Source organism: Sinohyriopsis cumingii, chromosome 5 (genome assembly GCF_028554795.1).
Source record: "Sinohyriopsis cumingii isolate HCF-2022 chromosome 5, ASM2855479v2, whole genome shotgun sequence".
Classification (NCBI taxonomy): domain Eukaryota; kingdom Metazoa; phylum Mollusca; class Bivalvia; order Unionida; family Unionidae; genus Sinohyriopsis; species Sinohyriopsis cumingii.
Window position 1 is genome coordinate 101406362 of NC_142965.1, and position 72089 is coordinate 101478450.

The 72089-nt window shown below is 36.8% G+C and overlaps 1 protein-coding gene and 1 pseudogene across 2 annotated transcripts; one reads left to right on the plus strand and one right to left on the minus strand.

Annotated features, from left to right (window-relative positions):
- Positions 1–852: 852 nt before the first annotated feature.
- Positions 853–3896, plus strand: LOC149799885 (ficolin-1 pseudogene; annotated as a pseudogene).
- Positions 3897–16078: 12182 nt separating this feature from the next.
- Positions 16079–56808, minus strand: LOC149799886 (matrilin-1-like). Of its 2 annotated transcripts, XM_089959328.1 has the most exons (11): positions 56599–56808; positions 55423–55593; positions 47769–48212; positions 46917–47051; positions 39763–39864; positions 38982–39095; positions 38165–38278; positions 24516–24629; positions 23445–23894; positions 22603–22746; positions 16079–22318 (listed from the first exon to the last, which is right to left on the minus strand). In XM_089959328.1, exons 1-11 carry the CDS (start codon positions 56648–56650, stop codon positions 21708–21710), a joined length of 2451 nt encoding a protein of 816 aa, XP_089815454.1. In that variant the 5' UTR covers positions 56651–56808; the 3' UTR covers positions 16079–21707. The 2 variants fall into 2 exon arrangements, with proteins under 2 accessions (XP_089815454.1, XP_089815455.1); XM_089959329.1 differs by lacking the exon at positions 47769–48212.
- Between the last annotated feature and the right edge of the window lie 15281 nt (positions 56809–72089).

Consider the following 72089-nt stretch of genomic DNA (forward strand, 5'->3'; position numbering starts at 1 on the left):
CTGTGGACACAATAGTGTAGGAGAGGCCATATGCAAGTAATCTCCTGGCCGGCAAAGCCAGACAGTGGTCCCGTGGCTATCACTACACGTGGAAAGGAGAGGCTGTCAGAGACGTTTCACTTTCTTTTGGCGAGCGGGACGTCAGGCCTAGACCTCGCACCCCCACCCACCCCGAGTAACATGTAAAGCATCCACAAACACATGAAAAGACTTAGGTTTACAATTTATGATTAAAACTCTGCTATCTACACATTATACATGGACGTAAAATGTAAAAACTTAAATATCTTCGAAACGGTAGCCAATCAGTTGTTTCAATCTGACACGTCAAAGTCCATAATAGTTAGTACATTTTATCTCTGAAGCAGACAAATTTTAAGACGTTTAGACTAGTCTAATAATAATAAATTTCTTTTGGTATGGTCTGAATGAACCAATCATTTGAGCACCAATCATTTGAGCACATGCAGTTCTAAAATGGAGAATATTAAAACTATAACTGTAATGTACACATATGACTTTACTTACTAAAGTGTCTGACACATTCACATGCAGTGGTAGACTAATACATACATACATACATACATACATACATACATACAGAAAATCGGATTTGGTCTAAATTAAATGTGATAATGATAATGATGACATCTATATGTAGTAGAATTGGAATTATTAATTTTAGAGTCAAGTACATATTGGTCCTCGAAATATTGTTGTTTCTTTCTGTGAAGTCATTGTATCTTTGCTAATGTAAATATAGTGCAAAACGTCTTCTTCAATCTGAGTAACGTACTTTTCTTCCCCACAGTCAGGAGGCCAGGAAACTGTCAAGAAATTCTATGCTCAGGACAAAACACTACAGGAATTTACACGATATATCCCGATGCTAATTCAAACGGCGTGAATGTTCGCTGTGATATGGACACGGACGGAGGGGGCTGGACAGTATTCCAACGTAGAATGGACGGGTCAGTTGATTTCTATCGTAAGTGGGCTGATTATAAATCTGGCTTTGGTAATGCAGGCACAGAGTACTGGCTTGGTCTTGATTATATATATAAACTGACTTCCCAAGGAAACGTGACACTTCGCGTTGACCTAATCACCCCAGGACCACCACAACGATCCGCGCATGCTGCGTACTCCTCTTTCACTGTAGATGACGAAACTAGTAACTATCGTCTGAGGGTTACTGGATACTCCGGAGATGCGGGAGACTCAATGAGTTTTCATTCCAACATGATGTTTACCACCCAGGACAAGGACAACGATCAACAGAGTTATAATTGCGCTGTTAAATGCTTTGGAGCTTGGTGGTACAGAACCTGTCACGCATCAAACTTAAATGGAGTCTATGGGTCAACATTATATGGTGAAGGAATTAACTGGAAAGCCCTTTCAGGATTTACTGTGTCAATGACATTCACAGAAATGAAGCTAAAGTAGATGAAAGTTTGTAAAGATAAATAGTACTTTCGATCATCTCTACCAGTTCTTCTCTATTCCATATCTAAAATTAAAAACTCTATGCTAAACGTTTCAAAAGACGATTACACCATTTGCCTAAGACGATATTATTTAAATAATAAATTAAGAAATAAATTAATGATTGTGATCAAATATATTACTAATCGATGTAGACAAAGTTAAATGTTTTTAAAAAGTTTGAAAATAGTATTAAGATATTACGAGTCTACGAGCAATAAATTTGGACAGGTCAGGGCATAAACTGCATCTAAATAAAACTGTTATTAAAATAAAAAAACTGTAACAATAAATATTATAGCTACAGCAATAACACTGTCAAGATGAACATCTAATCTGTCTACAACAAACTTGGCTAGGCCCCGAGTGGCCGAGTGGTTCAAAGCGCTCACCGTTACGAACCACTGCTGTATCACATCTGGGTTCGAGTCTCGGGTTCGGGCAATGTGGGTATGTGAGAAAACTTGCCAGTAGCTTCTCGTAGGTCGGGGTTTTCCTTAGTTCTTCCTCCTCTATTTATACTGGCCACCATGTATATCCTATCTTGTGCTGAAAAATGGCGTTAAACCCTGCAACAACACACCTGAATATATTGTTCAACCCTACAAACCCACACCTGAATATGTTGTTCAGGCAAGTACACTTCCATAAGAAAACTCTGAAAGTTTTATCCATATAGGAAGTACTGAAAACGTTATTCGAAGAAGCGTCAGAGGAAATTATGGAGGAAATCTGACAGACAGTAATGTATGTATTAAATAATAAAAAAAGAGATGAAACGGGAAAGAAAATAACAGCGAATATAGAGAGAAAATCGTAAGCACCATTTAAGCTATTACTACGTTCAATTAGTGAAGTGTGAGTAAAATTCATAAATTTCCAATCTCGGCAAATTTACTGTGCTATGTGTCGCAAGAAACTAAGAATCTACACAAAATGTATTAAGTTTTTACTATAATTTTAGGGTGTTTGGAGTGATAACTTTCCTTGTGAAAATAAATAACCACAAAACCAAATACCATTACCAGGCAAATATGAACGTTTGCTGCATTGATTGATAACTCATCCACCCATCCAACTTCAATGCATAAAATATAGAAGACAATTTTTCCACATGCTCCAAAAGTTGATGTCTAAAGACAGAGGAGGACACTGAGAAACAGTCAGGTTGACTGATGGCGGCGTCTTTGCCAAAGGATCAGTTGCCAATTAAATATGCTCCTCAGACTCGAAGTAATGCTATTGTTGAGAATTAGTGATATCATCCCCTACTATTTTTAGTTTGTCATCGTTGTAAGTAGAGTGGCTAGTTTTAACCAGTTAAAATGAACGTGTAGTTTGTGTACATCTTTATGAGGACGATAACGGAGATAACATTTAATGCTAATAGTTTGTTGATAAAATAAAGACAAAATCATTATTCTAATGCCAATAAGCTAATTTCTCATGCTACATGGTAATGGATGTAGATTATTATCGAACTTGAAATTAACATATATATTCATTTAATCCCATTGACATTCAGGTGCGAATGTGGTGAATCTCCTGCCTTTATCTACTTCATATAACCTTTTCTGGATTATTATGAAATTTGGATAAAGACATGCCACCGGCCTACGAACAAGTCTCAGCTGGTCAATAAGGACGAGACGAGCGCGTAGGATCGATTTCATTCATCGATTAGTTTTTGTGGGTAAAGTTACCTGTAGATTAATTAGATCTCAATCCCCTGTTACATATGACTGTAAAGACTCGACTTCTGTATAAATAATACAACCCCTTCTCCAATCTAATGATTTATAAACCGTAAAATTACTTACATTGTTTAAATGGATCGGAAAATCAAGAAGATTGAAAATCTTAAAGCATATTCTAACGTTACTTTGGGAGATGCAAGGGACGTGCCCGTGTCTTTTATCGCGGCAACTTAAAGCTGAATAATATCATCAGCGTTATTGTTTATGGTGCTGAGAGACGGTTGGATCTATTTTTAAAAAGATATATTCCATTTAAATTTAAAAGAAGTGACAATTTTTCGAAATTTAAGTTTTCCGAGTGGCAGCTGGGTAATATAGTTGTGGACTACGCTAATAGTATGCTATCATTTTAAATCAAAATAACTCTTAGTTTCTTTTCCAACATCTCCCACTAAAGGTAAATCTACGAGGTAGTGCTACCAATACTAGCATCACTATACACCATCACCACCTCCAGTTTCACATATAGAAGACACATGGAAAGCACGATGACATATTTTTTATGGCCGTAAATCGATTTTACAAAATCGACAAAAAAGTGTTTGTGACGGCAATATTGCCAAATCAAAATATGTATCAGAAAACCGAGTCAACTCCTGTCAATCCAAATCATTTAAAACTACCTCGAGATACAGAAAATATTTATCAGTTTGTTTTATCCACAGTTGCGTATAAGTAATTTATGCTTTTAATGAAAACTTTATCAGTAGTAATACCTAAAAATTATGTTTGAAAAAGAATACCATGAATAAATTTTCCTGAAAGAATTTCTTTTTGTGCCTTAGAGACTAAAAAACATGCATGTTTCTCTCTCTCTCTCTCTCTGTGTAACTTCAAATGCACGAGCTACGGTGACTTCCATTTACACTTTCCGCCAAGAAAAGATGTAAAGTTTGTTTTGTTTGTTGTTTCTGGTTTTGCTTTATCTTACTGAATAATCAATGATTTTTGTTATTGTCTTCATATTACCAGAAAGCCATATGGATCAAATCACATGTTAAATTCATTATTGCAAGCAATGTTTTATCCTTAAAGCAGTGTCGTAGCTCGAAATTCAAGGGTCCCCAGAATACTTAACGTTGGGCCCCCACTCCTAATTTAAAAAAATATTCTTTAATCGAAATTGTGGACCCACGTTGGGCCTCTATGCCGCAGTTGCGGATATAGCTTTGGCTGTTGCTACGTCCCTGAACTGAATGTTTTATTAATATAAAATGATTAGTTTGAATTACTTAATTCGAAAGGAGGGAAAACTGAGTCGTTCGATTACTTCTCAAACAGTACGTTCAACCTTTCAGATTTGGGTCTACGGGAGAAAGCAAATGAAAAACAGAGAGGGAGGGCGGGTCAATAAGGATACAAAGGAAAAAAGCACGTAAATAAACCGTAATCAAGGGAGGAAACAACAAACTGTATCGCTACAATGAGATAAAAAGCTTACTATGTACAATTATATATAACGGATAGTAGTTTTGTACAATAATACATTTAATGACATATTGTTGAATGTTTGAAGCATTAACGCTCATTTGAAAAGCTGTTTTATACTTTGGTGTCATTTTTAGTGGTTCATTACTTGCAACAGTCCTATGATTAAGTAACTATTTTGAAACCGGCATAATCCTGTTGGGAAACTTTTAATCATATTTTTATATCCAAGAAAGCATATGAGACGTAGCAAATATAACAGTGCGATATTTTTCAATATGTGCGGCTACCAATGATTAGCGAGAAAACTGAAAAGGAAGGTCAAAACTAGCCAGCTTGTAAAAACGCATTAGTTAGTCTTTTTAGGTATGTACCCGAGTGTAGAGTGAGATACCAATATCTGCAGTCTAGGATTGAAGATACGGAAATAGATACACCGTCTTTGTGTTCCAATGGCTACATGTTAATTCCACGTTTTAAATCTTAGTGATGTTTATTTTCTTTGGAACAAATATAAGCATTCTGAGCAACCTTGCTGCTTTTCGATTGTGAATATGGTGCAGCACAGGCTTTTCTACACCTCATACGTTTTTCTAGATTACTTTATTTGGAAAAGAAATAAAAACACATGATACTGTAGCAGGAAATATATGCCATGATATATTGTGCTGGGAAATGATCAATGTCTTTTTCCTTTGGGAATAGGTCATTTTAGTCAAAATCAAATATGAATGAGGCCAATAGTTCATGTTCAACCATATGCATCCACTGGACTTCACTATTTATTAAAAGCGGGAATGCTTAGAGGTAATGATTAGCTTGCCAGTCTAAGCTGGCCATTAGGCACGCGGTTTGTACAAGGATCATTTAATTTAATGTTTGAAGGCGAGACTACAAGTAAACTAACTTGGTTCCAAACCTCATTTTCCTATGTCTATTTAGAAATATTGGGGCGCCAATTGACAAATTTAAATAGTGGACAACAACGTAAATGTTTCGTAAAACCAGAAAAATAAATTAAAACTCTTTAAAAAAAAAACATATTTAGAGTTACTGGCGAAGAGACCATACAAATGTCTGATTGGAAACTGTGTTAAAGTTGTTGGTGTAGTAAATATCTTCATTGTTGTTACTGTTGCAAAGTTGGAAGTATTTTTGACACAGAGACCAACGAATCCTCTTAAATTCAAATGAAGTGTGAATTTTACAAAATAAAAGTTTCTTTGTGTGATCATTAGGCAATATCACCGGATACAGTTCAAACTATACGAAACATGAGAACGTATTTAATTATTATAATACTCGCCAAAATTCTTTGTTCACCTGCCACTAAGAGCTAGTCTACGAGAATACGCTACTGCTACCACAGCCACTTCCAAACTAACTACGATTCCCATCATGCACTTCTACTCGGCTTCTGTTTTTTTAACATTATGTATATTTAATTTATTTTGTGTGCATGACCATTCGTCCATGATTGTGGTTAGAGTTTTGGTGCATACCTGTTCTTGGTCTTGTTAGTAAGCTATTTATATGTTGTTCCACTGGGCGTGAGTTCATGACCCAGCCTTGATTATAACCTTAAACATTTTTAGGAATAAATTTGTTTACAGTTTGTGGTAAGTTTCCATTACGATGATGGAGGTTCTTTCAGATATGGGTTTTGCGTTATAGGTCAAAAGGGGATTTATATAAGCTTGAGCTCAACAAGACTATTCATTTCCCCTTTTAGTTCAGAATCTAGAATGAGTTACTATTATGTTCAGATCCAATTTGCGAAGACTCATTTATTTTAATGTGTATGTGTGTGTGTGATTTAGATTTTTAATGTAGCTTTAACTATTTTTTAGTCATACTGCTGCGATGTCTGCAGTGTAGCAGTTTATACTGATGTCTAGCACTGGTGCATCATGCCGCAGACTTGTAGCATGATGTCCAATCCAGTCACATTATCCTGACACTAGGCCGACCAGTCCTAACACAAACCTTTTAATACTGAGCGCCAAGCGAGGCTGCTGTTATTATCATTTTTGTAAGTCTTTGGTTTGACTCGGCCGTAGATCGAATTCATAGCAATTATAAAGTACACATTAACGTTTATGCTAAAACTCTATTTTGGAATTATTGAGGACTCGTTCAAATACATGATGGATTGTATCATTGTGACATATCACGACTATTAGAATATCGGAACATTCACGACAAAAATTAATTCGGCACACCACTGGAATTTATTCGGAACGCCCTATACTTTTGGTTTTGTGTTATAGTTTTTAGATTTATTTGGGATTTAATTCACAATACTGAATGTTCCTCTTAAATTTTCATTTTTTAACTTTCAGAAATGAATTTTTACTAAACTTGTATGTTTTGATTTTTCTCTTACTTAGTTTAAGACCAGATAGTCGCAATAGAATACTTCGATATGCATGTCCTTTCACTAATATTGCTATCTCCTGCGAGGAAAATGAAATACTGCATACATATCGTCTGCTAAATGTCCCTTTCCTTTCCCATCTGACCAGCTATGGCGACTACATCTATTATGCAAAGAAGTGCGATTATTGCTGATGAACTGCAGCATAGTGTTCGAGGAAATGATTTTTTGTGTAGTTTGCCATATTTTTTTCTTACATTTGCCATAATGATACGTTCTCATTGAGTCAATCAATGTTCGTCAATCCTGAATACAGAGTGTCCATTATTGTCACTGTTGATATCATTGAAGGGTGCTTAATACAGCAAATATTGTAGTGTAGTGTCCACGTAATATGCTTAGATTATTAACTGTTACCTATGAATTAGACCATCGGCCAGTGTCTCGACAGAATTAATACGTGTATAAAGCAATGCATTGATTTAGTTGGCAGAGCACTTAGAATGCAAGGAATATTTTGTTGTTGTGCGTACAACCTCAGTTTTCAACTCATGAAAGGTTTTACATGGTGGTCGGTATATCTGATTGAGGATGAACCCTGGAAAAGCCCAAGAAGAGCCACCGAAACACAGGAAGCTAATGGCAAGCGTGCTCACAAACCCTCGTGGGCCGAGCCGAGACTAGAATCCACACGGACAGAGTTGAAATGTGACAGTGATCTGTAACGGCGACCGACGTAGACCATTCTGCTACCCAGGGCCCACTATTCATACATACATACATACATACATACATACATACATACATACATACATACATACATACACTGTGTATCTTGCGGTGTCGCGAGTTGAATACATGTGTCAGTTGTCCAGGGTTGTACTCGTTGAATTTTAACCTGCACAGATCGTAGTTCCCGTTGCCCAGCCGAGGATTGCAACAATAAGCTTTTCTAATGCTCCTCAACCGATTTGCAAAGCCATAGCGAAAGTAAAGGTTAGTATTTTACACGAAGCGAGGATTTCCGCACATAGATCTAAACGTGGTTTACAGTATCGAGGTGTAAAACAGTCAATTTAAATTGTGTGACTTCAAACGACTCATCGATTCCAGACAATTTACAGTGGATCGTATTGATAGTCCGCGTCATCGTATGGGCAGTAAATTCAACCTATGTGCCTTGAGTGAATCCAACGTCGGGATTCATGCAACCTTTTCACGATGTGATATACAGCGGCGGTAACTGTATGACCGCAGACAGTTAATTTCCTCGAGCAACTGTGATGCCCGCCACTGGTATTTTATTATCGTACCACCAATTTACCCGCATCACCGTAATTATTAAACAGCGTGCAAGAAGTTCTCGAATGGACTACGAGCCAATGTTAATTAACGTGTCAATAACTACACGATCGGCCTTGTGTCGATACTAGGATGCTCAAGATCGTGTTTGTAACATGCATGATTTATCTTCTTTACTGCTTTCTCTCCTCTGCGTGGTTTATCAAGGAGGTCCTGTCGGATATCAAGTTGGGTTCCATATCCACAGTAATTGTATTCAGGTATATGTTCCTCTACTGTGTATTTTGAAACACCATGTCCCAGGTCGCAACGTGCACAACTGTGTCCGTCGACCAGGTTTACAAGACACTATCTCGTACTTTTGCGCCACATCGTACACGCACACACACACACACACACATACACACATACACACACATGATTCACTGCACGGCCTCCATTTTATATTGCAAGATCGTGCACATTTAACGTGTCTTTGCGTTTCTTGTACCAAAAACAATATAAACTTACAGACACTTTGTAGCCATGGCTGTCAGTGAGTTGACTACATCCAAGGGAGACACAAACTTTCGTCGCCGCGACAAAGCCAACGCAATTGCCTGTGGCCACGTGAATTTTGCACAGTTGACTTCAACACGACAGCGTACTCAACCCCGGTCAAATACAACAATGCATTACTAAACAGTGTATGTGCGATAATCAAAAAGCTATTTGGATCAGGTAAGAAATAGTTGTTACGTGACCTCGTCATGAGAATACTCAAGTTGGATAAGTTATATCTGACAGCAGCAACCGCCGATGACCAGCCGTGTTATAATGTATGAGAGATTTCAACGAGATGACCGGATGCCAACCAGTAGTTGAATTCATCACGGTAATCGAAGACACGCCCTCTGTCGAGGACATTGATGGCAGCATCAGTAACTTAGTTCGACGACGTCATGATTCAGAAATAATCAAACCCGGCAAAAACAAATTTTAAAGGAAGACACAAAAACACCGATGTGATATATCTGGTACAACGATACACACAGATTCCGAAAGTGATCAGGGACAATGCCGGCATGTTATCTGTGTTCAACTGAGTAGACTTACACACGTCGAGAAATATTCAAACCACATTGTGTTCCGGCGACATAGATTTAAAATAAAAAAACTCAGTTGTTTATCACACACACAAGCTACCCCACACGTCGTCTGTTACAATCATGATCGCGTCGCATGAGCAATACTGGATTGGCATTGATAAGATATAACCGCACAGATATAAAAAAAACAACTAATTCAGGCAAATGCAAAATGCCTGACGATAGCGTCGATATCAGCTATCGTCTGACGTTTCACCCTCACACCAAACTCCCCCTCCCCGCGCTGTGTCAGATAAATATGTACCCCTTTCTTTCTTTCAAAATCCTGAGCCCGCCAATCCTTTTCAAACTCTTTTCCGAAAGCCCCGAGGATACATTCACCTATTAGTCCAATTTTTTTTCTTTCTTGTGGGATGATGAATGATTTGAGAATATTTCACCACAACTCCACGATAATTCTGTACACTCTACATCTTACATTTTTCTTTCATATACTTCACATTCACATTTTTTGGCAAGAATATTTGTTTTTCTGTTCCGATACTTTAATTTCATTAAGTACGAGCTCTCTATTTGCTGCATCAATGTTTTATAATGATGTGATATTTCAAAGATAAAACGTACGGAGTATTGAAGAGTGCGGTAATAAAATAATAATAATAATAATAATAATAATAATAATAAAGTCACAAACATAACGACTAGCAAAAGAGTGGCTGGTAATGATACAGCGATATTTACCAGTGCGTGATGCAATCAAACAACAATTACAATCGAGTCAGTCAAACCGTGATAATCTCACTGCTGAATTCGAGCAAACAATTGCCTCTTTGATCAAGTCAACGAAAGAGATATCCACGCCAACAGCAGCAGCCATGCAGATACGGGAGACATTGAAGCGAATCGAGTAGCCACTGAGATTATGCCAGGACAAATCTGAAAAACAAATTAGGCAGTAACACGCACAGAAACATCTGCTGAAAGAGCCCGAGATGAAGTCGGTGATATCGCTGAGATGGTTTGCGAAACCAACAGAATATGTATCAGATTTACCAACGGTAGTTTTTTTAACCTGGCAGCCAGTCAGCAAATTTCTAATGAACGCGCCACGTTTGTGGCAAATGCATATAAAAACAAGGTTAAGTATTTAAGGAAGCGAAAGCTCAAACCAACGGGAGACTGGTTCAGATGGGTTTATCGAGAGTCTACAGGACTCGGTTAGGTAGCCGATAATGATCCCGAATAGATAGAATTCGCAGACAAAGTGAGGTTTAATCCATCTAAACATTAGCGTGCTGAAAAGTCTAAAACACCGATGAAAACTCAGATCGATACCCTCCCAGGGAGATAACGGGGACAGGCTATTTCGGTCGCCACAGCGCCTAACGAAATGCTGGGCAAGCAAGGCTTGACAGCGACATAGGAGCAACACATTGCTGTTACGATAACATTAACGTTGACGTTGCTCGATTGGAAACTGCCATTGAGAATTTACCTGCTGAAAACAATTCACACGATATCTTAAACGAGACCGCATAAATCAGTGACCATACACGCGGCAGAGTCTGGAACCACATGTATACCTGGCGTTCACCAACGCGATATTCGATGACATATTCCACGACTTATTCAGCATGGATTAGATTATAATTGACTCGCTAGCTAGCAATGCTGCAGTTGTATCTCGACTTGATAAAGTCACCGAAAAGACTACTACGAGTACAACCACGTTGGTGTCTAAGTCGCTTACACGGCTGCATTTTGATGTTGTTTTCCCAACGCGATTATGGTTCCGCCCGACCGCACACTTGAAATCGCGTATGGTCAGTAGTGCGTGTATTAGCTGGTCAACTCACCAAAAACACTTGTTTTTTAATGGAAAAATACCGCCATATTGAGGCAATTAATTCTGAATTTCAGCGGCAAGCAAACAATATCACCGTTCGTGATTCTAGAATCGCAATTACCGCTCACGAGTCCACTCTAAGCTCTGCAATTGAAATGTTCATGGTGGGGTGCCGCTTAGCCATAGGAGTGTCTTCAATCAAAACCTTGCTTGGAAGGCCAACATATTCGATTGGGAAACTCACCGCATATAATTCTCCAGATTGCGAAGGACGTGATGTAGCACCAGATATTGTTAACATCACATTAACTATTGTTGTAAATCTCACCGTTAATGCTGCAGATAGAAGGTATTCAGTCGGTCAGTGCTCAAAGATAAGTCTGTCCTCGAATATCAGTATTATTCTTATGATGGTCTTGTGTCAAATGATTCTTGTCGAATAGAATGACCGGTCCAGGACACAAGCAGGTATTTCCTGACAGAGGCGGTCTTATTGAAGTCGAAGGAACTCTCAGGAAAAAAAGATGTCAACCCATACTCTGATGAGGAACGTGGTGGGTTTATTAATAAAAGCGTGATGTCGTTATTTAACACAGCCCGATACAAAATTGACGGAAAAGGGATTGTAACTTGCCTGGACAACGTTAACAGTACCTGGACTCACACAATACTCCGATGATTATTCTCGCAGAGTTGGACCCTCGATGATGTTTGACAAGGTCACCACGGATAATGCCATTAATCGCCCGCATAATATTCGAAGACCCAGGAACAATGCTAACTTATCCGATACAGATGTCTGTCTGGGCTGTAGTGCATAGTGCTAATTCCGGATTCAATTGACGCACAATGTCAATTCAATAAGCAGAGTGTAGCTCTGCAAATGAAACATTTTGACGTAATAGCCGAAGTCGCAAAAAGAAAAAGAAAATACTGGAGGGTGTTTCATGCGAGATCAGCAGCCAGATACACGGTGAGGAAAAGAAACAGGAATAATCAGCCTTGATTCCGCTGACATCAGAAGAGAAAGAGCGATCGCAGAAACCTGTATTTACCCTTTAATCAAACTAGAAAGGGACTGTTTTCATTTAATGTGATAACTCACAGTAACTCATTTGGTCCTGTATGTGTGGCGATTGAACTCTCCACTTTCGCCATCAACGTTTCAACACAAGCAATGACAGACCCTCCCTGAAGTCACTCGTTGCTATCACTATGAGCCCAAATCTTGTATCGATATTGTTATAATACACAGCGCGCAGACTTTCGGTCTGGCAGAGCATTAAATCTGGTTGACATTTTATAATGGCGAATATTTAGAGGCGATCAAAGTTTCGGAGAGACGGCGGTCAGGATGTATCGAAGACAAATAAGAATTTGACATCCAAGATAAATTATCTGAGTTAATACACACCGCTACGGTGAACAGGGACGAGATCGTGTTATTTCCAAATCAATCTGGGCATAAAAAAGCGGCAACTTTAAAATGATTAAGGAGGTTGACCCGGTTGCAGTCGCTGGCAATCTTGCTGATATCGACGAAGATGAGATGATAAGGGATTCTGGGGTACTGAAAGTCTCTGTCGGGATCTGTGTCTTGTACACGGAGATACAGTGCAAGGAAAGCTCAACGTGGAAGTAAACAAGATAGTTGTGGTACGTAATCCAGACCAATACTAGGATGCAGCTACGAAAATTATGTCGACGTTGCACGCTCAGCTTGCACTAGTAAAATCGACTTTCATGAACATGTGCGTATGTTTACTCAGTTTACCCAGAAATGTCAAAAAATACTCTATAGACCTTAATAAAATTTTTTGTTGCTGCCCCCAATTTCGTTTAGATAATACTTGCCGATATTAACACGAAGCTAACCGTGTTGGAAACGAAACCGTCAACGGACAAAGACCTTCGTCGTGATCTTGATTTGGCAGTAACAGTTATTGTTACTATACGAGATAGTAGAGCGCCTGCCGTTGAGACAACTAATAAACTCCGGACAAACTTTGATGCGTGATTCGCGTGGTTGTTTCTGAAAATGTTGTGGCTTTAGACAAAAGTAAATATTGTCCGCTGTTGATGAGGGTGGATTGGTTTTGATCTGGTCTATAGGTCAGTCCACCATGTGAAGAGCATACCCGATGATAATAAAAATGGTATTTATCGCTTTTCATGGTTCAGCGACATTTAATTTACTATTGAATTTGAAATAAGAAATAGTGTTTGATTCGAAATTAATCGAGTTGGTGCAATATTAAAACTAATAAATAATGGCAGTTGGTATATAATGTCTCTTAAGTTTAAACCAACTGATGCAAGAGTAGTGTCCGCCAACTACTCCTGCTGTATTTAACTCATTCACCTGTTATAATGGACGATACAAATCGGTAATGACTTATTAAATCATCGTATTAAATCATCAAGATACAGGTGACACTAGATGCGAAAATTGAGCAGCGCCAACGAATACATGCCAGATACAAACGTGTAAGAGGAATCGTTGACGCTGTGTCAGGCACAGCATCAGCAGCCACGGTGAAAGCTGGTGGGACTGGAATAACAACCACGTTGATAGTAGATGGCACCCCAGTAGGGGTAGCTATTGCTGCTATATCCTTAATAGCTGGGGCGGTTACCGCTGAAGATAAAATATTGCCAACGAGATTTAAAACATAACTTTGAAGAAGCATCGCGATAAAGACTAAAAAATTATATTCGGGAACCATTGACGGACATGCAATAAAATATAAAATCCCAGTGAATGAGCTACGCTTGGCATCAGCAACAAAACACAGCTCATTGGCGATCAGTAGTTGCTTTTGTTTACTTACACTAAACTGTCCATTTGAATCTTAATGGCAAATTTCTTCATGAACTTTAGTCGTGATCGATTTATAATTCGTCGTTCTCATTGTCAATTTACTCTTGCTCGAATATTGTCAACGACACAAGAAAACAGAACTAACTCAACTGTGCAGATAGTCTCCGACATAATATCTTCAATTCCCTTGACGAGTTTATGTTCTTTTGCCAACATACAACATCCATTACTAGCTAACTGGAATATCTTATCAAACTTCACATCAATTTAGGATATAGTTAGCAGCGGGTGAGTCAACGTGTACTTGTCCTCGAGTTTAGTTACTTTTTCAAACGATAACCTAGATTAAGCGAATTGTGTTGGCACAACAAACTAACCCAAACGTCCACAAGCAGTTGTCTGAGAAATTTGGTCTTGAGTGAACAAAGAAATGCTACGATATAGGCAGAGAAAGTGCTTGAAAACAGCATGTTGAAAATCCCGTAGGATTTTTATATCTGCACCTACCTATGGAAACATGATAGGATCTCTGATCGTTGGCGGACAAGAACATGAATCTGACCTAAATTGTAGACAACAGTACCAGAGGACTCGAACAACGCAAGTAGCATGACATGTATTGTAATGTGGCCAGAGAAATGAAAAAGTCACGAAAGTGAAAGCCGACGTCATATCGAGTGTGATTGGAGCAAAGAAGTGATATCAAGCAAAATAGACAGCCTAAAAAGCTAAGAAAAAACCCAGACCTTCTGTATGAAAAAACACTTCTCAGAACAGATAGGTCGTTACGGATGAGCCAAAACAATACCATTAAGAACATGTGTAAAAGAGGAATAATAATGTCAGTAACAATTTTGTTGTTGTTGTTGTTATTATTATTATTATTATTATTATTTGAACCCTGAAGTTTCTGTATAAGATACTGAGATGAGCCATACTGGTATCTCATCTGGTGAAGATTATCGACTGTACGCCAGTGTCAGACGGTATAAAATCTTTGCTTTAAAAGTTACTGGATGGCACGTGAAATTAAAGAGCATCTCCGGTTAATGGAAGCAAGCGGACAGTGTTCCTGACATAATAAATACAGGATCATTTACAGCGGGACATCTGTATGTTCCTTATAACAAGTAAACTTTCATAAAATCAGACCAGTTATAAATGATCAGAAAGAGGTACCCTGAGAAGCAACGGAAAACCATTTTATGTTCATTTATAACAGCATATAAAGTTTAAAGGATAATGCATGCTTGTATTCACCTTTTGTGGTGTACAGTTAAGTGACTAGTAGGATAAAGCTTGTATTCACTTTTTGTGAGACACAGTAAAGTGATTGACATGGTAATGCTGGGACTGACCTCCTGCTTTACAGTTACATGACTAACAGGATGATGCTTGTATTCACCTATTTGTGATTTACAATTAAGTGATTGACATGATAATGCTTGTATTCACCTCCTTGTGATATACAGTTAAGTGATTGACACGATAACGGTTGTTGTGGTTTATAGTTAAGTGACTGAAACGATAATGGTTGTACTCACCTTTCTGCGGTGTACAGTTAAGTGAATAGCATCTATAAGGCCACTTTGTAAAGAGTCACAAAAACCTCAGTTTGTTTTCGGTCCTTTTCACTGTGCTAGCGGCTTCTCTGCAGAAATGGACCTATCTGTCATAAATCTTGCCACTCCTATGATGTGCCCCAAATGATACGCACGGACTCCAAAACTGTGTAACGAACGTTTTTAAGACATGCCTCTAGTAAAGAAGAGGAATTTTGATCATGTATGTTTGATAATACAGTAAATGCCATCGTCATTGTCAATAAAATGTCTTAGATGCAACGCCAAAAGAAGACGGTAAAAGATGGAAAGTGTAGCTTTATGTGGAGTTTTTTCTGGTTTTAGAAGACCGCTATGACTCTACTGTCTGCGACTAAATAACGGAAAGAAATGAAACCAGCAAGATTAGTAAACTGACAAATAATTTAATTCTCTAAGTTACAAACTGAACATTCAAGAGAAACTTGCAGTATTGTGAACTAAATCCAAAATAATCCTAAAAGTTTTATCACAAGTCCATAAAAAAGAGTGTTTCGAATGATACCAATATTAAATGTGATAATGCACCAACAGTGTTGATGAATCATAAAGATATAATCCAAAATGGTTTTGAATGAATTCACAATAATTACCTAATAGTGTTTTAGCCCAAACGTAAATAAGCACATTGCAATTCCTATGAATATCTTGAATATAGTATTTCTCTCAGAATGTATCTGAATACAGTTAAAAGCGATTTGATAAAGTGATATTAAAAAGGATTTACAAATTGTGTTAGCCACAACTTTATATAAAAACCTAAGATATTTCAATTTGACCAGGATGCTGGCCACAAATTCGTTTCCAGAATATTCTAAGTTTGTAAATAAGGTTCGTCCTTGAATTCGAATATCAGTAAACAACTATGTTATAATCTACAAACATAACAAAATTCAAGTACACACAAAAGCTCTATTCTCAATCAAGGACAAAGGTCAAGCACACATTATAAATTAAATATGCATAACACCTCCGGTCATAAAGGAAAAAGAGAGTTATAAAATAAAGCTTTCTTTTAAATGTTATATAATATAATAATTAAAATTACAGTTGAAGATGTCTTATGAATGAAACAAAATAGGGATAAAGCAATATAGTAATTTTATACACGTGAAAGTGCATCTGGAATCAGATTATTTTCCCTGGATGTGCCTAATGCTAATGTCGTCTTCCTGCAACACTAACCTTATCTCAACAGTCTCTGCTTTTTGTTTTTCGTTTTGTTGATGAAAGCAAGGAAGCTGTGATCACTGAATACAATAAATGGAGGGGCTGAACTAATATACACTTGAAAGCGTTTCAAAACCAATATTAAAGATAAACATTCCTTCTTAATTGTGGAATAATATAATTTCTCTAGAGCTTGTTTATTTCTTAGAGCAAATATCACACAGGATGATCCACACCATTTTGTTGTCTTCTCGAATCAATAATCCACCAAATCCGTAATCACTTGCATCAACAGACATTTTAGAAATCTGACTTAAATTTGGAGCTGAAAGAATTGGTACACTCTTAAGTATGGCCTATGTTTTAAAAGATTCCTGACACTTGTCAGACCAATGAAACGTGGATTTCTTCCTCACCAAAATTATCAGAGGCTCTGCGATTAAGGAGAAATTTGAAAGAAAGTCCGATAATATCCAGCCATACCCCAAAATCGCAAAAGTTACATTTTACTAATAGGTACTGACAATGCAGAGATAGCCTTGACCTTAACTTTTACAGGTTTTACTTGATCGTGTCGCACACTTTGTCCTAACATGTAATAAAACCAACGCAAAACTCAGTTTTATCTAAATTAATCACCAGATATATATCACTGAGTCGATCAAAGAATTTGTGGCCGATTTCCAAATATTCTTTCCATTCCTTGTTTTAGATGAAGACGTCATCAATGTACGCGTCACAAAAATCTAAACCAAATATTATCTTGTTTATTCAATGGAAAATGTCGCTGGAATTTATCAAGCACAGTGCACCCTTCTTCCTCCAACTAAAAATGCCTACATTTCCTGACAGTTGTGATCGAATTTCTTGTATCATAATTGATTAAAACTGTTTGTCCAATGGTCACAGAAATATTGACCCAGAGGCTCGTTATCATAAAACGAAAAAAAAGCGAACAACACGTATAGAGTTTATAATAAGAGGATGTCCACCAACGTCTCTGTCGGCAATTGCAGTGTACGAAGTCGTCAAAAGGTGATAAAACTGTAAGATGACAATGAATATTTTTTTGAAACAATATTTCTTGCAATAAAAACATTCAAATTTTGTGATAGTCAGCCAAGCTACAATGTAAAGAGTTTGACGTCTGTTAGGCTAGAGTAACCTTTTATCGACGTGTAAGTCATCTCTTACGGCGTGGAAGATATAATTTGTTTTCATGCTGAAATAATGACAAAAGATACAAAATTTATGCAAACACACAATTTAACATTTAATTAATTATTTGTTTGTTTGGAAAGAAAAGTAATACAGAAAACGTATGTATTTATTATAATAAATGCTCGTAGGTATTGAGCGTATACTAAGATTTAATGAGAGCAAGATAAGGAAATGAAAATTCCATGGGTCAGCTGATTTCGGATTAACCAGATATTCAAACATACTTAAGTACATGATTGAACATTCATTACAAGGATATAAATGTGCAAGGAAAATAACACAGTACTGCGCAGTCCACAAACGTAGGGTGGCTAATCTGTCTGAGCAAACAAGATTATCTCATTTGTATAGCACTATTAGTGCATTAGGTACTATTATTTTCATTTGCCCCTCCAAAATGGCATGTATCCCCCATTATGAGAGGGAGGATGACACAGTGTCCCCTGCACTTAGGATACTGTGTGCAAGACTGCCTGGTCATACAATATAAATATTTTTATTTTCCGTGTCTTGATGATGAACAGTGGATCTAACAGCAGACTAATACGACTTCGATCCGTAAAAGAAAAGGATTATGCATGTGTCTTTCGTTAATGCCTCCCTTTTGAGTATAGTTTAGACGCATCCATGATGCCAACAGCTTAAGGGGTTTTCTATGCATATCCAGTTATTATTGAAAATAATTAACTCGGACTTATAGTGAGGAGTAACATGAAGGTTTTACTTACAACAGAATAGTAAATCTTTTGCAACGGTCATCTAAAATTATCTGTGCCACACTACATTCGATACTTTTTACAACCGGTGTGTGTGTGTGTGTGTGTGTGTGTGTGTGTGTGTGTGTTAAGGGTTCCAGTAGTCTTTAGACCTTGCAAAGTCAGCAAATATAATACACTTTTATTTGATAAATTAAAGGAAAGGATTTGAATGGCTATATTACAACCCGGAGAAATATCATGAACACATATTTCTTCAAGCAATTATTCCATTTCAGTCTGAGCGTAACTAACTCCCAAGAAATAATATTTTACACTGGCCACCTCCTTCATCAATTAGGCTCAGTTGATGCTAAAAACATATTTTTGGGGACTATCTCGTTTTAGTATATGCAATTACGGGCAATTTTATACCAGTCTGGTTCTAGCAGATTTAAACATTAATCATATAAAACCTGAATAGTGGGCTTTGACTTATACGACCTTTGGCTCCAGTTTATAGTGCAGGATCAAGAGTGACATCTGTGTCATTTCATGATGATATCCTTTGATGATCTCTGGTAAAAAACGAATGCGTGCTTGTCTTCATATAAAGCCATGAAGAATAGTCTTCGAGTCCATGAATGGCTGATTTTATACTCATATTATGCGCCTAATGAGCTTAATTTGGCCAGAACGAATGAAGACTGACGGACAAACAAGAGATTGTACATTACCATTTGGGCTTTCATTGGCCTATTCCTCCAAATTATGACCATTCGGGCACAATATCCCAAATGACTTCCACCAGGGTCATAATTAGTATCCTTTTAAGGAACAAAAATGAAAGTTTGCTTTTGCTTCCTCTCATTTTTGCCGTCAAAGTAAAATCCACGAGGTCTTTTAACACTTGGCCGGCATAAAGTGCCGCTCGTATGACCTCATAAACAGCGTAACTAGCTGCACAAACTGTATGACACAGGGGTCAGATTCATGTTCAAACATTTCTGTCGTGATACCGAAGAATGTTTGGCAAAAAGAGTGATAAATTTACTGCAACAATATAAGATCTGCTACTTGAAAAAATATATTTTCATTTTATCGGTTACTTTAGGTAAATTCTCTTGAAGACAAGCTTAAGTTGAAATTCGGCAAGTCTATAGCAGATTTCAACTGGCTTCAGACCAAGATTTTTTTTCCTTTTTATTACAGGTATAAGTATTAAAAAAAATTCAACTTTTACCATAACCGATAGGCCTCTTTCGCTTTTCGCTATGCATTAACCGACTTTTGTTTAATAAATTCTGAAGTTTAATCAAAGGTTGACCTGCTCGTGTTTGTGTATTACTAATGTAAACAAACTGACGTTGAGGAAGTAGTTGACATTCTCCAAGTAGTGAGACGTAAGTTTCAGCAGAATATTGAAGATATATTTGTACATGGTGCGCCCTCTTCCTCCACCCCCCTTCTCTACAGTATTTCAGTTTGGAGATATTCTGTTATTCTGTAGTTGGCAGTGTCAGAGTAAAGAATAGATCAAATAAGAGCTGTAATTACTATTGTAATTACATTAGGGATCTGAAGGTTGGCCTGAACGATGGTTGATATCAGTTTAGTAGTTATTTATAGAAAGCCTGACTTATGCTGTAGAGTCTGAGTACGGCTGTCTATCAGTTTAGTAGTTATTCGTAGAGAGTCTGAGTGATGCTATCAGTTTAGTAGTTATTTGTAGAGAGCCTGAGTAAGGCTGTCTGTCAGTTTAGTAGTACTTTGTAGAGAGTCTGAGTGAGGCTGTCTATCAGTTTAGTAGTTATTTGTAGAGAGCCTGAGTGAAGCTGTCTATCAGATTAGTAGTTATTCGTAGAGAGTCTGAGTGAGACTGTCTATAGTATATGTGCAAGGAAGTTGAGGTTAGGGAATTATGTGTCGAGAGTCGGTCATGCGCAGTTTGACCATGGATAAGCCATGTTGTCAGAACGTTGTACATTCTTAGGGGTTCGTTTTAGTAATGATGGCATATATATTTAATTTAAGTGGCCATAAGATTTGTTGTAATCACTGCCTAAAAATTTGGGTACAGGATCTATCAAGGAGAATACTTGTTCATCCGACTGACAGATCGGACATGATAACTGACTGCATATATTTGGTTGCATGCAATATTACACTCTACCCTAATAAATAACTCTGGTGACGAAATTCTACACGTGACACAACAAAAGCATCTATATGACCCCAAAAATTGGGAGATTTTAAATCGTATTACATGTTACTATTTTCGTAAAACAACAACCTAATGCAAACATCTATATTCAGTGTCAAACAGCCCATGCAAACAAGGCACAACTTTTCAGAATATCTTCCTGATTTTGGGCAAGGTCGACCTCAAGGGGATGTAGATATTGTGGTCTAATGCCAACTTTAGGTGGCGGTAGAGCTATCCGAGCTGCAAAGGAAGGTAGCCCACCCTGCATTGTTTGTTTGCAGCTAAAAATTCGCAATTATTCCTCGGATGAAAATGCAATATTGTGTACAGTTTACACACTTGTACAGTTAGTGATACCAAATCACCATATAATCGTAAACTAAATGATGCTGGCAAGGGACCAACCATTTAATTTTCACGTGGGGGAGAGGGTCTTGCTCTGATTTATGACAACAAAATAAACAAAACAACTATTACTTCCACTATTAGTTGGAAAAACAATATCGTAAGGTAAAAAATTATTGTAAGATATGAGGTAAAAGAAGAAAATAACCTGGCTCAACCGAAAATCCCAGTAATACCCCCACCCAAGTTAAATTGTGGGTCCCAGAAAGGTGGCTTGATGATGCATATGGTCCAATTGCAGATGGTTTATATCTGATAATTAACTATTAGATCACAGATTGACGTCATCTATACGACAATAGCTAGTCAACAAAATCTAAGTGGCAATAATCGTATACAAGCTCTCTTTTCAGTACACTAAGGTTATTGCTGGACTCGCTTGTCTCTACAATGACGTGATATGGACTGGACGCTATTTTCAGAAGGTTGCCAATGTTGATATTGGAGCCGAACCCGACCGTGATGATTTTGACTCCTTTTTCAAGAAGAGTTCTTCGCTCCAGCTCAAAAACAGCGTCAAGATTGTATCCACCGTTGGTAAAAATGACAACGAATTTCCTCGCCATGGGCCGCCCACCATTTGTTGGATTAAAAACATGTTCATTGATGTAATGCAGAGCTCCATGAATGTTACTGTTGACATTATCTTTGTGTACTATCCTGGAGATTATCTGAAGAAGCACTGATTTTGAGAGATAATTCGAAAAATTCACGTACATACGTACAGTGTCCGAGAACGAGGCTAAACTGATGTGAGTCTCATTGTTCTCGTTCCCTAGAGTGTCCAGAATCCCTATAATTGATGAGATGGAGTTCAGGAGCCCCGAGAAGTCTTCCTTGGATTCTGTATCCGTAATGTTCACTGAGTCATCAATCATCAACATTACATCAGAGACAGCAGAATGGGAGCATTCTAGTTAAGAATGAATAATAACCAGTTATACCATAGGTGTATTGTGAGCAAGCACGGCGAATAAAGAATAATCTGTATAAACTAAAATTTATTTGAATCCTCATATCTACATATAACACGCGTAATATTTTGGTAGTATTGTACAATGTACCTGAACAAATCAAAATATTTAATTTGTATGAAGTGATAAAATTGTATATCATAAACCTCTTTCAACTATAAACTTAATTTTCAGGTAAGTGTATGCTTAATACTTAAAATAGTCCTACATTTCACTCTCTTACCTTGGCATGTTATGTGAACTAGCTGTGTAACAATGGTGTAGAGTGAGTCGAAGTTGTCAAGGGAGAAAACGTAAGGGGAGGATGAGGAGGAGTTCGACGAGGCTATATCCCTCAATTCTTGGTGTGACACTTCCTTACCAATACCTGGAAACAATCATTGGATAAAAATAATGTAGTCATAGTCATGCTGGTTTTCTTAATATTGAAATAGTTATGGCACAGTAGGAGTATCATATTGATTGCTTCATATTGAAGATTTTTTATATCCCAAATTGATATATATGGCCCCTAACCATAAAAGCAAGTAAGTCATTATTCGCAGGAACAAAAAAAAACGATACAATTAATTGTTCGTTACGTCGAGGTACAATGCCTCGGGGGAGGGATATTATATATATATAGCTTTTTAAGTGAACTAAATGGAAATATTTACATGCTTTTATTAATGTTACATCGTCGTCGTCATCATCAATTATCATCATCGTCTTGCTCTTGAACACATACACACACACACACACACACACACACGATGAAATCGCTCAGGTGACCTTGTGGTTAAAACGTCCGCCTCGGACGCGATAGGTCGTGGATTCGATCCCCAGCCGAGTCATACCAAAGACTTATAAAAATGGATTAGTGTTAGGACTGGTCGGCCTGGTGTCAGGATAATATGACTGGGTGGGACATCATGCTACATGACTGCGGCATGATGTCCCAGTGCAAGACATCACTATTAACTACCACACTGCAGACATCGTAGCGATATGACTGAAAAATTGTTAAAGTTACGTTAAAAATCCAAATCGCACACACTCAAACGATGAGCTATCATTCAACCTTACCAACTGCAGCGATACCCTTCACAAGACCGGATGTTTTAAGAGCAGATGCTTCCTGTCTTGTACTTTGCCTATACGTAGACATACCATCAGTGATAACGAACAAAAATACATTAGCCCATTTTTTGTTCGGCCTTTTCATGCCTGCAGCAATCTCAGCTACTTCTTTTGCTTTTTGTAAAGCCTTATCCGTTCTAGTTATTCCGGGCTTAAACTGGACACTCTGAATGGCTGCCTTGAGAGTGGCGTTATTGTTGTATCTGCTTAAATTAAACTCCAAGTAAGCCTCAGACGAGAAAGTAATGATGCTGACTTGGGTGTCGTTAGGACCAATCAGGACCTGGTCGGTGAAATTGGATACGAAGTCCAACTGTTTCTTGAAGTTTTCTTCCGTTTGACTGATCGAAGAGTCCAGTAAAAATATCATGTCCGCAGGTTGTGGATGACAGATTCCTGAAACAAGGGATGCTGCATGCTTGAAGTTGATCCGTATATTTCATGATCAACAGTGGGAGGAAAAACTGACTAATAGTTTTCACAAGTTTATCTTTCTAGGAGTCTGAATATTATTAATAAAATGATATTGAAAATTATTATCCATTAGTGTAGTATCTGGGTGTGTCTGTGCTGGACCAGAAGTGTAGTATATGTGTGTGTCTGTACCGGGCCAATCGTTTCATACTTGGGTGTATCTGTACCGGGCCAATCGTTTCATACTTGGGTGTGCCTGTGACAGATTTGTTTTAATCATAAAGATATATGCTCTATATTCGCTTCTAGGGTGAGTCCAACTGCAAACAAAACATAGCCTGATATGCCGTCGCATTATCCATCAGCAGATCAGGGATTATATATTTGCTCTACTGGTTACTCCCACCAAAACTGTAAAGACCCGGATCTGCCTACGCATTATGGGATGGCAGATCTGGGTGTACACATCTTGCAGTCGGACTTTACTTACAAAGAGAGTATGCACGGCATTTATTTTGTGTATTCAGTCTTAGTTCTTCTCAATGAAAGTCTTCCCAATTAGTCAAAATAGTTTTTATCTGAAGAATGGGTGCACAAACAAACCTGTTTGGCAGAGCTCTTCATAGAATCCGGATGGACAATTACACCGGAAGACATTGACGAGGTCCACACACGTTCCTCCGTTTTGACAGGGGCCACTCTCACACTCGTTATAATCTGTAAAAGAAGAGTGTGTTCCCATGATGCCATTTCTATATATGTGCTATATTCTCCTTTCTCCGATATCAACTATATTGGAAGGAATATGTGTCACAGAAGAACAGTTATTTGTACTTTTCATAGTAGAACAGGTATTTGTACTTTTCCTAATAGAGCAGGTATTTGTACTTTTCATAATAGAGAAGGTATTTGTACTTTTCCTAATATAACAGGTATTGGCACTTTTCATAATCGAACAGTTATTTTGTACCTTTCATAATGGAAAATTATTTATATCTTTCGTAATGGAACATGTATTTATACCTTTCTTGATAGAAAAGTTTTTTTTTGTACCACAAGCAAAAGATAAAGAAATTTACTATCATGAAGAATGAGGGATTCATCTTACGATACCAATGAGAAAAAAAATTAAATGTTCAAAAAAATTAAAGCTTTTAATACACGATGAATATGCTATTTTTTCATTATTTAAACTATTTTTATCGTTGTCTTAATCATTCTATCAAAAATAAATAAGTTACTGAAGGCGTATAAGTTGCTCTCTCTCTCTCTCTCTCTCTCTCTCTCTATATATATATATATATATATATATATATATATATATATATATATATATATATAAGCAGCAGGGAGGGCAGACAGACCTAGGGTTCCCGACAAAGAATAAACCTTCCACAGAAAACTCTCTCGTAGAAAGGTTCTATTTACCGAATAAAGGCTTCCTGGAGAATTTTATTCGTTATTGAACCCTGTTCCATCAATAAAACCCTAGTCTGAAGATTTTAGCTGAAAAAAAAAGTATTCTACGTGAATTTTAATTTTTTTTTTTTTTGTTTATTGCCATACGACCGACCATAGGTAGAGCCCTCCCTGCTGCTATCTGCATCAGACAAAACCAGGGTTTTTTTCTGCTGCGTTGCTGATTGAGTGACTCGAATACATATATGACATCAATATGAGAAACAATTCGTGTGGAGACAAAATAATCTAACATTGGCGCGAAAAATAAATAATATTCACATCGACGTGGAGACATCACCATGAGAAACAATTCGTGTGGTGACAAAATAATCTAACAATCGACGCGAAAACAAAAATAATCTTCACGTGAAAACATCACCACGAAAAACAATTCGCGAGGAAACAGAATAACTCTCACATGTACGGGAACAAAATAAATGTAGAATTGGCGCGCGGGAAACAAAATAACTCTCATATATATGGAAACAAAAATAAACTCACATGTATGAGAAAACACAACCACGGGAAACCTGTACGGGAACAAAATAAATGTTGAATTGGCGCAGGGGAAACATCGGCGCGGAAACAAAAATAAACTCACATCGACGTGGAGACATCACCATGAAAAACGAATCGCGCGGAGACAAAATAATCTGACATTGGCGCGAAAACAGTTCATGAGTCAGATTAATAATCCTGACTATCATGGTAGAGTCGTCAAATTTATGATCTAATTATTAGCCCTCACCCCCTGTGAAAAAATATTATATCATCATGAGACAAAGGAAAGTGACTCAATTCCTTATAAATATATTGATTGTGTCACTTTCCTCAGTCATCAGCGCACGAAAACAACACACGGGAAACATCGGCACGGAAAAAACATTTTTTTTTTTGTCCTGCCGAGATCATCACGGTTGGTGCAAGTGACACATTCCTTGCAAGTGACACATTCCTTATAATAATATTGATTGTGTCACTTTCGTCAGTCATCACGGAGGGGCTGAATCACGATGATAAGTACTCCTCCAACGACGGTATTGGTTTATTCGTTCTTGTGTGGTATTCGACAAGACATCGATATCGAGTACCATCACAATCAATACACAACGGAATTTTACCGCGAACCCCTCTACTGCAGCTGATGCAACGTTGAGGACCATTAGAACCATTACTTTTGCGTGAAATCTCTCTGTGGTAGCTACAAAAATGACCTCGGCAATTTCTTCCACATAATTCGGTTGACCCCCGAAGAAGCCAAGCGCATTTGTTGACCATCTTATACTTAATATTTTATATATTTAATTCAAAAGATTAAAAATAATCAATTGAAGATGAGGACGTCCAGGAGCTGTCAATGCAAATATAATGTTGGGTTTATTTTTCGACCCTCGATCTATGGTACAAGTGACACATTTCCTTATAAATATATGATTTGTGTCATTTGCACCATCATCATGAAGGGGCTGGTTTACGGTGATAAATATTCTTCCAATGATGGTATTGGTTTATTCATTTTTGTGTGATATTGAACCATACACCGGTATTTTGTCCCACCGCAATTAATACACAACGGAATTTTGCCGCGGACTCCTCTACCGCATCTAATACAACTCCGAGGTCCACATGAGCCACTATTTCGGTAGATTCTCATATGCTCGCTACAGAATTCTTTTCTGCAATTTTTGCCACACAATTCGGTTGATCCATGACGAAGCCAAGAACATCTGTTGACCATCGTATATTTAATATCTTATATATTTAATTGATTTTATTTAATCTCTCAATTAGAAATATGGAATTAAGTATAAAATGAGCGACAAAATTATTGCGATATTATTTGTGATGCGAGCGAGACAACCTATATATCTGTTTCAGGTAAATCTAAAAAAGAAAAAATTAATTATTTGTGCCTCGAAAATGACCCAACCTTTATTTTAGATACATTATTCGATAACCTCACTGACGAAGATGCGCGTGTGTTATCTAGAAGGAATTATTTTATGCTTCGAGACTATTATAATATTTTCTCCCTTTTGATGCTAGATGAATCTATCTCAATACAAACTAAAGAAGAAGCAATTCAGGCACTTCAATCAGCATGCAAATCAACATATCATCTGCCTGGTATCATCATACAACATCTCAAGAATTTTTACATCTTTGCATCTGATGATGACTTTGAATCTGTCGCTGATAAATTCTTAGGATTATCATCGGTTACTGAAATCATACTAAGATTTCGCCTCAGGCATGCTGTATTCGACATCGGCTCATTCTTCAAACGCTGCAAAGAACACATTAATTACGGAGATGTCATGGGTACGTCGAAAGATTCTGATGAGAAATTAACTCACGAAGAAATTATTATTATTTTTCTCAATTATGTAACTGTGGCCGCGATAAGATATTTTTATTCACAACAACACACGGATATCATGTGTTATGTAAATGCGAACCTGTGTCATTCGATGCTCAGATAGAATTAATTAACAAAGCCGGTAAGGATAATCCGACAGGGAAACTTGATAAACAGGCCGGACTTCACAGCATCAAACTATCAGGAACAAAATCGAACAAAATCAATTCCGTCTGTAAAAGATTAATATCAAGTCAAATTACATCTCCACGAGATCTGCTCTGTTGTCCTACGTCAATTCAGCCACGCGAGATCGAGTATATAAAACCAACACAGAATGACTTAGGTGACTATGCTAATGAAATATCTCAGCAGGATTTAGAAAAAATATCGATCGAGTTGACCGGAGAACCTGATCAATTGATTACTGTTACCGCATCGTCAAGAAACAGATTGACAGTACAACGACGACCAGGACACTATTGTAATATTTGTAAGCGTCGTCATGGATGGAATGAGATTAACGACCATCCTGAAGATAAATGCGATAATGCCCTTATTTACGTCCACTCAGATAGCTTTATTGTTACCTGTCCTCGCAGTAACGGAAAAATAATCGTACAAAACAATTACGAGAAACAAATACGCGAATACTTCGCAGGGGCAACCAATAGCGTCGTTGATGAGGTCGTTAAACCGCTACCTGAGAACCAGCGAAATCCGGATTATATTAAATATCTGATGTTGGCCAAATACAAGAAACAAACACATCCTGGAGAATTTATCGACAAGACGCCCGATTACTGCTACACGAGTAAACCTCTACACGAATCCGGACCTGGATGTAAAATTATCTACGGAGATTACATGGATGGATCTTACTGCGGCACAGGGAAGAGTATATCAGCAGTTTCAGCAATAAACGAGGACGACTCTGTGTTGTGCTTGTCTTACCGAAAAGCTTTTACTGAGAAAGTAAAGTCCAACTATGGATTCGAATCTTATAGAGATATTACAGGAGATATTGTTCTTACAAAATCCAGAAAAGTTATAATTGAGTGGGAGTCTTTGTTAGGTGTAGAAGGCATCCCTGATGTGATAATCGTCGACGAGCTACATGGATTAATGCGTCAGTGTTATTCGGGCTGCAACAAAAGTTTATTCGATAAATTTGCTGGACTCGTAGCGATGGCTCCACCTGTTGTCGTGGCTGATGCTGACGCGAATAACGAAGATCTTGAATTATTTCGAGACAAACTAAATCGACCTGACATGAAATTCGTCATGAACAGGTATAAACCCGATCACGACAAAAGGTTTATCGTGGAAAACTCGCATAAAGATAACTACGCCAATCTTCTGAAACATTTATCAGATGGAAAAAGAGCCGTAATCTTCACGCACAACGAACTCAATGGATCTTACTCTGTTGAGGGAGTCGCGAAACAATTACAGCATCTAAAATATCGGGTAAAATACTACCATGCAGATACTAGTGCAGCAGAAAAAGCTAAAGATTTCTCAGATCTAACTAACGCTTTTAATGATGTTGATGTTGTAATCTATAATCACACTATAGAGGCCGGCGTTAGTATCGTCGATGACAGATTTAAGACATTGTTTGTGTTCTCGTCAGAATTAGGATCAGTCGAAGCGACTAAACAAGCCATCCACAGGTTTAGATGCGTCGACGAAATCCATTATTCTTCTGTATCAAAAACACACAAAAATCTTCCCCTGACCAGAGATGATATCATCACAACCATTATCAACAACGAGAAAAACCTCACCGAGAAGGAGAAATCATTCAGAATGCCGACTCCAGGTGAACTGACCACACCGTACGGGTATGCGTTTATCAGCTACATTATCGAAGAAAATAATTCAAAAATGTATTTTACACCACGATTAATCGAAACCATGAGAAATAGCGGCTATGAGATAATTCAGCCCGAACCGGACGAATACAAACTATGGCTGACAAAAAAAAAAGTTGAAAAAAGTATCAGGTAATGAGATTAAGACAGATCCCGACGTTGATGATTTTCTTAAGACGTCAATCGGGCTAAGAATAAAAAATGCTGCTGGTGAAGATAACGTTACTGATGAAAATATTATTACCAACGAGGATAATGTTACCGATGAAAATACTATTACCAACGAGGATAATGTTACCGACGAAGATAAACTACCAAAATACTATCATTATCGAGCAAATGACAATATAGAACCATACGAGAAGAAATTGAAATACATGAATTATTTGTTTCAGCGCGACTGTGCCAAACTAAGCGAAGACGAAATAGAATTACTTTACAAGAAATCCACCCAGATGAGACGAGCACAGCAGATAATCGCGCATAAATTCAACAACGGAGACATCACTGAAACGTTTAGATCAGATAAATTATCCCCACGAGAAAAATTAACAATAATCCGCGACGTCCTTGAAATATTCTCGCTACCCGATATAGTGCCTGACGATCTATCTGTGACATCTGTGATAATCGACCGAGGGAAGCTTATATCAGACATCGAGGCCGCGATTGCCAATCCAGATCGTATAGAGAAATATAATAATTTTATCAAACAGTTCTCAACGATCTTCCCCGAGGCCCAGAATAAATCAAGAGCAAAAACATCAAAATTAACAACAAAAAATATCATTGAGAAAATAAAGACGATCTATATAAGGGATTTGCTGCGGAGATGAAATCAGATGATAGCCGACACGCTAATCGAGGTAATTATATATTATATTATCCCAGCTGGCCTGAGGCAGATTTTATTAACAACGATATATGGAGAAATACGCTAACTCCTGAGGAGGGATTCGCTGGCGGTTATGATATCAATATCATCGATGAGCACACGAAATGGCTGAAATACCACATATGGATTATAAATAGATGGGTCGGTCGATACGGTAAATCTGATCAATAATCTGATAATGGTGCAAGTGACACAATCAGTATATTTATAAGGAAATGTGTCACTTGCACCATATCCAAGATAATGTATGATAAATTTAAAACCCTAATGATAATCAGAATATATATCTGAGGGCCTTTTCTCGCCTCGCATTTTGACAATCAATGACGTCATCGCCGACCTTTGACCAGCCGCATCTCTACTCAACCTCGAACAATTAGTTTTGGGTTTTTTTTCGTCACAAATTTTATTCAGAATTTTCTCCACGCTGATATCATTATAAATCTTTTTGACCTCAGGCGACATCGAAATCTTATTAAAATCATTCAACCGCGCATTGTATTTACGGGTCATCTCATCCAGCTGTTTCTGCTGCTCATCTACGTTGTTCATCTTCGCGATAATCTCGCTGCTGTATTCGTTTAGTGATTTATTTATGTCATCGTTTGCTCTGTTATTTATTTTTGTAATAATCTGCTGTAGAGTTTTATTGTCCTCAAGAATTTTGTTGTAGTGGTCCTTTGTCTCATTTAGATCTTTTTTAGCTGTTTATTCTCTTCAGATAGATTATCCAGTGAGGTTTGTGTCGATTCTAGTTTATTTTGGTATTTTAAGATTTTATTTTTGTATTTGCTCGATTCGACATTATTGTTACTCAATTCAGTTTTGCTAATTAATCTGACCGATGCGGCCCTGTCATCAGATTTGTTACTCGATTCGATCTTACTATCAGATTTATTCGATGTGGTTTTGTTGATTAATCTAACATTATTGTTGTCCGATTCGGCCTTGTCATCAGATTTGTTCCTCGATTCGATCTTACTATCAGATTTATTCGATGTGGTTTTGTTGATTAATCTAACATTATTGTTGTCCGATTCGGCCTTGTCATCAGATTTGTTCGATTCAGTCTTACTGATTAATCTGACATTATTGTTGCTCAATTTGGCCCTGTCATCAGATTTGTTCGATTCAGTCTTATTGATTAATCTTCTCGACGCGGCCTTTTCATCGGATTTATTCGATTCGATCTTATTATCAGATTTGTTACTCGATTCAGTCTGATTGATTAATCTGATATTATTGTTGTTCGATTCGACCCTGTCATCAGATTTATTACTCGATTCAGTCTTATTGATTAATCTGACCGATGTGACTTTGTTATCAGATTTATTCGATTCGATCTTACTATCAGATTTATTCGATGTGGTTTTGTTGATTAATCTAACCGATGTGGCTTTGTTATCAGATTTGTTCGATTCAGTCTTATTGATTAATCTAGCATTATTGTTGCTCGACGCGGATTGTCATCGGATTTATGGCTCGATTTGGTCTTGTTGATTAATCTAACATTATGTTGCTCGATTTAATATCATCTTGTTTATTTTTATTCCACAGCTCATATAGTCGTGTATAGCCGATTTTATATTTATCTGCTATGTTTTTGGCCGTCATTTTGCCTCTCAGCAATTTTATTTCATTCTCTTGTTGTTTGGTCAGTGTTGTCCTTTGTGGCATAATATTTAATTTCTTCACAAAGAAAAAAAATATATATATATCGCCGCTTTTTATTATTACTAATCACCAAGAAATTGGAATTACTGTAATATCATTGCATCACATCATCTTGGGTGTGTCACAAAGTGTACAATTCCTTATAAATATACTGTTTGTACACTTTGTGACAGTCGTCATTCTATTGGTTTTGTTCTTCATATTGGCTGAACCATATCATCCGACGTGATCATCAAAATACGAGGCGAAAACAAACCCTCGGATTATCATTAGGGTTTTAAATTTATCATACATTATCTTGGATATGGTGCAAGTGACACATTTCCTTATAAATATACTGATTGTGTCACTTGCACCATTATCAGATTATTGATCAGATTTACCGTATCGACCGACCCATCTATTTATAATCCATATGTGGTATTTCAGCCATTTCGTGTGCTCATCGATGATATTGATATCATAACCGCCAGCGAATCCCTCCTCAGGAGTTAGCGTATTTCTCCATATATCGTTGTTAATAAAATCTGCCTCAGGCCAGCTGGGATAATATAATATATAATTACCTCGATTAGCGTGTCGGCTATCATCTGATTTCATCTCCGCAGCAAATCCCTTATATAGATCGTCTTTATTTTCTCAATGATATTTTTTGTTGTTAATTTTGATGTTTTTGCTCTTGATTTATTCTGGGCCTCGGGGAAGATCGTTGAGAACTGTTTGATAAAATTATTATATTTCTCTATACGATCTGGATTGGCAATCGCGGCCTCGATGTCTGATATAAGCTTCCCTCGGTCGATTATCACAGATGTCACAGATAGATCGTCAGGCACTATATCGGGTAGCGAGAATATTTCAAGGACGTCGCGGATTATTGTTAATTTTTCTCGTGGGGATAATTTATCTGATCTAAACGTTTCAGTGATGTCTCCGTTGTTGAATTTATGCGCGATTATCTGCTGTGCTCGTCTCATCTGGGTGGATTTCTTGTAAAGTAATTCTATTTCGTCTTCGCTTAGTTTGGCACAGTCGCGCTGAAACAAATAATTCATGTATTTCAATTTCTTCTCGTATGGTTCTATATTGTCATTTGCTCGATAATGATAGTATTTTGGTAGTTTATCTTCGTCGGTAACATTATCCTCGTTGGTAATAGTATTTTCATCAGTAACGTTATCTTCACCAGCAGCGTTTTTTATTCTTAGCCCGATTGACGTCTTAAGAAAATCATCAACGGCGGGATCTGTCTTAATCTCATTACCTGATGCTTTTTTCAACTTTTTTTTGTCAGCCATAGTTTGTATTCGTCCGGTTCGGGCTGAATTATCTCATAGCCGCTATTTCTCATGGTTTCGATTAATCGTGGTGTAAAATACATTTTTGAATTATTTTCTTCGATAATGTAGCTGATAAACGCATACCCGTACGGTGTGGTCAGTTCACCTGGAGTCGGCATTCTGAATGATTTCTCCTTCTCGGTGAGGTTTTTCTCGTTGTTGATAATGGTTGTGATGATATCATCTCTGGTCAGGGGAAGATTTTTGTGTGTTTTTGATACAGAAGAATAATGGATTTCGTCGGCGCATCTAAACCTGTGGATGGCTTGTTTAGTCGCTTCGACTGATCCTAATTCTGACGAGAACACAAACAATGTCTTAAATCTGTCATCGACGATACTAACGCCGGCCTCTATAGTGTGATTATAGATTACAACATCAACATCATTAAAAGCGTTAGTTAGATCTGAGAAATCTTTAGCTTTTTCTGCTGCACTAGTATCTGCATGGTAGTATTTTACCCGATATTTTAGATGCTGTAATTGTTTCGCGACTCCCTCAACAGAGTAAGATCCATTGAGTTCGCTGTGCGTGAAGATTACGGTTCTTTTTCCATCTGATAAATGTTTCAGAAGATTGGCGTAGTTATCTTTATGCGAGTTTTCCACGATAAACCTTTTGTCGTGATCGGGTTTATACCTGTTCATGACGAATTTCATGTCAGGTCGATTTAGTTTGTCTCGAAATAATTCAAGATCTTCGTTATTCGTGTCAGCATCAGCCACGACAACAGGTGGAGCCATCGCTACGAGTCCAGCAAATTTATCGAATAAGCTTTTGTTGCAGCCCGAATAACACTGACGCATTAATCCATGTAGCTCGTCGACGATTATCACATCAGGGATGCCTTCTACACCTAACAAAGACTCCCACTCAATTATAACTTTTCTGGATTTTGTAAGAACAATATCTCCTGTAATATCTCTATAAGATTCGAATCCATAGTTGGACTTTACTTTCTCAGTAAAAGCTTTTCGGTAAGACAAGCACAACACAGAGTCGTCCTCGTTTATTGCTGAAACTGCTAATATACTCTTCCCTGTGCCGCAGTAAGATCCATCCATGTAATCTCCGTAGATAATTTTACATCCAGGTCCGGATTCGTGTAGAGGTTTACTCGTGTAGCAGTAATCGGGCGTCTTGTCGATAAATTCTCCAGGATGTGTTTGTTTCTTGTATTTGGCCAACATCAGATATTTAATATAATCCGGATTTCGCTGGTTCTCAGGTAGCGGTTTAACGACCTCATCAACGACGCTATTGGTTGCCCCTGCGAAGTATTCGCGTATCTGTTTCTCGTAATTGTTTTGTACGATTATTTTTCCGTTACTGCGAGGACAGGTAACAATAAAGCTATCTGAGTGGACGTAAATAAGGGCATTATCGCATTTATCTTCAGGATGGTCGTTAATCTCATTCCATCCATGACGACGCTTATAAATATTACAATAGTGTCCTGGTCGTCGTTGTACTGTCAATCTGTTTCTTGACGATGCGGTAACAGTAATCAATTGATCAGGTTCTCCGGTCAACTCGATCGATATTTTTTCTAAATCCTGCTGAGATATTTCATTAGCATAGTCACCTAAGTCATTCTGTGTTGGTTTTATATACTCGATCTCGCGTGGCTGAATTGACGTAGGACAACAGAGCAGATCTCGTGGAGATGTAATTTGACTTGATATTAATCTTTTACAGACGGAATTGATTTTGTTCGATTTTGTTCCTGATAGTTTGATGCTGTGAAGTCCGGCCTGTTTATCAAGTTTCCATGTCGGATTATCCTTACCGGCTTTGTTAATTAATTCTATCTGAGCATCGAATGACACAGGTTCGCATTTACATAACACATGATATCCGTGTGTTGTTGTGAATAAAAATATCTTATCGCGGCCACAGTTACATAATTGAGAAAAATAATAATAATTTCTTCGTGAGTTAATTTCTCATCAGAATCTTTCGACGTACCCATGACATCTCCGTAATTAATGTGTTCTTTGCAGCGTTTGAAGAATGAGTCGATGTCGAATACAGGATGCCTGAGGCGAAATCTTGGTATAATTTCAGTAACCGATGATAATCCTAAGAATTTATCAGCGACAGATTCAAAGTCATCATCAGATGCAAAGATGTAAAAATTCTTGAGATGTTGTATGATGATACCAGGCAGATGATATGTTGATTTGCATGCTGATTGAAGTGCCTGAATTGCTTCTTCTTTAGTTTGTATTGAGATAGATTCATCTAGCGTCAAAAGGGAGAAAATATTATAATAGTCTCGAAGTATAAAATAATTCCTTCTAGATAACACACGCGCATCTTCGTCAGTGAGGTTATCGAATAATGTATCTAAAATAAAGGTTGGGTCATTTTCGAGGCACAAATAATTAATTTTTTCTTTTAAAGATTTGCCTGAAACAGATATATAGGTTGTCTCGCTCGCATCACAAATAATATCGCAATAATTTTTTTCGCTCATTTTATACTTAATTCCATATTTCTAATTGAGAGATTAAATAAAATCAATTAAATATATAAGATGTTAAATATACAATGGTCAACAGATGTTCTTGGATTCGTCATGGATCAACCGAATTGTGTGGCAAAAATTGCAGAAAAGAATTGTGTAGCGAGCATATGAGAATCTACCGAAATAGTGGCTCATGTGGACCTCGGAGTTGTGTTAGATGCGGTAGAGGAGTCCGCGGCAAAATTCCGTTGTGTATTAATTGCGGTGGGACAAAATACCGGTGTATGGTTCAATATCACACAAAAATGAATAAACCAATACCATCATTGGAAGAATATTTATCACCGTAAATCAGCCCCTTCATGATGATGGTGCAAATGACACAAATCATATATTTATAAGGAAATGTGTCACTTGTACCATAGACCGAGGGTCGAAAAATAAACCCAACATTATATTTGCATTGACAGCTCCTTGACGTCCTCATCTTCAATTGATTATTTTTAATCTTTTGAATTAAATATATAAAATATTAAGTATAAGATGGTCAACAAATGCGCTTGGCTTCTTCGGGGGTCAACCGAATTATGTGGAAGAAATTGCCGAGGTCATTTTTGTAGCTACCACAGAGAGATTTCACGCAAAAGTAATGGTTCTAATGGTCCTCAACGTTGCACCAGCTGCAGTAGAGGGGTTCGCGGTAAAATTCCGTTGTGTATTGATTGTGATGGTACTCGATATCGATGTCTTGTCGAATACCACACAAGAACGAATAAACCAATACCGTCGTTGGAGGAGTACTTATCATCGTGATTCAGCCCCTCCGTGATGACTGACGAAAGTGACACAATCAATATTATTATAAGGAATGTGTCACTTGCACCAACCGTGATGATCTCGGCAGGACAAAAAAAAATGTTTTTTCCGTGCCGATGTTTCCCGTGTGTTGTTTTCGTGCGCTGATGACTGAGGAAAGTGACACAATCAATATATTTATAAGGAATTGAGTCACTTTCCTCAGTCTCATGATGATATAATATTTTTTCACAGGGGGTGAGGGCTAATAATCAGATCATAAATTTGACGACTCTACCATGATGGTCAGGATTATTAATCTGACTCATGAATTGTTTTCGCGCCAATGTCAGATTATTTTGTCTCCGCGCGAATCGTTTTTCATGGTGATGTCTCCAAGTCGATGTGAGTTTATTTTTGTTTCCGCGCCGATGTTTCCCCTGCGCCAATTCAACATTTATTTTGTTACCGTACAGGTTTCCCGTGGTTGTGTTTTCTCATATATGTGAGTTTATTTTTGTTTCCGTATATATGAGAGTTATTTTGTTTCCCGCGCGCCAATTCTACATTTATTTTGTTCCCGTACATGTGAGAGTTATTCTGTTTCCTCGCGAATTGTTTTTCATGGTGATGTTTTCACGTCGATGTGAAGATTATTTTTGTTTTCGCGCCGATTGTTAGATTATTTTGTCTCCACACGAATTGTTTCTCATGGTGATGTTTCCACGTCGATGTGAATATTATTTATTTTTCGCGCCAATGTTAGATTATTTTGTCTCCACACGAATTGTTTCTCATATTGATGTCATATATGTATTCGAGTCGCTCAATCAGCAACGCAGCAGAAAAAAACCCTGTTTTTTCTGATGCAGATAGCAGCAGAGAGGGCTCTACCTATGGTCGGTCGTATGGCAATAAACAAAAAAAAAATTAAAATTCACGTAGAATACTTTTTTTCAGCTAAAATCTTCAGACTAGGGTTTTATTGATGGAACAGGGTTCAATAGCGAATAAAATTTTCTAGGAAGCCTTTATTCGGTAAATAGAACCTTTCTACGAGAGAGTTTTCTGTGGAAGGTTTATTCTTTGTCGGGAACCCTAGGTCTGTCTGCCCTCCCTGCTGCTTATATATAGATATATATATATATATATATATATATATATATATATATATATATATATATATATATATATATATATATATATATATATATATATATATATTAAGAGAGAGAGAGAGAGATGAGGAGCAATAACGTTTACAATACATAATAAAAACATTGTCAAATATGAATATTGCTACATAGTTCAGCTTTCACCAAAGAATACTCAGGACCTTTGAAGATACACGAGTATTTTTTGCAATATAGACATCACTAACCTATTTCACAGTTAACACCTATGTATCCGGGCACACAGTTGCATTTGTACTCATTGACCATGTCGATGCAGGTACCATAGTGTTGACATGGATTACTGCTGCATTCCTCTATGTCTAAAACATACACATTATCTGGATCAGTCGTGAAGAATAAGAAGACAGCTTATTACAATTAGTTTTGCTACTAAATACATGCTAATTGGTTCGCACATAAAAGCCCTTCATCAAAAATAATAACTTGTTTGAAACTATAACGCCTGGTTTTCAATATTAAATATGTAGTTTTAAGTTACAAATAAATTTATCTGTGTAACATTAAACAAAACTATGATATGACTGCATCCAATGTATTATTAAAATAATTTGAAACATATAAGAGACCACTTGATGGTGCAAAAAAGTGATAAATTTACGTGAAACTGAAGTCATTTATGTCATCTGAGCACACTACAGCATTATTTTAGAACTGTTTATTAAACTAACTCATCAGCCTCTTGTCGTCTTGAGATATAAGTTTAAATGAAATTTCATTGACAAAGCTATATCTAATATCTCTGAAAGTAAAACAATGAACTTCGATCATGAATATATAAGTTCGGCAGCTTTTACTTATTTTCTAAGTTTCCTCATCTACAATTTATTTTCAGTTTGGCCTTCTATAAATGACGAACATATTTGAAATTAAACCTCTATTTGCATAATTGATGAAATTAATAGTAATGTTACAAAATATATTAGATAATTTACATTGGTTCTTGGAAAAGTGCAACGAGAGAACAGACTATATCGTACATAACACTGATAATTATTCACAAACCAGTTTCGCAGCTGGTTCCCGCATATCCTGGAATGCACGTGCAGTAAAAGAAGTTGTTACCCTGGTGACAGGTGGCATTATTGAAACAAGGGTTACTGCTACATTCATCAAAGTCTGTAAAGGCAATGAACGCATATAATATATATTATCTACAATATCAAATTTTATTTAAAAACGAGTCTTCGTAATTACATTAATTAACAAAATTAGTCTGAGTAGTGTAAACATTTTTTTAAAATCAGTACATGCAGGAAACTGACAATCTTGTCTTAATCCTGTGTATTTTACGTAATCAAGAATTAACTATTTCTCACATTATGTAGGGGGCCGAGCCAGAAATGTCGGATCGGACAGTACAGATGTCTGTGGGCCTGAATAAAGCTAGGGAGTTTTGGGACTGAGTCCCGATTAGGAGTATTTTGCCGTGTTGCAATTCGTGCTCCAAGCATAGTTCTGTAAGTAGAATATGACATGAAATGACAAAATATAGCCGTCGTTAGGGATAATACTCCGTACGTCTGCTTCACATCTGGAAGAAATGCCACAATGACCTTTAGCCGGTCCATACTTTTTAGCCTCTTGCTATATCTGTGAAACAGATGAACCAGGTTAGACTCTTGATCACGCCACAACTATATTCGGTGTATCCCATCCCATTTCAGTTACATGGATAAATAAAAAAGGTTAAAATAAAAAGAGTATTTTTATATAATGATACATGAGTTGGAGCCTCTCAGAAAATGTATATAGAACTATACACACTACCTTGATGCCTACGTACCCTGACAGCGGGCTCCTATGTAATCTTTGGGACATGCACAGGAATACCCGGATGAGGTTTTCTGACAGCTTCCGCCATTTAGGCACTGCATTCTGGTACAGTCTACATCATGCAAAATGGTAAGTAATATAACATAAACGTTCTTATAGCAAAATTATGATTATCATATTGACTCATTCATATTAAAGTTTTTGATTTCCCAAACTTTTATGTTTAACCTTTACCCCTCCCCCCAATAAAAAAGGAATCACCCTGTACTTAGCTTTAAATGCGTATGCGCCTTCAGAATGTCTGAAATATTTATATCCACAGTAATGTAAATTAAGAAATGCAGGAACACTAATCACGCAGCAAATATATTAATTTATCACTACAAAATAGGAAATTGAGAGTAACGTTTGGTGCTACATGTTGTATGTTAATCACTTTTCTTTTATAATTGAGACAATCTCATCATTTCAGTTTAAATAAATAAAAATAGAAAGTAATCTTTCTTAAACTGTTGATAAAGAAATATCGCCTCCGCGAGCTGAAAGGCACGTTTTGCGCTTAGAACATGACAAAACCTTGATAGCAATATATTTCAAGTAATGAAAGATCATAGTTTTAATTTGCTATGGAAATACTTTGGTGTTCCTAAGATCTGATTAGGTTCTGTGAATTTCAATAACTTTATAATGTTACAGGCTGGTATTATTTGTCCCAAAAGTAGATGTTTGCTTGAAAACAATATATTTCTAAATCTCTCAGCCGTAACATATTACGTTTTTATGTGATACTGGTATTAGAGTTCAAGTTATTTCACATACAATCTTGCATTATCTAACACTGTGTTTTATTCATTCGACATAAAATAGTTCCGAACAATGTCGTGTTATACGTTCTAAGTTTATCATTTAGTCTGATTTTTGCCAAGCTCAACAGCAAGTGTTATAAAAAGAAATGAAATAATGTTTTATAAATTAGGTTATTTTCTCAGTAAATGTGAGTTGAAATATTACATTTTTTAAAATTTCATTATATGCAAATATCGCAGTTATCCCAAAATATATTCAAAAATTCGTTTGGAAGAATGTACTTTTAGTATGAACAGAATTTATGACAATGAAAAAAGATACGACTTCTTTGAAATTTCACACACACACAATATAATGATTAAAGGGGGTAAATTCGGATACCTTTAGTTTTGATGACCAAGGTTTATATTTATCATATGAAAAGTTTGATGCAGACCCTGGATCGAACCGCCGTAGAGTACGCATTAACAATTTTATAGACTGTGATATTATTTCTTCGCATTTAAAGAATATGTTCGTGTTATCAAGTACTCTCCTGTATGATAAAGGGTTAGCACTTAACACTGTTTGATGTATATTTGCATCTCTCTCTCTCTCTCTCTCTCTCTCTCTCTCTCTCTCTCTCTATATATATATATATATATATATATATATATATATATATATATATATATATATATATATATATATATATATATATCAACAACTTACTCTGGAGCTACACCATCGTCTCCCGTGGAAAAGTTTCGAGTTTTCCGAAAATCTGATTTTATTTATTTAAATGATATATATAATTTTTCAGTTTCCCAAACCGCCAGTAACCTTTGACTACAAATTAAATTTGACATTCGAACAGATAGATAGTGGTGAAAGTATAGCGAATTCCGTATAAACTCTGATTAAAGTTATGGCGGCTCCAGTTTAGAATTAACATACTAACTACATATAATAACGATAAAGTATGTTCTTTCTATAAAATGTGTTATTGTGAAACAATTTTGGTGTCGGTTTTTTCAATTTTTTGGAAAACGGAGATTGGAGAAGATTTCGAGTTTTCCGAAAATCTGATTTTATTTATTTAAATGAATCTTGCAAGTCAAGTGTTCTAAATATATTATTACTACTAGCGAAATGTATTATATTTAGATCAAATTTTCGAAACAAAAGAGTCTAAATCAAGTGTTGGCTTTGTGAGAAAATAACTCTTGTTCTCTCTTTCTTGCTTTCTTGCACGCAGTGGGTAAGATACTTTGCAGGATTAGACGTGTCATAGTCTTTACAAATATAGATGCATAGGCATAGAAATTTAGTAATCTGATCATGATAATAGTAACTAAGATTGTATTTTATATTTTCCATCAATTTAGGAGATTCAAAATAAGGAACTGCAAATACCATGTCATTCTATTCTCTCTCTCTCTCTCTCTCTCTCAATATTCAGACATACTGAGCTGTAATCGACATAGCAAATGCACGCTTACTTGAGCACTTCGTGTTTGTAAACGGTGAATACAAGGCACCCAACCTTGCCACCGTGATATGTCTCGTGCAAAAAAAAAAAAAAAAAAAACATGTTTACCATTAGCAAAAGGTAATATATTGATTTTTAACAAATATTTTAAACGAGTACAAAAAACCTCTTCATCATTCCTGGATAAATTATTCTTTAGAAATTAATCTGGTTTCATTTTGTTTTCGTGTACATTTAGACACTACGTAAGTAGATACACAGATTAATGGGACAGATGGCGTCTGACCAAGCGTAGGTCTGGTCAGTGGCTCAGCCAAAAGAGTAATAGACACAGCTAAGTTAATTCGCCCCCTATACCTTATGCAGGTCGTCTTTGGATGACCTGTTTGAGGTTCACGCCTAAATGCCAATAATAATAATAATAATAATAATAAAAGTATATTTGCAGAAGTTCCCGAGTATGCTTGCCCTGATAACACATGTTGATGTAGGAACACACAAAAAACAAGGTGGATCAACATTCTACATGTTCGACTATTTTTTTGTTCTTGTCTAGTGCAGCTTCTGAGTTGGTATGGATTTTTAACCGGATTACGAGGTTCTTGGGTGTTCTCGAAGAAGGTTCTGATGTTAGGGCGAAAAGAACCACGTTATAATTATACTCGGGTTGAGTTCTTTGTTCTCTTGTCCGGCCTAAAGACTCCCACTGTATCAATGCAACAAGAATTGACCCATCGCCACTTGTCTCTCTCGCTGATAGATTAACCAAATAGCGATGGTAAATTAGATACCTCCAGACATCGCTTATGTCCGCCAGTTACTTCCGACTATCTTTTTGTCGCTATAATAAATTGGTTATGATAAATATTTTTAAAAAATTGCAATGTTTTGTCGATCTTTCGATAGATTACGGCGAAAAGAAGTGAATGGGAGCTTTGTAATTTGAAAAGTAGATCAACAAAATAATATATCACTCTCTCAATCTTTAAGATACTTGAGTGACCCTTTATTTTCTCACTGAGCTGAAGGAGGGGTGAAGGATAACAAAATAAAGAAATACAATAGTTTCAGATATTTGCCTTCCGGCATGCTTACGTTAACATGTATCATTGATCAGAGTTCTATCTGACGAACAGAGTAGAACTTTAAAATTATTATGTACAACAGGAAAGATCGAATCAGTAACTATTTACGATTTTCTTATATATTTTAATTCATTTACTTCTAAGTCCGATACAATTAATATAAACAAGATTATATACAAAATACTTTAATTGTTTTTGGAGTGAAATTCTTTTAACAATATGTTCTCCAGCAGCTTTTAAACTGATTTTAATAATTTACTGAAATGAAACATTGATATGCTAACTTGATATACATATATAAATGATGCAGGATCATTTTTGCGCCTTGGTAATTTTACATTTTGAAGAAAAATACAAATCGATTTTAATAAACCTATCACTGAAATTGAAATATATTTCTTAGCCAGATACTGAATGTTTGTAGGAAGTTAAAAGGCTGTCACATGATTTTGTAGGCGGAGCGATCTATTATCTCGCGTAAGTTCAAATTGCATGTTCAGGTGGTCAGCCAGGGCTGGTTGAGTGTGACGGACTGACAATAGATCAAATGGCCATAAAATTTAGACGGAGTCCCCCAGAACCTGAATGGGACCTTGTTAATGCATCTACTAATCAGATTAAGGCAGGTATGGTCAAACAGTGTCAGAGGTATGTTCTTACAAGATAAAGTCCACTTGCACGTACTATGTCACAATTTGACCTTGATATTTGCATCAAGTTCATTGGATGTTAAAAATATAAAGGGGATCTCCCAATGAGTCTGCATATGAGAATCATTTTTGTTGTGTCGTTCTGTGCTTGTGATATTTTGCTCACAAGAGGATTCTTTCATTCCATTCTAGATTATAAATATTTCCCACGAAAACATGCTAAAGGTCACTAGAACCTAAGCATGCTTTAGGAGTCTGTGGGCATTTAGGTCTGTTTAATTCCATAGTTTTCAAGATATCCTACTTAAAATAAGAGGAAGTAATAACATATTTATTGCTACATGGCTAGACTTCGAATCCATTTACCCAGTAACTTTCATGTTAAACGAACACACCAGATAGTTAATTATATACACCTCTGTATTTACTGCGAATATAGCCGTTTATAATCGAAATTCAACCAAATCCAAAACTAAAAAGAGTAATAGATGACTACATTTGGTCCCACCTAATATTTTTTCGAGTTGTTTCTTTGCTTTTTTTATTTTATTTTTATCTGAGTCACATAAGCGTAATGATCTCTGCTGATCATGATGTTGACGTGCCGTTATCCATCAAGCTTCCAAGAGTGTTGGCTCCAAAGATGGTAGTATGGTAGTGTGTGTGTTTGTGTGTGTGTGTGTGTGTGTGTGTGTGTGTGTGTGTGCGATTTGGATTTTAACGTAGCTTTAACAGTTTTTTTAGTCATATCGCTACGATGTTTGCAGTGTGGCAGTTTATAGTGATGTCTAGCACTGGGGAATCGTGCCACAGACATGTAGCATCATGTCCCACCCATACACATTATCCTGACACCAGGCCGACCAGTCCTAATACTAACCTCATAATGCTGAGCGCCAAGCGAGGCAACTGTTAGCACCATTTTCATAAGTCTTTGGTATAACTCGGCCGGGAATCGGACCCACGACCTCCCGCATACGAGGCGGACGTCCTAAAGAGGGTAGAAGTAGAAGGTTAATATACAGAAGAACTAAGAAGCATAATCATTTGTCTTCCTTCTTACAAAAGTGTAATTCATCCACACACGTTGGTGAAGACACATTGTCGAGAACTGAACTGTTATGTAGAAACCAGTTTTCATTTTTCAGCCACAGTAACTTTGACCTTTGACCATAATAGTGTTTAACTAGATACCATCTGGAAAGTATTTATTTCAATGTTTTGTGTTTAATTTCTTCCAAACTGTCATTTAGTATACTGCTACGACAATATGTACGCTGTACACGCCTTATCACGTTTTATATTCGTACCATTTGTTATTTACTGAGTAATATTCATAGTAAGGTGCTTCCCTTTTTAAGGATAACCCCACTGCTACAACGATGAACATTTGGTGGTAAAATGCTACCAACAGAAAACCTTACACTTTGATAACTGCATCACGCTTTGTTTATATTACATTTATGAGATATTTCTGTTACAGTGTTCGAAGTGCCGAATTGGAAAATGTTGCCAAATCGTTGGAGGAAAATGTCAGGATTTCTTGACATGCAGTTTTGGAACACATGGCTGACGATATTACAAGGTCGAACGTCACACAATACTGATGACGTCTGAGCCTCAAGACACAGAATAGTTATTTCACCTTGGTTTAGTTTGGATCTAAAACCGTGATAATAGCTGTAAGGTAGGATCCAGTCAACATGTTTGTGAATTAATGCGCCGAGACTATGTACTAAGGTTTACTGGACCCTCAGAGTCATAACAGCCTACAGGCAGCAATACATTCTGGAAGAATATGAGCTGTGAGGAGTACGTGTTTACTGTTGATGCTTTTATGAATGTGACTTCTCTGTTTCCTCTGGTTTTGTGATTAACACAAATTCGCATGCTCTGCGAGATTTAAGATGTGCAATTTTTGTTCACATAACCTGTATTCTAAACTAATGTCAGCTCATTTATTTGGTTTTGAGTTGATGTTTTGCTTTCGTTGACTTAGATCAAGAAACTCAATCCACTGTTATTCTTCTACGAATGAATAAACTAAAGAGTGTAGGTGTGCTAATTTACTAAATATGTTATTCTCTACTATTCTTGTCACCATTAATTCTGCAGTGGTATTGCGTCCATTTAAATATTTGTGTCCAATAACATGCAAGTAGTCGATTTTAAAATCGTTTTTAGATATGGGGATACAATTAAATTCTTTAATTGTGATCTTTTACGTTTAAAATTGTATAATTCATTTTTCATTTTTAATAAATGCAAATAGAAAGAAAAATAAAATTAAAAAATCTTATTTAGCTGTGATAGAATGGGCAATATTTATAAACTGTCATAAAAGATAAATAACTCTTGAAAAACATTACCAGCTTAGGCAATAATTTATGTTGTTCAAATAATTTAAAATTAGTGTTCAACATGTCAGTGTGTGAGGCATCACCAATGTATATTATGATCTATGGACCAGTGGGTCTTGTTAATTTGAAGGAAAACAATATGAGCGCTTCTGCAGTTCAGTGTCTAAAACAGAACGAATATAATATATTATTCAGGGATTTCAGCTCTTTAAAAATGTATGAGCTTAAATGTTCTTAAAAAGGGATACAAGATTTCAATTTGCAAAAACAAAATATGACAGCCTGACTTAAACTATTTTGACTGGCTGCTTGTTCCACCAATAACATATCACTTCGGTCCAGCTGTAAGAAAGATGATTGGCCTATTGATTTTAAAGTTTGATTTGAATGCTCTCATGTCTCACTTTCCCTAATAGTGATAAATGGAATATGTCCATGTGTAAAATGGAAAAGTATCCAACACATGCCACTGATGATTAGGATTCCAATGTTGCATTTGAGGCCAAGTCTTTAGATAAATGCTAATTTCGTGTTTCAATTTGGCAGATTAAATTGGCACTAAGGTAGCTTTTCGAAATGTTGATTGTAATGAACGACTCTCTCTCTCTCTGTCTGTCTCTCTGTCTCTCTCTCTCTCTCTCTGATGAACTCTTGAATTTTACAAAGGATATATCCATGGCAACGCGATGCCGCAGTGACAACTTTATTGCTCGATGTCATTTTCAGAATAACAGATCTGACCTACCGCATTTATTTCTTGGAACATTGGCTCGATAATATGTTATACTCACCCTGGCAAGTGACGCTGACAGTTGAATTAACTATTGAGGCTAGCTCTGAAGACTGGTTTACTTGTAGGAAGTAGGATTCAGAGGACGCAATCTTCCGGAGATCTTGAATAACCCAACTGATGCCTGGCCCTATACCTGCACTTGGAAAATCGAAGGCATTTTGTTTTCTTTACTTTCTAATACAACTGCCGCAATGATCAAATGAATAAACGACTCTGAATGCAATAAATATGTGTGTATGTGTGTGTGGGTGGGTGGGTGTGCTCAGGTAATCATTCTTTTTAGAAATCACAATAATCAGTCTGTTATAACTAAAGATCTACTTGCAGTAAATAGATCTCACATGTACCGATGAAAGTTTCTGTTTTGCTGACCTTTCTGATTCAAGCTCTTCCTGTTTTAATACTCTATCAGAATAACACGTCGTTGTAAAAAGTATATTGTTGGAAACAATATGTTCCGAATGAAGTCTTCAACTCATATAAATGTAAAAGCTGTAATCTGATTAGTAAATTGATAGGTCCTAAGAACATGAGCTGGTATATGTAGCTACCAGATCAACGTTACGTCTGAGATCGCAATTTTAATCAGAGGGACATTCTAATAGAAACATAATTATTATTATTGTATGTCTACAATTCAATAAGCCATATCTTTAATAGAATATTAGCTTGATTTTAATGATCTCTATCCTAGAATGAATAATTATCTAGTATATTTTGTGTACCGCTTTTGATAAATGCCAAGTCATCAACATGCAGTGCGTTTTGTGTCTGATTTTTTTCACACTTCATTTTAATGTAACTTATCAAAGAACAGAGGATAAGACAATATTATCTTCACAGATTTTACCTATGATAAATATTCTCAGTGTCGGGTATGTTGACTTGAGAGTCTGGGCTATTAAGTGTGTGGCATTTATATCCCGTAGGCCACCATCCGTTAGGAGTACAACATACATGATGGCATTCGCCCTTCCTGTCCTCTCCAAAACTTCTTTGGCCTTCTCGAGGCCGGAATCAACGTAGTCAATTCCGCCATGCTGAAATTGGATACGTCTGACCGCGGCTATTACAGTTTCTCTATCTAAATTGTTATTCAAGTAGAATTCTATGGTAGCTTTCATGTAATTGTGTCCAAACTGAACTACACCAACATGAAACGTTTTCTCACCGACCTCGGTCAAGTTAGTGAAACGTTCTACAAAGTCCAGTTCCTTTTGAAACCCATCAGATCCTATGCTTCCGGTAGAATCCAGTACGAAAACAACATCAACCGGATCAATAGTGCATGTTTCTATAATAATAATAATAATAATAATAATAACAATAATAAGAGCATTAGTTGTTGTTGTACTAATAGCAGCTGTAATAATGAAACCCAACATGAACAATAACAACAACGGTTCTCCACAATAACTGTCACTGTTTTCCTGTGACAGTGTTAAATGTTTTCAAGTTTAGAAAAAACAAATTAATTAAAGTGCATCTTGTGGATCAGTAGTTTCTTTAGTTTCTTTTCTCCTTAGCTGAAGAAGGCAATGCATTAAGCAGCACCGACACCACTATGTAACATAGAGTCTATCCGCTCATCCTGAACAAAGAAACGATGAAAAAAATATTTTGATAGTATTTTTTAAAAGCCGACATCCATATTAAATGTGATATTTGTGGTATAACAAACGGTAGATGACAAGTGTGATTTTTTTATATAATTTAGGGTCGTTAAATAGGTCAAAGGTCATATAAGTGCGATTTTCAAAATCAAATTGCACGCATATGAATACATTTTTGGTATGTATTTAAATGTTTTTAAAACTTCACATTCACGGTCTTGAACAGCATCGTACATTTATTTGGTTTATTTATGACAAATCGAATCATTAAAATCACTAAGGGCTGTGCTTTTACAGGCCAAAATGTCAGAATTTAAAAGCAATTTAATTAGTACAAAACATAATATCAACTTAGATCTTTTGTGACATAATAATAATCTTCCATTACATAACATTATTAGATTCAAAATAGTTGAAAATTGACAAACCACCTGTGCATTATACCATAGATTAGTGCCGAAGTCCGGAAATGGGTCTTTATCCGATAAATATCACCAAATCCAAATCTATAATTACTCATTTCGAACTTTGTATAATATATTAGACAACAAGGAATGAGCAAAAGAGAAATGTTTCACAAGATGGCAAGCTTAAAGTTGGAGAAACTGTGAAGAAACAAAACTTACACACTGTTCAAATGTAACAGTTCTTGATAGATTATAATAATAATTTAATGTGTTATATAAACATTCTTAAATGGAATGATGATAAAATTAAATGACACAATTCGTGATATAGCAGTGTAACATATCAGCAGCACTTATCCAGGTTACATAAAAAAAGTGAAAGGAACGTGCGAAAGTTTGAAGAAGTAAACAACAGCTAACTGTTTGTACGGCATCCCGGAGGTGTTTTATCGAAACTGTTAACAGGCGTAAATCAGAATGAAGAAAAGTGAAATATTCGCAATTTAGAAACAATGGAGGTTTTTTTCTTATTCAAAACTTGATACTGCAATTAGAGCCATGCTTTCATGTGTAAATGATCTGACTGAGTGTTGTGTGTATTGATATTATGTATATCATTTCATAACAACGAATTTAAAAAGTGTTATTTAGTTCATGACATTTTAATGCTAATATGTTAACATCGTAGATTGCTCTTTAGAGAGTAATCATGTATAGTGCATAGTACGATTTGATAAATAAAATTCCAAGGTTGATGTACTGAAACAGATCAAGTAAACACTTGATCCAACAAGGACATTGGTACTGGTAGAAAGGTCAGACTGATCTAGTTCCTGATTGGTTAGAACTGGAAAAGCTGATTTGGTTTACTGCAATCAATATTTCGAAATACCATTGCGTTCATTCAAAAGCTCTGTATTTCATTCCAGCTATTATGTGAAAGTTTTCTATATATATGCATTATTGTGCAGATCATTTCTTCTTGATATCACTACTGGTCCTGGAAGAAATAGCGATGGAATTGCAGTGATTTAACATTATTTCAAGGACTTTTTGGGACACATACTATCTGTACGGGTTATCACTGAAACGTTTAAAGACATTTGTATAATAGTTGTAATGTGAAACATTCGAGGATATTTAGATTTATTGCTCTATTGGATTAAACGTAAATTCATTTAAAGAACGTTTGGATCTAAAACATAATGATGTCATTGTAGTGTTAGTACATCAGGACATTATAGTTATCATTCAGAATACCTATGGAACGTATTTGGATTGATTGGAACTATTGGAATTGATAGAACATCTCTGAGTTTTAGGAATTCACTAACAAATGCGTTTTTTCTACAAATTCATTTGCTTTGTATTTTAGAAAAATTAATTAATATTTTAAATTATACAAAACGTGCTGGTTGTCACTATTTCTTGTTACGTGCTATCTCAATGTTGGATGTATATATGTAGTTTAAGCCCATAGTTCGTAACACTGATACCGAAAGGACGTGCCATCTGAAATGTCTTGTCAATTTTGAAAGGTCAATGAGAAAACACGCGGATGAACTGAGTACAGATCTTTTTATGGGAGAGCTGTGTGCTGATTTGGAGATTGGCTTAGACTGCAGGCATGTACAAGCCACATGGAAGGCATTGAATAAGTATTTACAAATAAGTGATATTATCAGCAAGAGGTCAGAGATAGTATAAAGTACTTGTTAAGACGACAAGCATTTTATGAAGATGTTGAAAAGCTACTAATTTGTCAAACAATTTATCTGGACCTCTTGACAATGACGCTTCCTTTTGCATGTATCCCATTGATAAATCGGAATTTATGATATCCAAAAACGTTGTCCAAATATAGCAGTTGGAAGGAAGAATTTATGATGCAAGGGTCATAATTGATATTATTATATTATTAATGTGTTGGTGATCGAATGTAACAGGTTAGGCTAAGAACAAAGGGCAGTAGTGAAAATAACGCTTTAAATGCGCACCAGATTTCTAACTATTCGTATTGCGGCTGCAATGAAATAGAGAATGTAAAACATTTTCTTCTAGACAGTCCGAAATACTTCGATCTTAGAGATCATATCTTACTCAGACTCACTTTTGCTCTAACAATCGAAATTTTAGAATTGTTAACCCTCTGTTGTCGGTAGAAAATTACACGCAAATATTTTGAATGTGCATAGTTGCATTAGGATTGATGGAGGATTCAAGTAAATTGTTTAACTCACAACCTTTATCCTTTATAAACACTTGTACCAGCATCCTAATATAGGATGATAATGTTTTTCTCAAAATTATGGTTCAAACTAAGGGTCAGAGTTCTCTGAAATGTCTTCCGAAGAAGGATTATCGACTTTTCCTATTACTCCGATCCTGGTTTCTTTCAAGAAATGGTGCATAGTGCAATTAATGTTCATGCAGAACTCTGTGATATATCAAGTAATTTAGACGCTTATAAAGGAATAGATCAAGAAGATGTTGTAAAAAGGTATCCTAGACAGTTCATATATTTTTAAAGGCTTCTGTATGGTGGTATCTTAGTGATGTGTGAATCCGAAGAAATACCAGGAAAATATAGATATAATACGAAACGTCCTTAGTACTAATACATCGTGCATATGGTTTCAAATAAAATAAAGCGTACACCAAAACATTTTTGTTTTGATTTTTTTTTTCTCTCCAGGAAACAAGATCAGAGTATCACCTGAACTTGTACCATTCTGCAAACAATATAATTGCAATCGAGGCAATCCGGAGGTTCGATAACCGAGTCACACATAGTGTCCTAGATATATTTGTGCACAATGGATATGTATGTACGCTTGATAATATGGTACCTGGTCCATTGGTTCAGTTTTCATGTAACAAGACTAACGTCTTAGAAGTCCTACTGGATGACCAAAAGACATTCAACTATACACAGATGTGTAACTGACGACGTGAAAGTTGCAGATCGACCATACAAGAGAATATACCTGACATGCAGTGGGGAAAAAATCTAGATCACGATGTCGTAGAAAGTTCACACAAACTTGACAAAACGAACTTTACCCTCAGATAAACACTCATTTCCCTCTTTTTCATGAATGTATCGTGAATTGGATGACAGTTTTTCTATCCACTGGATATAAGGCTGATAGCTTTAATAAACGTGTTTTCGATAGCTGGAAGGCAGTGCCACACGTATGATCGTAAAGTATCTTTGAGGAATGCATATAACGCATGATTAGCTGTGTTAACATACGACTGACAACTGTCGGATATCTGATAGTTCTCTAAGATCCTGTAGATGATTATTATACAATGACCACAGTGATTAATAATGTTGAGTCCCAGTCCTACAATGTGTGAGAAAGCTTGCCAGAGGCAGCAGTGTACATCAGTTAAACGAAGGCAATGGAGACAGCAGCAATAGTGATGGACAAAGCTTTTATGATCTGCAACTTTGTAATAACATGCATTAACAATAGCTTCAGTCAAGTTTCGCGTCATCAAAGTATAAAATGGATCAATAAGATATGCAAATCATTTCGACCAATCATTGGAATGATTAGAAATGATCACGCCAGAGATAGGTTTTGCGCAGCATGGGCAGTTAGATCGTAAATCACTCGAGAAACTAAAGTGCTATTTACTTTTGATAAACGCTCTTCCTGTACGCATAAAATTAGATGAAGACAGATGTATTTGGAATGACTAAATCAATGAGAAGGCCTAGCGCACATAAAGTAACTGAAGAAACTATGTTGATTTCACTGGCAAATAATGACGTCGTGTTCGACGATGTTGTACGTGATTTGTTGGTAGCTGAAAAGCAATGTTATATAAAGCATAAAGGGAGGAAGCGTAAACCCAACGCTTTTGCTGTAATGTGCAAATCGCCCGCCTGTTTCCGGGAAACAAGACAATAAAAAGGAGTTGATCAAAGCTGGCAGGAAAGTGTTACAGCGCCTCCTCAACATTATAAATGCTGGACGTTCGGTTCCGATAGCATATAATGTAATGCTCATACTACTGTTGCATTTCCCATTGTTATTTGCACTGCTAGTGGAGAAATTACTGCATAAACTAAACCAGATATATTGCCTCTTCCTACCAAACGTATCGATGTATGCACCCAAATAGATATTCCCATGGAAACTGTCCCGACTTGGCATCTTGGAAATCAGATGATCATATCGCCTACAAGTCCTAAAAGAACCGAGAAAAAGAACCCAATACAGAAACTTATCCATGGATCTGATGTTACACTTTCACAAGTGTTGATGACGTCAATCAATTGCATTGGAAGAGAATAATACGGATCCTGCTCAATATATATATAATGTGAGCTCCACAGAGAACAAAAAGCCTTCAGATGAGTACGAAGCAATAGTTCGTGATGGATTTACTGATCCACATAACGCTAAATCAAACAAACGGGACATCACTTATCTATCAGCTAACAACGAAGTGGCACATAGACGTCTAGCAATTCATTTCTTTGATGACTTCAATTCTAATATTGAACGGGTAAATGTGGTTTTAGAACAACTGATGAACTACCATTGCCTCTATAACATTAAGGACCCATGATTTAGAAATTTGGATGCTTTCCGGTAAGGCTAAGGAAAGAAAGTGTTTCCAGTCCATGCAAATGCAGCTAAAGTAGCCCAGCCAGTGGGAGCTAATTTCATGTTTCATGCAAGAACAGGGTGATATTCGACGTTATCATTCTCAGGAATCAGCAACGTAACATACTGGAAGAATTATCTGAAAGACATAATATTTACTTCAGGCTGTCGGGAGGGAAACATCTCAGATGTAGTGAATCTTTTGTGTATGGAAATAATGGAAGCACCGACAGAAACGTATTAGATGCAATGTAAACACTTTTCTGATTGTCTTGTTCTATAAAGCCAATGAGATTCTGAAATACTGCCACCTACAAACTATAAACTGTTGCTGCATTTTGACACAGTCAATTTCTAAGCAAATATATTGCTTCAGACAGATGAGGCAGTTATGAATTTTGAAGTGTCATTGGAACAGGAAAATGAAAACAATGCTCGAAGAGAGATGAAGTGGTGTAGATATAGCTGCCAGCTTATTGCACGGGTACGGCAGACCAACTGTGGTTGCAAGACTAAGTGCAGCACAGCAAGATGCAATTGTTAGAAAATAGGACTTGTATGTACCGTTGCATGTTTATGTTATACACAGTCAGATTAAAATCAGATCTCCAATGTCCTGAGTGAAGATCTGACAGTGACCGCTTACAGGTCATGTTATGGTGACCTTTGAATTAACCAATGGAAATGCAGGTTTAAAAAGCAGAAAGTGAATCAAGTCGTTCGGCACACATTCATTCTTTTCAGCCACCCTGCTCAGATTCCCAAACGTCAAGACATATGACTGCGTCTGATCATGTGATAAAATTAGCGATTATGGTAAAAACATAGGTCACCAGAACATGGTCCCTAAGTGGTGAACAATGGAGATCTGAGTTTTAATCAGACTGATGTTATACAGTGAACTACGCAAGCCTTTCCGGACTCGAGGATGATAATTATTACGTGATACAACCATGCTGATTGCTTGTGTCATCTAAGGCCTAGACTTGTGCAGAGATAATGTCAACGCTGGATGCAGAGGGGAAGTCATTTTGAGCCGTGCAGTACATGCCAGCGTGTGTTGCCTTTGGTCAGCGACTCTCCCTCAGTGCGTCGTCGGCCTATGTGCCTTAATAGTTTGGCATCCCGCTGTTAAGGCTCATTGCTCTTATAAGCAGACCTAGTTCGTAAAGACTTATTGCCTATCAACCTGCGCCATAAATCATTCTTGCGGGGCGCCAAAAGAAAAGTTCGCGCACTAAGGCAATGAAATGGGAAAGAACTGAATATTCCCATCACGTAAAGTAAGGGACCTCAGTCCAGTCTTATCTGATAATATCAGCAATTCTCAGGCACGACAGATAATTACTGACAGCAATCGAATACAAAGTTCAGAAGGTCTCGAGAGGAAAAATTTAATCATCAATACATCATCGGAATAGTCGCTCAGACTCTTAGCATGCCCCTCGCGTCTCTAATTGGTGAGTGTCGTCTGGGGTTTACAAAAAAAAAAAAAAAAACGTTTCTGCTCTGTGACTTTATATATATATATATATATATAGAGAGAGAGAGAGAGAGACAGAGAGAGAGACAGAGAGAGAGACAGACAGACAGACAGAGAGACAGAGACAGAGAGACAGACAGAGACCTCTCAGAACCCCGTACACCCACCTGATACTACGCTACCATGACCGCCTATCTCTATATATCATGCAAAGGCCCACAGGGTCTATTAAAAACGTTGCTGTTCCGTGACCTAGCAAGCTGTTATGAATGGTGATCTTAAATGGGTTTTTTACAACTATTTATCTTGCTCGATGTAACCAAGCAATTCATGAAAATACTGTTTAATTGCAAATTAAAGACTCAAGAATTCCTACCCGAGGCGGACCTTTCTGAAATGACATGCGTTCCCCTTCCTTGCGCCGTCATTAGGTCATCCAGCTCACATCGGTCGCCGGTCCACCCATAAAGGCACGCACACAGGAAACCTCCAGACTTCAGGAAACACTTTCCATTGTTCTGACACGGATGTGACACACATGGGTCATCTGAAACATTGACAGTTTAGTAAACTATCCATTTTCCGATCAAGACTTATTGAGAATGGTGTGTTTTCCACCAATTTTTGGCCTTCGCCTCTTCGAATAAATAAGCTTAAGTTTTTTTATTTATATAGGCACAAAAAATAATTGACTAACTGTACATAAAACACACATTTCTTTGTTCAGATTGTTTTGGGATTTTATTTGCTTATGACAAAGTGACCCGTAAGTTACAAAAGTACTGAGACCGCTCCTGTGGCCTAGTGGTTAGAGCGTCCGCCTCGGATGCGGCAGGTCGTGGTTTGATCCCCGGCCGAGTCATACCACAGACTTTTTTAAAAAAATGGTACAAACAGATGCCTCGCTTGGTTCTCAGCATTAAGAGGTTAATGTTAGACTAGTCGGCCTGGTGTCAGGATAATGTGACTGGTTGGGACATCATGCTACGTGTCTGCGGCATGATGCTCCAGTGCTAGACATCACTATAAACTGCCATACTGCAGACATTGTAGCTATATGACTGAAAACTTGTTAAAGTTACGTTAAAAAAGCCAAATCGCACACACTCAAACGATGAGCTATCATTCAAGCTTGTCAATTTCAGCGATACCCTTCACAAGACCGGATGTTTTAAGAGCAGATGCTTCCTGTCTTGCGGCATGATGCCCCAGTGCTAGACATCACTATAACTGCCACACTGCAGACATCGTAGCAATATAACTGAAAAATTGTTAAAGCTACGTTAAAAATTCAAATTACACACACACACACACACACACACACAAATACTGAGCCAAATGTTACGCTTGTGTTCACCGTGTCTCGTCAGTTTGTTCAATTGTCGTGTGTGTGTGTGTGTGTGTGTGTGTAATTCTTTGTGCGTAATCTCTTCTGCACAACGTCCCAAAAGGTGTGGGTGTGTGTGTATGTGTGTATGTGTGTGTGTGTGTCTCTGAGAGAGAGAGAGAGAGACCAGATAAGTACATACGAAATTATGAACGTTTCACTCACCAATAACAACAGCCGGTAAGAGTACCAATAATGGATAGACCGACTGCCACATCTTGCTTACAAAAGTAAAGTAATCTGCAAACTTCGATGCATCAAACAAAACAGACAGCCAAAAGCACCTTCATGTAACGTGTATAACCAAACCAGGAAGTTGGGAAGTTTAAGGGGACTTTTTCAAATCAGAAATACAGGTACTAATAGCTCTTTCGATTATGGCCATAGTTACTCGTGTTCTATTTATAGCTATGAGGCGCCGTAGGGGACAAAAGTGGGTCCAATACGAAAAGTGCCGTTGAAATTTGATGTCGTATGTCGAGAAATCCATTGTCACGTGTGGGATCAAATTGCATGTCCTTAATGTTCCATTATTTAGATCGAGATTTTAGACTTTATATGTTGAATTATACCGTGGTGGTTTAAATTTATATTTCCTATGTCGACATTTTACAGTGCAAATATTGAATTGCACAGCGGTCGCTGAAATTTCGATTTCATGTGTCGAGAATCCCTAATTCACAACTGTTTATGGTGAAAGTTCCATTTCATATGTTGAATATTTAGAACGAGAAGCACCCTCAATAGTCAACTATTGGTATTTCACTGTCAACATGCTGCAGAGTAACTATGGAAGGTGTACATGCCTGGCATCAGTTTCAAGAACAACACAAGTCCGAAACATCTAGTTCATTAATATATCCATATCTATAAATAGTAAACAATAATAGCTGAAAAAGTCACACCATTAAGAAATTTCCAAGGGGCCAATTTACGAAACTTGACCCTGCCACCTAACGTTCAAACTGTAAATGTATGAAATGTAATGGCGCCTTATAATTGAATACACGAATGATGTATCTTAAATACTCGATATTATTTTGAACTGTTGAAGTGGACAGTGTGTAATGTTACTTTTAACACCATCACATCAGTTCACCATATAAAAATAACAATTCTGACAAACACAATAAAATGTCCGATCACCGCTCTCTAATTCAACAGATACAGTCTAAAAACTCAACATACAAAATGGAACTTTCAGCACAATCAACGTGATTCAACTTGTTAAACTGAATCTGTAGACATATGCCATTAAAAGCTCAACACCCGCCGTGTAATACAAAAGGTACGATCTAAAAATTCGACAATGCGCATCGAATTTTCAACCAGCGCTGTGTAATTCAACTGATGAAATCTTAATACTCAACATATGAAATGGAACTTTCAACATAAAGTCTTTGAACCATTAGGCAAATTAGGAATTTTCAACGTATGACATTAAAATTTCAACCACCGCCGTGTAATTCAAACGACACAATCTAAAAAAAATTGACTTAGAAAATATAACTTTCAACCACTTCTATTTAATTCAACAGATGCAATCTAAAATCTCGACCTAGAAAATGGAACATTAAGGACAACCATTTTTGATACAACACGTTAAATTTTAATTATGGACATATGACATTAAAATTTCCACGGCAACGTTCTGTTTGGATCAGCTTTTGTCCGCTGTGGCGCCTCATATAAGGCGCCTCGTAAATAGCTGCATTTGGGCGCTTTTCTGTTTGAAGAAATCATTGACTTATTGATTTTTTTTACATGTACAAAACAAAGACAAATATTATAAGCAAAAGATATTTGTGTGACCGTATATAAACTGTGTATCTTGGGTTACATTATGAACTGACCGAACTCAAACAACACCAAATCGAAGCGGATTTTATTTATTTTTAAATCTAATTTAAATGTCGTTATATGTGTAAGATTTCAAGCGTGGGCTAACGTTAGTCAAATTGGAAGCACAATGGGTAGAGTCAAAATGTGATAAAAGTTATTTTTGAGACTGTGGGAATGGTTGTGGATTCAAGTTGTTTACTGTATATGGTAGTTAGTATTAGATTATGCATTGGATGTGGTGAGAAAGAACTAATGTCCACTCAATAATGTTTAGGAAAATGGAGTCCAAAGAAATCAATAGTAATAGAATCTTATTAAATAGTTAATTGACTAATGAGGCAATGAATAAACAAATGCATTGAAGTTTTCAAATTACTTAAAACAACCATATAATTTAGAAACTACAGGTAGACAGACAGACAGATAGACAGACAGTGAAAATGAATAGAAGTACTGAAGGTTCACTGAAGAATAAATTATAATATTATTATGATTAAAACCGATCAAAGGGAGGTAATAATGTGGCCACTCACTCAAATATTTAAGGACTCATGGTACTGATTCAGTTCTCATAGTAAACATATGCAAACACCATGATATTAAAAATCCAATAACTTAAAATTTCTGAATGGTAAACATATGGAAACACTATCATATTCAAAATTCAGTAACTTAAAATTTATGGGTGCTGATAATGACACCTATAATTCTTCATGCACATCTAACCTTGGTGTAAGCTTATGTGTGAAGAACACCATATGACCCGCGGCACTTTGTTTACATACATATGCATGAAACACGTGTTATTGATTCTGCACCAAATGAATCAGGTGCTACTTTCAGTATTTAGTACTCTTGAGTTAAGCCTGTAAAAATGCTAAAATTGCATCAGTAGAAATTTGTCAATATTTTTTTTACATTACATATAGGATAAGCTCTCAAAAAATATTTTTCCTAAAATTTTAATTTTCATTATTAACCAATTATGGACCACCAAACCTGTAAATACTCTATTATTTCTTCACCCATTTTTAGACTGGTTCACAGTTCTTCCGCATAATTAGTACCGTGTGTCCTACAGATGTTTCGCTACTTTAAGGTGGCCATCTTAAGGGTGAAAAACTGGAATGTCTTGGTAACTACGATGGTTGTCAGGTTTACCTCTCTTCGTACACACTATAGAGCGTTAAATGGGAAGTTGCAGTAAGCACCTTCAGTCACAAAACGGGAACTAATTTTTAAACATGTTTGACAACAGAATGGCACAGCAAATGGTAAATGCTTTGACTCATGATATTGACTGTTTGAAAATCAAGGATATTATATTATATTATATTATATTATATTATATATATATATATATATATATATATATATATATATATATATATATATATATATATATATATGATTTAATTCATATTTATTTTAATTTAACTGTTTGTCAGTTTTCAATTTTTTTCTATTATATACTATTATAATGTAAATATTTATTTCTATTATATACTATTATAATGTAATAATGTAGAAATACAAATAATGACACTCTGGTGTTAAATTTGTAAGCAACGTATTTCCAAAATTTCTGTGTAAGCATCCCTCAAAATATTTCCAGAATTTAAATTCCTTTTGAAATTCTGACCGAGCTCAAACAACACCAAATGCTCACTGGAGACGATATTTTCCAGAAAATCGGTTGAACTGAATCATTCTTTTTGTAATCACCAGGTGTTGATCTAAATCCTGATCTAAATCCTGAACTTGGTTCAGAATTTGTAGCAACCTTTTCGTCAGGGTCATTTCTGGTGTACGTGACATAAACACGATCACGTGCCCCCCCCCCCTTGATTTCGCAATTCCGGTTTTTCCATTACTGCGCATTTGTTAGTATTAATATAAATGCGAAGAGAGAGATTTCTCAGTTTTGGGCTTTTTACACTGATGTCAAGTTATTTTGTTATAGCCAGATTTTGAGTTATAATTTTCTTTAGATCAGTTGAATTTCAAAAGGATTTTTTTTAAAATTCTGGAAATATTTTGAGGGGTGTTTACACAAAAATTTTGGAAAGACGTTGCTTACAAATTTAATTTGGATTTCCAACACCAGAGTGTCATTATTTGTGTTTCTACAATGAGCTGTAGATAAACACAGTACTGACTACAGAATACGTCATCGTCTTGGATTTTCCATCAGGATTTGAACTTGAGAGTATTAGAACATTTATTACTAGGGATTTTGCTACTTAATTCTTTGATTATTCTTTGATTATTTTTGGATTATTCTTGGATTTTTTTAACATTATTATTGGACTATTTTTTGGATTTGATTCTTGACTCCGTAAGTTCTTCTCCTTTTATCATTTTTACCGATTTTTTCCAGGGAAATAAATTATTTGTTAAATTTTAAAAAGCTTGATGTTTTCACCCTTTTCTGTGTTACTGTTTATTCGAGCCTAAACATATAACATAGAAATTGGGTAGCTCGTTCGAAATTTCTGTATTCTTGCTAAAATATTTCGGAAAACATTGTTGTTTGAAATTTGAATTCCCTTAGTTTTCGAAATCTTTAATGAGATCGACAAGCTTTTTCTAAATTGTAATCAAAAGTAGAACTCTTTCTTTCAAATCCTACCCAGGAACAATCAGATATTTCCCTAAAAAAAGATGAATTGATTCAACGTGCCAGAAAATACGATCTTTCTGAGGCAAAGGCTTCAGAAAGAAGAAAATGAGAAAGAAAGACAAATGCAATTACAAGAAAAACAAATGCAATTACAGGAAGAAGAAAAAGAAAGACAAATGCAAAGAAAACAAATGCAGTTACAATACCAGAAAGAAGAGAGACAGGACATAGAGAAAGAAAATCAAATAGATTTACAAGCGGAAGAAAGAAAGAAAGACAAATGGAATTACAAAAAGAACACCGGAATTTACAATCGGAGAAAGAGAGGAAATATCATTGTAAAATGAAAGAAATGGAACTGGCAAGTGAAAAACACATTCATGCTTCAAATTCAAATTTAGGTTTTGATCTTGCAAAGAACATTAGGTTAGTACCCCCTTTCGGAGAAAGAGAAGTAGATAAATATTTTACTCGTTTTGAAAAATTTGCTGAAAATTTGAAATGGCCAAGGGAGCATTTGACTCAGATATTTAAATGTGTACTCACTGGTAAGGCTAGTGATATTTACAATTCATTGTCGGTTAACCAAAGTGGTGACTATGTTAAAGTTAAAGAATGCATCTTAAAGGGTTATGAGTTAGTACCTGAAGCTTATCGGCAAAAATTCAGAAACTATCGAGAAAAAGCTGGACAAACTCATGTCGCATTTCATTTGCTAGAGACAAAGAGCAGTTATTTAATAGTTGGGATTTAGCCAAGAAAGTTGAAAACGATCATGAAAGTCTCAAACAACTTGTATTACTTGAAGAGTTCAAGAACTCTGTCGATAGTGACAGTAAGACTTATCTTGACGAGCACAAGATTGAAACTTTGGAAAATGCTGCTCGTGCCGCCGATGAGTATGCTTTGATTCATAAAAGTTCCTTTTGTAAATAAGAATTCTATTCAACAGTCTGAGGCAGAAAAGTATTTCAGCCTAGTACAAGTCTTTCTAAAACTCAAATTGACACAGCTTCCTAAAAAGCAAACTTCAGAGAAGCTTGATTCAAGATCCTTGTCTCTTCCTATGTGTATATATTGCAAGAAAAAAGACACATTATTTCTGATTGCTACAAATTTAAAAATAGTCATCGGAATCAAGGCACGCCTATTCCAAATGCTCTTATTTCTAAGAGATCAATGTTACGGTCATGTATTGAAAGCAATACATGTGTTGGGTCTAATTAAACCCAGTCTGATTTTATTATGGAGAATTATGAACCATTCATATAGAAGGGTTCTATATCACTCTTGGTTGATTTGGCCAATCCTACCCCTATTACAAGTTTAAGGGACACAGGTGCTTCTCCGGGTCTTTTATTGTCAGGTACTTTGCCTTTTTCTAAGAAGTCTTCTTCTAATGAATGTGTTCTTGTTCAAGGAGTAGAGTACGGCTTTGTTAATCTTCCTCTCCATTCTGTAAATTTGTCATCAGACTTAGTTTCAGGACCCGTGATAGTCGAACCGGTCTCTGTTTTACCAGCTGAGGGCAACTACCTAGCTGGTGACAAGGTTGTGGTTAATCCACTTGTAACTGAAATACCTTGCTTGGATCACAAAGTCGATCTGATTGAAAACGAATTCCCTTATGTATTTCCAGCTTGTGCAGTTACCAGAGCTATAGCAAAGAAAGCTCTTGAGAATGTTGTAGATAAGGAAAGTTTTTCTTTAGCTGACACATTTAATGGTCAGGCTTTTGATAAGGTCACTTTCACTCCTTGTTTGGATCAGTCAGAAGATATTGATCACAGTGATCCTCTTCTAACGACTCATTCTCGTTATTCTAATCAGGGTGACAAACGATATTCACTTTTCGTTGAACAGGAAAATGATACTGAGATCTCCTTTTAGGGAAACTGAAGCTACTGAAGTTCCTGTCTGTTATTTCATTAAAAATGGAATTCTTATGAGAGAATGGAAACCTCCCGAGATGCCTTCTTCTGATGAGTGGTCAGTGACTTATCAAATTGTAGTTCCAAAACCTTACAGATGGAAAATACTTAGTCTGGCCCATGAAACTCCTTTGGTTGGTCATTTAGGGATTAATAAAACTTATCACAAGATCTAAACTTGCTTTTATTGCCCAAAAATCAAAAGTGTTGTTGGTAAATACTGTAGATCTTGTTATACATGTGTAGTGGTAGGAAAAACAAATCAGAAAGCTCCTAAGGCTCATCTACAACCTAGTCCTGCCTTTGATGACCCATTCAGAAGAATTATAGTAGGTTGTGTTGGTCTCTTACCTAAGACCAAGTCAGGTAACCAGTACCTGTTGACCATTATGTGTACGTCAACAAGGCTTCCAGAGGCACTTCCCTTGAGGAATATAAATATAAAATAATATTAAAAGCTGTGATAAAGTCTTTTACTCAGTTTGGCCTTTCTAACTCTATCCAATCGAGTCATGGGTCAAATGTTAGTAGTGAAAGGAGACGATTCAGCGACAATGGGAATTAGCATTACAGACCCCCCCCCCCGGGACTGTTTAGCGACTATGTAAATTTAACATGGATAAAAATCGTGGGATTGTTTAGCGACAAGGGAAATTAACATGGGAAATAGATTTTGGGACTGTTGAGCGACAAGGGGAATTGAACATGGGAATATGGGACTGTATAGCGTCAAAGGAATTTAAACAGGGTGGGACTGTATAGCGTCAAGGGAAATTTAACATGGGATTTTTTTTTTAAAAATAAAAAAAATAAAAAAAGAGGGTTGGCAATTGAAAGTCAATCTCTTTTCGAGACCTATGAGTGGCCCTGAAAAGGGCCTTTGGTTTCATCATCATCTTCTTCTTTTATTTCCTCCACTTATGTAGCCATCTTCTAACTTTTGCCATTATTCCTGTCTTCTTTATTTCTGATTCAGGCATCCAGTCAGGATGACCTATCGCTCAGAATTTCTCCTGTATTCGTATCCAGTTATTGTTGAGTTTCTCAATGCTTTCTTTTCTCAATCTATTTTCTTCTTCTTTTCTTTCCTTAGTCCACTTTTCTTTGATGTTCTTTACCTCTTCCGTCATCACTTTCCTCATTACTTACTCTGTTTTTGTCAGCTGGTCCAACCCACATTTTATGTATCGCCACTCCGTCCAATTCAATATCTTTTCTAAGAAGCACCTGACTTCGATGACATTTTCAAGTGCTTCCTTTAAACTTCCCACTCTTACATAAGGCGGGTCAATCAATCCTCTCAGTCTCTTTTCCTCTTCTTCCATCATTTCTGTTCCTATCTCCTTTGCTTCCTTCAAATTATTAAAACAGTCAAGACACTTTCTAATTTGAATTCTTTCTCTATCTTTTCCATGACAAACGTAACATCTACTATCCAATAATAAATGCCTATCAAATGATTCAGTAACGCTGTTGCTACCACCATTTTCTTTGTCTTTATTCCGTGGAATGGGTTCTAATGGCTAACACTGTTAGCTTTATAGCTAAAGCGCGGACGTGATGGAAAACATCCCCCTAAAACAAAATTAGTTAGTTAGTTAGTTGGATTATAGTGGTTTTCGTTCTTTTGAACATGTACCACTTTTTTATTCACGCACTGCGTGATTTTTAATTACTCCTGGGGGAAGGAAAAGGAGCCTCATCCCCCAGGCTTTTATGTACTCAAAGAGTACTTTTTAATTTAGCCACTCAGGTGTAGGACTAACTAGTCCTTAACAACCTGACTGAAAGGCTAATAGACATGAGTGGGAATAGTCACACCACACACTCGTGTTTCTTAGTTGGATTGAAATGCCCCAGGTGTCAAACCAAGCAGTATGTGACTCCCGCCACGATTGGTCGGCAGCGATGAGGTCACATTAGGACACCCGGTCTTGTGGCATTGACGAAGTGGCCCGCTTTTTTGATATCATCAATTGCCTTTCCCAGTCCGATATTCCGGTAGACAGAGCCTTCCTTTTTTCCACTCTGTTTAGGTGGTGCAGGTTCATCAGCTTCATCGCCGCTGGATGATGATACTTCCAGGGCCGCTGCCAGCGTGGAAGTTTCAAATTATTCAGTGTCGTCTGCCAACATTGCCTGATTTGGCTGAGTATGTTAGTAGAAATAGCTGTGGAAGCTTGATTTAAAAGTTCAGCCAGATGTTGTTTAAGAGACAAGGAGACGGTTAGGAGTATTTTTTTTTTTTTTTTTTTTTTTTTTTTTTATTCATCAATTCCTTATTTATTTTGATTCCCTATCTTATTGGTTTGGAATGAAAACTTGTTTTTATGGTTGTTTGTATGTTATTATGGAGTCCTGTTTTAATTAATTCCTATTTTCCTATTTTAATTTTTTGTGGCCTTAATTGGTTTTTATTATTCGGGGTATGAACGGCTGTGTCAGTTTGTGAACCTACGAGACCTAGCAGGCCGTCATAATTCCCAAACAGTGATTTTGTAATATTCGTCCTTAACTGGTTTTTATTATTCGGGCTATGAACGGCTGTGTCAGTCTGTGAACCCACGAGACCGAGCCGGCCGTCATAATTCCCAAACAGTGATTTGTTATATTTTTAACTGGTCTTTGATTTACTTTCTTAGATTTTTTGAGTAGATTGGATTCGTATATAAAACTTATGATATTTTTGAATGTTAGATTAATAGTGGGGTTTGTGTTCATCAAGAATTCTGGGTATGTTGTAGGGGATCCAATTTTATGCTGTTTAACTTTAAACTTAGCCCTTTCTTTTTCAAGTGTATGGCAGTTGTTAAAAATATGCTCTATGTCTTCTGGGACCCTGCAGTGGTAGCAGTTAGGGTTATGTGGTTGTGGTCCTATGTACTGTCCGAAGCTGTTAGCCAGCTTGGTTTTGCCCGTGAGTATTCTATTTATGAATTTTTGTTCACTGCCTTTTGTTTTGGGTGGTTTCCTATTTCTACATACTTCTTTAATGATGGTTTTTAGTTTCCTGCCTTGAGTGCTTGTGTTCCATAATTCCTGCCATTTATTATCAATGAGGGTTTTAGATATACTATTGAGTTCGCATATGCTATAATCTAGGTTGATGTGAGTGGTTTCGTTTAGTTTTTGTTTAGCTGTTATATCTGCCATATCGTTACCTGGTATGTTAATATGGGATGGTATCCACATAAATTCTACTTGTAAGTTATTATTGTTCAGTATTTTTAACAATAAATTGGTTTGCCTAAAATAGTTTTCTCTTGATTTGGTGTTGTTATTAAGTATTGAGTTTATGACGCTTAGCGAGTGACTTATTATTACCGCTTGGGGTATTTTGTTCTCTTTGATCCATTTGAGTGCTTCAAGTATGGCTCAGAATTCAGCTGTGTATATAGAGCAGAGGTTAGGTAGTCTTCTTCCTACTTTAATGTTAAGTTCGGGGATTACGTAAGCTGCTGCTGTTCTGGGTGGTTCTGTAATTTTGGATCCATCAGTGTAAATCTTAATGTAGTTGCAATATTTTGAGTTGAATTCTTCTGTACAGATTGTGTTTAGTTTGAGTTCCTGTTCGTTTTTATTGCCATATTTCGTAATGAGGGTATTAACTGTGGAGTTGATATTTATCCATGGTTCTTTGTCATAGTGATTTGCAATTTCTGCTTGGAGTTTGTCTATAGGAAGTTGTTCAACTAATTGATGGACTAATTTCCCTGCTGGTATGTTTTGTGATAATTTAGTTCTAAAAGGTATGTTGCATTTATTTATAGCTAGCCGGGTGGGGTGTGTGTCGGGGTGTGTTATTAGCCTGGCTGCATATCTGAGGGTGAGTTCTTGTCTTCTAAGGTGGAGCGGCAGTTCTCCAGTTAAGATTTGAAGTTCCACTAGTGATGTGGATGGTAGTGCACCAGTGCAAATAATTAGGGCCTTTCTTTGTATGCTATCTAGTTTTTTGAGGTTATTTTGCGGTGCCGAGTTGTAAATTTGGCATCCGTAATCTAGTTTAGATCTAATTAACGATTTATATAAAGCTAGTAAGGTTTCTTGATTGGATCCCCAGGTGGTTCCTTTAAGGGTTGTAAGGAGGTTAAGGTCTTTATTACACCTTTTGACTAGTTCGTTTATGTGGTGTCCCCAGTTTAGCTTGGAGTCATAATGCATTCCTAAAAATCGTGCTACATTTACGAATTTAATTTCTTGATTTTGGATGGTGAGTTTGGGAAACTGATTTTGTAATTTACGTTTGGTGGTGAATAATACTGCTATGGTTTTTTCATGGGATATTTTGAAACCCCATTTATCAGCCCATTTCCCTATTTTGTTTAAACTTGTTTGAATATCGCTGATTACTTTGTGGTTGGAAGGGTTTCCTGCTCTCCATAATCCACTATCATCAGCAAATTGTGAGAGTTCAATTAGTTTTGATGTTAAGTTGGTGTCCAAGTCATTAATCATGATGTTGAAAAGGGTTGGGCTGAGTACGCTCCCTTGTGGTGTACCGTTTTCAAGTGTGTGTGGTTCAGAGTAGGTGTCGCCGACTCTGGTTGATATTTTACGGTCAGCGAGGAAGTTTTCAATGAATTTAAACATTCGACCTGTGATGGCGTAGTGGTTGAGTTTGGCTAATAAGCATTTGGTCCATACAAGGTCGAATGCCTTTTCGAGGTCAATAAATACTGCAATTAAATTCCTATCAGCTTTGCGTTTGGAGTTGAACGCCAATTTAATTGCGGTTTCTAATCGTATTAGTTGATCCGTGGTGGATCTTTTGTTTCTAAATCCGCATTGATTATCGGAGATTAAATTATTGCTCTCTAGGTGGTGTTTGAGTCGGTTGGTGACTATGGTTTCCATGATCTTACAAATGTTGTTTGTTAGGGAAATGGGTCTGTAGGAGCTAATATCGTTAGGGTCTTTTCCTTGCTTGGGTATTGGAATTACTATTGCGTGTTTCCATTTATCGGGTAGTTTGCCTGAGGTCCATATTTGGTTTAGTAATTTAACAATTGTTTGTTTAATGTTATTTGGGATATTTTTGTATATTGTGTATCCTATTTGATCTTCCCCTGGGCTAGTTTCGTTTTTGGTTTTCAATGCTAGGTCCCATTCGTAAGTTGTAATGTCTTTATTTAGGTTCGAGACTTTGGGACCGAGGTCTTTAAAGAGATTACTATGGATTCTTTCTACTTTGTCCCTATGTAATTGAAATGCTGGGGTGTGGTTGGTGTTGCTACTCATATCTGAGAAATGCTGAGCTAGTCGGTCAGCCTTTTCTTTATTAGTAATGGCTCCAGCTATTTTTGGAGTGGTGTTAGTTGTCTTTCCTCTAATTGATCTAATCTTATCCCAGACTTGTTTGGTACTAGTTGTGATATTGATATTCGTGCAGTAATTATGCCAAGTTGATTCCTTTGCCTGTTTAATTATGTTTTTAAGGTTTTTCTCCTTTTGTTTATATATATAGTGAAATCAATAGAGTTTTTAGTGCGTTTGAATTTATTGAGGGCTTTTTTCTTATCAGTGATGGCTTGTTTGCATTCATCATTCCACCATGGGACTCCTTGTTTATGTGGGTTACCACTGGTTTTGGGTATGTTAGTGGTGGCTGCCTTTAGTATGGTATCAATCAGGTCTTCGTAATATTTATTAATATTATCATTTTCTATGTTTTTGGTGTCTATTTTGCTTAGTGTTTCATTAAATGAGGTCCAATCTGCTTTTGAATATATCCATCTAGGGGTTCTTTTTAGCGAGTTGTATTGGACCGTCATCTGCAGGGTGACTATTACTGGAAAGTGGTCACTGCCCAAGGGGTCAGTTTGATCCACTCTCCAGTCCGCCACCTGGGTTATTGATGGCGAGCAAATGGTGAGGTCGATGGCGGACATGAGACCGTTTTCTGGGTTAAGGCGTGTTTTTGTACCGTCATTTAAAATGGCTAAGTTAGATTCTGCGGTCCATTCTTCAATCAATTTGCCTCTTTTGTCCGTCACACCGCCCCCCCCCCCCCCCATAGCTCGTTATGGGCATTGAAATCTCCACAGATGACGATCTGATTTACTCGTTTGTGATCATTTATTTGTTTGTAAGTAATTAAGTTAGCTGTGCCTGATGTTCCCCCTGGGTCATAAATATTGAATATTTGTATTTGACCCTTGCCTGTATGAATTATGAGGGACTGAATTTCGAATGCTTCGTTGCTACCTGGGGTTGGTGTTATGGTTATTGTTGTTACATTCGGGATGTTATCTGCTATATAGATGGCTAAACCCCCACCTCCTTGTCCCGTGGTTCGATTTTTGAAGTGACCTGGGGCATATCCTGGGAGTTTGGGTATTTGTTTGGTTCTACTTGTTATTTTTGTTTCTTGAATGCATATAATATCTGGTTTGTGTTCTAAGCTTTGTAATTTGGCTTTGAGTTCACTGATATTACTTATTAAGCCTCTAGCATTCCATTGCCATATTATAATGTTCCGGTTTGTTGTATAATCCATTATTGGGGTGGTCATTTATTGATTGTTTTGTGTTGAGGGTTATTATGTTAACTTCAAATTTGATTCGATTTTGCTTATTATGCTTATTATCTGTGTTATTTTATCCACGATGTAGTGGTGGTTGTTGATAAGTTCGGCTTTGATCTCTGTGAGTAACTTTTCTATTGTCGGGTTTGACAGTGATTTGTTTTTGGTGTTAGTGTTATCTGATTCTTCGGGGTGGAGTTGTGAGTCTTTGTGGGATTTGATTAAGAATGTATCTTGTTTATTTAATCTTGTTTGATCTTGTTTGACCTTGTTTGACCTTGGTAGGTTGGGTGTTTGGGCTGTGGTTGCTTCAGTTGCTGGTTTGTTTGGGGTCATGATGTGGTAATTTTTATTACTGGGGGTTAGTTTTTTCGCCGCATGATACGGGATTTGCTTGTTGTTCATGATATCTATGGTTTGATATTCCTTGATAGTGTTGGGGCATTCGTGGGATTTAGGTAGGTGCGGGCCCCTGCAGTTGGTACATTTGGGTGTGGTTCTACAACATACATCTTTGTGGTTTCCCCCACATTTGTAGCATAGTTGGGTATATCTATATCTGTTAGAGAAATGTCCCCAGTGTTGGCAGTTGCTGCAGAACCTGGGTTTGTTTATGTATGTCTCAAGGCGGTGGCGTGCCCCAGAGTGATCTAGTCTTATCATGGTTGAGAGTGGAGAATTTGATTCTAGTATCGCTGTATTGGTTTCCTGTCCTAAATGATTTTTGAGTTTATACGCCCTATTTATGGGGGTACCACTGTCTTTGAGTTTGGCAGTGAGGGTTTCATTGTTTATCCCTTTATTTTGTCCTGTGAGTTTTAGAACTGCTTTAAATGTGGGGGTGTTCGTGCGGGAGTATGTGGCTAAGTCATTTGTTCGTGTGTTATTGTTTATTGCCATGAGGGTCTGGTTGCTATTGTGTGTTTTGGTTATTATGTTCTTTGTCCCTATTTGTTTGTGTCTTTCGACGTTAACCCTAATGTTGTTAATAATTTCAATTTCTAGGAATTTGGCCATTTGACTGCGAGTGCTGCAGTGTACTATTATGTATCTTGTGTTTGGCCTAAATATTTTGAATTGTCCTTGATGAACCCTAAGGAGGGCCTGTGTGAGACTGTTAACAGTTAAGTTTATCAGTTTATTGGAGTTGCTACTGATATAAAGTGTGTGTTCTATGGGGTGGTATGAAAATTTGGCCTGTTTCTTTGGTTCTTTGTGGGGGTGTGAGTTTGAATTATTTTGGGGGGCAGGTTTGTTCTTGGTAAACATGGGTCCCTTCCCTTTACCCTTGCCATCCCACACGTTAGGTTTTGATTTAGTGGTTGGGTTAGCTTGTGTTTTGTTTCGGCTGCTGAGTAATTGTTCTTCAGTTAAGGGTTTTGATGGTCCAGGGGTCTGACTGTTAGGTTTTGATTTAGTGGTTGGGTTAGCTTGTGTTTTGTTTCGGCTGCTGAGTAATTGTTCTTCAGTTAAGGGTTTTGATGGTCCAGGGGTCTGACTGTTATGATATTTCGGTTTGTTGTTACTGATATGAATGGGTGGAGTTATCGTTACCATGGGCCCCATTTTGGGTGTAGTTTTTCCTTTGTTACATGAGTTGGGCCCTATTTTCGGTGGGTTTCTTATTATCATGGCTATATGTTTTTTTTCCGGGGATTGTGCAATGACCATGTATTTGGGGGTGGGTGGCTGGTCTTGTTTTTGGAGTGGCGATATTGGTGTTTCTATAGGTATTGTATCATCCAGGTCCTTGTTTGCCGATGGATCTAGTAAGTTTTTGAAACTTACAGTTGAGTTGATACTTAAGTCGGCTGCTGATATTTGAATTAGTTCATTTCTCTCAGGGGTGGTTAGATGCGGTGTTGTTAAATCTTTCCTTTCAGGAGTGGATGAGAAGTTGAGATTCTTCTCGCAAAGTTCAAGGTGCTTGGAGTTTTCACTGAGATCCAATTTCCCCGTGATTATTTGCGGGTTTGGTGTCATAGGGGTGGGAGGTTTATGTGATTTCATTTCCTTTTCAAGCCTATTGTTTCTCAGAATTTGTTTTCTAGTGTTAAAGTTAAGTTTGTTTGTGATTGATTGAGACATTCCTACTTTGGTTTTGAATAAGGTTTAGGTTACTTATTGTTGTTAATAGTGGTTGTGGTTATGAAGAAACAATGAGAGATGAGATTCTGTTACGTTCCGTGAATCGGAAAATCTCACAGCGGTTAGCTTGTGCTTGTAATTTGTGAGATTCTGACCAGGCGTGGTATCAGTGTGTTTCCTAGTGCCTGTTTTCGGGAACAGTGCTAACAGCTAGAGTTGTTATTATAAGAAAAAGGTAGTGGTTAGTTGTGTAATTTGTCGAATTTATTCTCTATGATTGAAAATCACACAATGATATTTGGTGCTTGTATCATGTGTGGGTTCAATCCAGTCGGTTCTAGTATGTTTCTTAGAGACTGTTTAAGAGAATAGGCGGCAAATTGAGTAGATACGGAATTTAGTACAAGTAAGGTAAAATATATTATAGTGAGATGTAAACAGCATAGAGTTTTAATTGCCCGCAGGCTTAGTAATTTTCCTACCTTGTACTAAAGTACTTAGCTTTTATACGAGGTGGTATGATCCAAAATGGCTGCGTGGCGGGCTGCTTGGCTGGATTTCCTTTGTCTGATATATTACTATCTTACTGCGTGTTCCTATCGTTCCTTTGTGAGAGTTCCTTAGATCTGTGCACTTCCTTTGTTCACGG

Bases quoted from the DNA above. Each gene is read 5' to 3' on its own strand.
- LOC149799886 (XM_089959328.1), bottom strand. From the start codon at position 56,650: ATGTGGCAGTCGGTCTATCCATTATTGGTACTCTTACCGGCTGTTGTT. The intron at 47,052-47,768 runs GTAAAATCTGTG...TTCCAAGTGCAG, and splicing joins ACTGAGAATATTTATCATAG to GTATAGGGCCAGGCATCAGT. The intron at 39,865-46,916 runs GTGAGTATAACA...TGCATGATGTAG, and splicing joins TGTCAGCGTCACTTGCCAGG to ACTGTACCAGAATGCAGTGC.